Source organism: Phoxinus phoxinus (assembly GCF_949152265.1).
Source record: "Phoxinus phoxinus genome assembly, chromosome: 20".
Lineage (NCBI taxonomy): Eukaryota > Metazoa > Chordata > Actinopteri > Cypriniformes > Leuciscidae > Phoxinus > Phoxinus phoxinus.
In genome coordinates this window covers 27142183-27214271 of record NC_136895.1, presented here as the reverse complement: position 1 = coordinate 27214271, position 72089 = coordinate 27142183, and the positions used below count along the sequence as shown (strand labels likewise).

The window sequence follows — 72089 nt, the reverse complement described above, 5'->3', positions numbered from 1 at the left end:
GTTTTGATGCGGCTGAAGAGCACTGCCCCGTGGCCGATTCCAGTGAGGAGGGACCTCCTCTCGCAGGCCAAGGGCTCGATTTTGCATCCTCGCCCGGATCTCTGGTCCCTACATGTGTGGGCCATAAACGGGTACCCGCTAACCTCCCAAGGGGAGTGTTAGACACGATCGAGCAGGCTAGAGCTCCGTCTACTAGACGGCTCTACGCTTCCAAATGGTCTGTGTTTTCTGGTTGGTGTTCAGACCAAGGTCTGTCACCCCTTCAGTGCGGGGAAACGGAGGTTCTCTCCTTCCTGCAGGAGCTATTGGATAAGGGTAGGACCCCATCCACGCTCAAAGTCTATGTGGCAGCCATATCAGCGTTCGTTAATCCAACGCTTGGCCGTTCACTGGGCAGAAACGACCTGGTGGTCCGTTTCCTCAGAGGAGCCAGGAGGTTAAATCCTCCAAGGCCTCCTTCAGTCCCCGTTTGGGACCTTTCTACGGTGTTAAACGCTATGAAAGGGGCCCCTTTCGAGCCTGTTCACTCAGTTGACATGAAGCACCTGTCTTTCAAGACCGTGTTTCTTTTGGCTCTCGCTTCAGTGAAGCGCGTGGGGGATTTGCAAGCGCTCTCAGTCAGAGCCTCTTGTATGGAGTTCGGGCCTAACGACTCTGTAGTCGCGTTGAAACCGAAGCATGGGTACATACCTAAGTCCCTCAACACACCGTTCAGGGCTCAGGTCATCTCCCTGTCGGCTCTGCCGGCCTCTGAGGACGGAAATAGCTCCCTTTGCCCGGTCAGGGCATTAAGAGCTTATGTGTCCCGCTCCGCTGTTTTTCGACAGACGGAGCAGCTCTTTGTTTCGTTCAGTGGTCGCTCTAAAGGGCGATCCGCGACGAAACAGAGTCTGTCTCGATGGGTAGTGGACGCCATTGCGCTAGCCTACGCATCTAGAGGTTTGGAATGCCCCCTGGGCATCAGAGCACATTCTACGAGAGGCATGGCCTCTTCGTGGGCTTGGTATAGCGGGATCTCGTTACAAGATATCTGTATGGCGGCAGGCTGGGCCTCCCCGTCTACATTTATAAGGTTCTATAACCTAGAGGTTCCTGCGTTGCAGGCTAAACTGCTATCGGTCTAGAAGGCTATGTATGGTGTTCCTGCCCCGCGCTGCGGCCCAGGTCACTCTAATGTTTTAAGCATCACTCACTGACAATGTGTCCCATGAGCATGCTATGACCCCTCATATATATCTAATATTTACATATATATGTTATTATGCCCTTAGGGGCACTATTGTAAAGGGATGATGCTAATTCTAGCCGCTCTCCCTATACATTCTTGGTGTAGGCGCTTGTATGCCAGGGCGCGCGCGCTCGGGTGTCTGTGTCGGTCCAAGAGCACGCACGGCGTGTTACAGAGGTTCCCGTAGCGTCTTTCGACGCAGTAGGAGAGAACTCTACGTAAGAGAACGTACTCGGTTACTAACGTAACCTCGGTTCTCTCTAGGAGAGGGAACGAGTACTGCGTCTCAGGCCGTGCGTGCCCACGCTGCGTCGCTTCAGTGACGAAAATCAGAGTGGGAGACAGCTATGCTCGTATTTATAGGCCTAGACCACGCCCGTTTAGGCGGGAGGTGACGCAGAGGGCGCGAAGCGTCCTCATTGGTCAGCGTCACTGGCCTCGCATAGGCTGTGCTTTTCTGGCGGAGCAGCCAATGGGCGCGCGATTTGCTCCGCCTAAGGTTGTATGCTACAGAAAAGCGTTTTACATAATTACAAAATTAAGGATTAATTTTAGGCTTCAATCTCGAAAAAGAAATATCTTTCCTGTAGCGTCTTTCGACGCAGTACTCGTTCCCTCTCCTAGAGAGAACCGAGGTTACGTTAGTAACCGAGTACGTTTGCTAGCAACATTAAAAAATGCAGTGCACTGCTTGTCCTGTGTGATCGGGGCACATTGTGCGCCTCACGGTTTCGAACCTGAAAAACGCGTTTGGTGTGATCGGGGCCCTACAGTGCACATATTTAGCAAAATACTCCTCTCTATAGCTAATTTTTCTAGCCAACTAACGTGCAATTGTTATTAAATGGTTTTCCTGATCCTGATCTAAGTTGTGACATTTTTCTCCAGCTGTTTTATTGTCGTTTTCTGCGGTTGAAAAACACTGATTGCTCGATATTAAGTATGAGGCATAGCCTATGCATTTTTGGTACGTTTTACTGGATCTTTCAACATATTGCTGATTCGTGTTTATTTATTAGGCCTACTAGTTGCAAGAGATGAACGGTTTACGTGCTTGAAATGAGGCGCTACAGCAATCTGTCACGTCACATTTACAAGCACCAAAACGGTATAGGGCCTATATTTTTTTTAATTTCATAATAACATGTACAGAATCTGAGTGCTGAGAATTTGCTTATCAAAAGTTACCTTCTCTGTGTAGTGTCTGTCAGTGTCAGTGTCCTCTTTGCTTCGCGATTTTTCTCTGCGTGAGAAGATGTAGGCTACGTGGCGTGGGAGCGTGTGAAAAGTGTAAATTGCGTGAGAGTTGGCAGCCCTGCAGGTGACCAAAATTCGGTACAATAGGACTTAATAGGGAGTGGGCAGGCTCTCCGTAGACGGGCTCTGGTGTCGGTATAGTCTATGTTAAGTGTGTGTTGCTCTCGTTTGCCATTCTGTTGGAACTATTGTAAACAAACCTTTGTACTTAATCGTATCCACCTTCCTCATCTGTCTGCCAGCAACCACCCGTGACACTTCTAATATACTTTTTACTTGTTTAGAAATATATTAAAATGCAATTCAATATATTTTTAATGCACTTCAAATAAGCATGTTGGGAATACAAATATATTATAAACATACTACTTAAATTTCAAGTATATTTTTAATACATTCAATCTTTTTCACCTGGGTAGTATAGTCGGGTCAACTTGGATTTCCACCTTGGATTCTTTTCAATAAAGCTGCACATTGTTTCGTCATACACTTTCAGTGGAGTGGACTGAATGTGTCATTTTCATGCAGTCAAAAATGTTATTGCCAGTAGTTCTAATTAAAATTCTCACTTTTCTCTTTTAAAAGGATCGCTGTAATGGTTCAGTAGTTTGGTTTGTTTGTCTACCTTTAAGCGCCCTCTTGTGGCGAGGTTTGTGTTTGGAAACTTCCGTTTTACTTGAGTGAGTTGAGTTCATTGTAAAGTGTCATGGCTGAAGAGCGGCTCGCATGGTGAAGTCGTGGCCCGCATAAAGCTGTAAGTTACTATTATTTGTCATGTAAATATGATGCTTAGTAGGTTTCACATGCTTGACAGTCAGTTCATTAGTCTAAAGATGCAAATGTGCTATACACGAAACGTAAAGTGCTTGTGTAATCCGTGATGAAAGGTGATTGCAAAATACATTGGCAGTAGTTAGCGCCGTATGCTAGCGATCTTTTGTTATGTTAATTAGGCTGATTTGGATTCTGTGATTTCAAGAAATTATCTAAAACTACGAATATTATTACCAAATGTACATGAAAATAGAACTTTTAAGGCTCAATATGTTGATTTAATGTTTCAATTAAGTGCTTTATTTAGGCAGTAAATACTGTTCAGTCAGATATGCACTTTGAATAATATGTACAATTCTAATTGCTGTATTTTCTTGTTTACAGTTTTACAATGTTAAAGATTAATGAGAAAAGATTCATGAGATTAAAAGCCATGAACCAACATCTCGCCTGTTCACTGTCTGTCTAGCTGGATAGAAAGTGACACGTCTAGTGAGGACAGAACAGTAAAAAGCTTTATTATCAGCAGACATCGCCTTGAACGTTAACTTCAGTCATCATGTGGCAGCCATTGGACCCACATCGTCAACAACAGCCGGGGAGCCAAATGCTGAAAGTTCAAGAGGAGGTACTGGAAACGAGATCCCGGTGCTCTGCTTCTTCAACGCGGTCGAGCAGGTCATCTGCAAGCGTAGCAGCTCTCAAAGCGCGAGCCAAAGCTGAGGCTGTACAAGCGCAGGTGATCTATGCAGAAGAAGAAGCTGAAGTAATGAAACATCAAGCTGAAATGCAGGCTAAGCTACATATTTTAAAGATAAAGAAAGAAGCAGCAGCTGCAGCAGCAGAAGCAGTGATACTAGAAGCAGCCGCACAGTTTGAAGAACAACAGCCTTACAGTCAAGAACATCTGTGCAACAACCCTGTGGACTCCAAGGAAAAGGTTCAAAACTTAATTGACAGTCAAGTATTCTTGCAAAACAACCAAGTGCCGTCACAGCCTCAAATCTCAATCACGAACCCCTTCTACCAACATGATAACACTGGTGCCGTACCATCACCAATCACCTACAATACTCTTGTAACCAAGCAAGAAACCCTGGATTACAGACAACAACAGCCGTCCATATACATGTCAACACCGCATCCTAACATGTCACGTCCAGTGCTGAATCACCAGTCATTCAGGTCAGTGCCACAAAATCTTCAACATACGTCTACAGTAAATGATATGGCTAAATATCTAATGAGACGTGAACTGGTGTCAGCTACTTTGCAAACCTTTGATGATGATCCACAAAATTATCGAAGCTGGAAGTCCTCATTTCTAAATGTTACTAAAGACTTGTCTTTGTCCTCTAAAGAAGAACTAGATCTACTTGTAAAATGGCTTGGACCAAAGTCAAACCAACAAGCGAAAAGAATCAGTGCAGCTCAAATCAATGATGCTTCTGAAGCCCTAAATATGATCTGGCAACGCTTGGAAGAAACCTATGGAGCACTTGAGGTAATTGAACATGCCCTCTTTCAAAAGGTTGAAAACTTCCATAAGATTACAGCTAGAGACTCAAGTAAACTAAGAGAGCTAGGAGACCTCTTACTTGAACTACAACTAGCTAAAGCAGAGGGTTATTCACCTGGGTTAGCCTTTCTAGATACAGCTCGTGGGGTTAATCCCATAGTGGAAAAGCTCCCTTACTCCCTACAGGAAAGATGGATCTCTCATGCATCCAAATACAAGGTAGATTACAATGCCACATTTCCACCATTTTCTACCTTCTCTAACTTTGTACGGGAGCAAGCACGCATAAGAAATGATCCGAGCTTCTCGTTTCTGTCAGCAGCGCAGTCCAGGTTCGACGGACCTGTTAAAAACAGTACTCGCCCTATGATTTCAGTGAAAAAGACAGAAATAGCACAGAGTAATGAAACAACAGATGTTAGTGAGGATCCTGACAAACAATGTCCTTTGCATAAGAAGCCACATCCCCTCAGAAAATGTCGCAGTTTCCGTAGTAAGTCCCTAGAAGAAAGAAAAACTTATCTGAAGGAAAACAACATATGCTTCAAGTGTTGTGCATCAACCAAACATCAAGCCAGAAGCTGTCAGATCAAAGCCATCTGCAAAGAATGTGGCAGTGAAAGACACAACACAGTGCTACATCCAGGTCCACCTCCTCCTAACAGCATCACACCGCCGACAGAGCTGAAACAGCATGGCGGGGAGCCTGAGCTCAGCACACCATCAGTCTCAGCTACAGCAATGTGCACAGAGGTATGTGGCGAACAGCGCGGCTCAAGGTCTTGTGCTAAAATATGCCTAGCCAAAGTGTATCCATTAGGTCATAGGAACAAGGCAATAAACCTGTATGCTGTTATGGATGAGCAGAGTAATCAGTCTCTTGCCCGCTCTGACTTTTTTGACCTCTTCAGTGTCAAAGGAGACACGGAGGTGTATACTTTAAAGACATGCTCAGGTATCATGGAAGTGAGGGGAAGAAAAGCTAAAGACTTTATTGTCGAGTCTATGGATGGTCACATAAAGGTGCCACTGCCTGCGATGCTAGAATGTGACATGATCCCAGAGGATCGCTCGGAGATCCCCTCGCCTGAAGTTGCCCAACTCCACCCACACTTAAAAGCAATCGCACACAAGATACATCCCATAGACTCAAATGCACAAATCCTGTTGCTTTTAGGTAGAGACATCCTGAGTTTGCACAAAGTGAGACAGCAGTGCAACGGTCCCCATAATGCACCATTCGCCCAGCGCTTAGACCTCGGCTGGGTTATTGTGGGAGATGTCTGTTTGAATGGCGCACACAAACCAAGGTCTGTCGCAACGTACAAAACTAACACATTGCTCAACGGTCGTCCATCATATTTCAGTCCATGTACCAATGTCCTGCAAATAAAAGACAAATCTGTAAGTCAAACAAAAGACATTCAAATCTGCACAGATACTTACCAAGCAACACAAACAGACACTCTCGGGGACACTGTCTTCATCAGGAGGGAGGATGATGAAAAATTGGCACCTTCACAACAGGATGGGCAATTTCTCACAATAATGCAGAACGAAATGTATCAAGATGAGACAAACAGCTGGGTTGCACCTCTTCCCTTTGTTACACCCAGACAACGTCTACCAAATAACCGAAACCAGGCTTTAAATAGGCTCAACACACTGAAACGAAGCCTCGACAGAAAAACTGAGATGAGAGAGCACTTTGTACAGTTCATGCATAAAGTCATAGACAACAAGCAAGCAGAAGTCGCACCCCCTTTACAGAGGAATGAGGAGTGTTGGTATCTCCCCATGTTTGGGGTGTACCATCCGCAGAAACCCAAGCAAATCCGTGTAGTTTTTGACTCGAGCGCCAAACATGAGGGCGTAGCGCTCAACGATGTCCTCTTAAGCGGCCCAGATCTAAACAACGCTTTGCTTGGGGTTCTAATCAGATTCCGCCGAGAGCCCATCGCAATAACAGCAGATGTAGAACAAATGTTCTACTGTTTCACAGTAAGGGAAGACCATCGCAATTTCCTACGATTTCTCTGGTTTAAAGACAACGACATCAGAAAAGAGATTATCGAGTATCGCATGAAAGTCCATGTTTTTGGAAACCGTCCGTCTCCCTCTGTTGCTATCTATGGGCTCCGCAAGGCAGCTGAAGCTGGTTCGAAAGAATATGGCAAGGACGCAGAGCATTTTGTCACCAGGAACTTTTACGTTGACGACGGTCTCATTTCACTCCCAACTGAATGTGAAGCAATCGCTCTCCTGCAAAAAACACAGAAAATGTTAGCGGAGTCGAATCTGCGCTTACACAAAATTGCCTCAAACAGCAGCAAAGTCATGGAGGCATTCCCAGCAAATGACTTGGCAAAAGACATCAAAAGCCTTGACTTAGATGCTGACCCATTACCTGTGCAAAGAAGTTTAGGCATCAGCTGGAGTCTCGAATCAGATACCTTCACATTTCAAGTCTCTAAAGAACAAAAACCATTCACCAAAAGAGGCGTGCTATCCACTGTTAATAGTTTGTACGACCCCTTAGGCTTTGTTGCGCCTATAACTGTACAGGGAAAAGCACTCATAAGAGAACTAACCTCAGAACCATGCGACTGGGATGACCCCCTATCGCCAGCCAAAGAAAGATTATGGTCTGTATGGAGAGACTCTCTACTCGAGTTGGAGCAACTACACATTCCCAGACCATACGTACCGTTGTCTCTTTCCTCAACGCAACACAGAGAGCTTTGCGTCTTCAGTGATGCCTCCTCCACAGCAATAGCAACTGTTGCCTACTTGCGAGTTGTCAATGAGCAGGGACAGCACCTCACCGGATTTGTCATGGGCAAAGCTAAATTAGCACCAAAACCAGCTCACACAATTCCACGGCTGGAGCTATGCGCCGCTGTCCTGGCTACAGAAATGGCAGAGCTTATATGCCAAGAAATCGACCTGGAGCTTCATGCTGTAAAGTACTACACTGATAGTAAGATTGTATTAGGTTACATCTACAATACCTCAAGAAGATTTTATGTCTATGTATCGAACAGAGTTTCTAGAATCAGAAAATCTTCAGTACCAACACAGTGGCATCATGTCTCATCAGAAAACAACTCCGCAGACGTTGCTACTCGCCCAATAGCAGCACTTCTATTGCAGCAAACATACTGGTTCACTGGACCCCCATTCTTGTCGAAGGAACTGTCCCAATGTTCATCTACAGCAGATGCAAATGAGTTTGAGCTAATAGAACCAGAGCATGATTCAGAGATTCGACCAGAAGTGAATGTCTACGCAACTAAAGCCAGCGTTGAACCCCTCAGACCACATCGGTTCGAACGATTCTCAACGTGGAAACACCTCATACGAGGTATGGCAAAACTCATTACTCTAGCTAGAAACAAGTCCAAAGCCTCAGATCAAAACTCAACAAATCCCCAAACTCAAGCTAAGCTTACAGTCATCTCAAGCGTCCAACAATGTGCATTCAAAGAGGACATCAAGAAACTGCATAACGGGGAACGAATCCCAAAAACAAGTCCCTTGTGGACTCTAAACCCCTTCATAGACGCAGATGGGCTGTTAAGGGTGGGGGGTCGGACGTCTCTAGCCAACCTTCCATATGATGAAAAGCACCCGCTGATACTCCCTAAAAAACATCATGTGTCAACTCTGCTTGTGAGACATTATCACCAAGACGTCGCTCACCAAGGTCGTCACCTCACTGAGGGAGCGTTACGATCTGCTGGTGTTTGGATAATCGGAGGCAGGAAACTAGTCTCAAGTGTAATCTATCAGTGTGTCACTTGTCGCAGGTTAAGAGGAAAACCTGTTGAACAAAAAATGGCCAACCTCCCAGAAGATCGACTCACCATGGAGCCCCCATTCACTAGGGTCGGCTTAGATGTTTTTGGGCCCTGGAGTGTAGTCACTCGCAAGACTCGGGGTGGGGCCGCTGAAAGCAAATGCTTTATTAATGCACTGAGAAGGTTTTTCGCAGTTAGAGGACCTTCCAAAGTTCTCAGATCCGACCGCGGCACCAACTTTATTGGAGCCTGTAAGGAGCTAAAAATCAGTACCGATCATCCGGAGATCCAAGACTACCTTAGCAACAAAGGCTGCACATGGACATTCAACCCGCCTCACTCATCACATATGGGCGGCTCATGGGAAAGAATGATTGGCATCGCTCGCCGCATTCTAGACGCCATGTTACTGCAGTCAGGTCCAACTCGCCTTACCCATGAGGTCCTCACAACACTAATGGCAGAAGTCATGGCAATCATTAATGCTCGTCCACTGGTTCCCATAAGTACTGATTCAGATTCACCAACTATTTTGACTCCTTCTATGCTTCTAACTCCAAAGGCAGGAGCTGCTCCTGCTCCTGAAGGGACATTTGACATAAAAGACATGTACAAAAAACAATGGCAACATGTTCAAGGTCTTGCAGACACCTTTTGGAAGCGCTGGAGACAAGAATATCTGTCAGTACTTCAACCAAGGAGGAAATGGACTCATGACAAAGATAACATTCAAGTGGGGGACGTAGTCTTATTGAAAGACGATATAATTAAACGTAATGAATGGCCCATAGGACTCATTACTAAATGCATCCCTAGTGAAGACAAGAAGGTCAGAAAAGTGGAAGTCAAAGTTGTGAAGCAAGGGACTTCTCGTGTTTACTTGCGCCCAGTGACTCAACTTATTCTCCTGCTCCCCCAAAGTAGTGATACAAAGACTGATAAGTGTTAAATAGGCCTAGTGATATAAAAGCATTTATACCAGACGGGGAGTGTAATGGTTCAGTAGTTTGGTTTGTTTGTCTACCTTTAAGCGCCCTCTTGTGGCGAGGTTTGTGTTTGGAAACTTCCGTTTTACTTGAGTGAGTTGAGTTCATTGTAAAGTGTCATGGCTGAAGAGCGGCTCGCATGGTGAAGTCGTGGCCCGCATAAAGCTGTAAGTTACTATTATTTGTCATGTAAATATGATGCTTAGTAGGTTTCACATGCTTGACAGTCAGTTCATTAGTCTAAAGATGCAAATGTGCTATACACGAAACGTAAAGTGCTTGTGTAATCCGTGATGAAAGGTGATTGCGCAATACATTGGCAGTAGTTAGCGCCGTATGCTAGCGATCTTTTGTTATGTTAATTAGGCTGATTTGGATTCCGTGATTTCAAGAAATTATCTAAAACTACGAATATTATTACCAAATGTACATGAAAATAGAACTTTTAAGGCTCAATATGTTGATTTAATGTTTCAATTAAGTGCTTTATTTAGGCAGTAAATACTGTTCAGTCAGATATGCACTTTGAATAATATGTACAATTCTAATTGCTGTATTTTCTTGTGTTTACAGTTTTACAATGTTAAAGATTAATGAGAAAAGATTCATGAGATTAAAAGCCATGAACCAACATCTCGCCTGTTCACTGTCTGTCTAGCTGGATAGAAAGTGACACGTCTAGTGAGGACAGAACAATCGCAGTGTTCAAAGTCTAACAGTCAGCTAACTACAACAAGTTTAAAGCTTGATTAAACCAACTTTGAGATATTTATTTTACTGTAATAACTTCAGTGTGTGACTGAGAAACTGTCTGTGTTCTCCAGTGTTTGCTGATGCAGTAAGGATCGTCTCAGTGATGGAGGGAGATTCAGTCACTCTAGAATCTGGTGTTACTCAAATACAGAAAGATGATCTGATCACATGGAGGTTTGGACATCCAGAGACTACAATAGCTCGAATCGATAAAGAGAAAGAAATCTTCAATACGTCTGTTGTTCCTGATGGGAGATTCAGAGACAGACTGAAGCTGGATCATCAGACTGGATCTCTGACCATCACACACACCAGAACCACAGACTCTGGAGATTATGAAGTGAAGATCAGCGGCAGAGTGACCGAAAACAGATTCACTGTTACTGTCTATGGTGAGTCACAAATACAAGTTTTTGTCTACTACAAATATTATGTCACAATAATTTTTTAAAGTTATGTTTTGGCCTTTTTGTGCCTTTATTGGAAAGGACAGTAGAGATTTTGACAGGAAAGCGTGGGGTGGAGAGAGAGGGGAACGGTATTGGCAAAATACCTCGAGCTTGTTAATCCAACTTGGGTCACGGTGGCACAGTTGCGCTATAAATACGCTAACCATGAGGCTATCGGCACAGACACAATTAATATTACTGTAATAATAAATTAGTTTGGGAATATAATTTTGAGCATATTTATTTGAAGGCTATATATATATATATATATATATATATATATATATATAGCCTTCAAAATTATTTATATATATACTGCACCTTTACCAGAATGGGAGCTGGGATGAGGACTTCCTTCAACAGCAGTTCTAGAGCGGGTTAGACGATCCACTCGCCCAGATACTGCTGCAGGACGATCTCGACCTACCTCTCGTCAAATTTATTGACCGTACGTTGTGGGTGTGTGGTTCCTCACTCACTTTGGGAGACATCCAGCCAGATCTTCGTGTCCAGCCAGATCTTCGCGTCCAGCCAGAACTTCGCGTCCAGCCAGAACTTCACGTCAATCCTGCCGACCCAGAGCCATCATTCGCTGCAGCGCCCCCTCGTTCTCGTAAATGGAGGAGGAAGAAGACTTCCTGCATTCCCCAAATTCTGGAGGCCACCCCAGAGCAGTCTGCTCTTCATGTCTGTTCTGTAGAGGTTGAAGAGACTGCCCTTTCCCTTTATGTTGCTGCTATTATGTGTGTCTGGGCCGCACATGCCTCACTGTCGGCTACTTCAACTCCATCCTCTCCTGAGCCACGTTTCCACCCTCAGTCCAGCCGAGCCTGCACTTCACGCCAGTCCAGCCGAGCCTGCACTTCTACCAGAAAGACTCGGGAGATAAATTGATATAACAGCGTATATTTATTAACAGCCCAGTAAGCATGAATTTATAAAGTTCTTTGGCGTAGGCCCCGTCCTTAGAGAGCAATGCGAGGGTAGCGGAATCTGCATATCCTACCTGAAGACGAAGGCAGGGGCGCAGCCGACCCCCCTGTGGGTAAGGAAGGGACCATCCTGGTGGTGGTGGGGAGGATGAAGGGGAAGGTACCATCTTGGTGGTGGTTGGGGAGGATGGAGGTAATTGGCAGCGTCAGCATCTGCGAACTCAAACGAATGTAAGTACCGATCTTTTATACTGTGTGTATCAGCACATGATTGGTTAGAAGTGAAGTATTACGTGGCGCGCAGATTGAGTCTTCCTGGCAGAACTTACGCTAAAGCTTGCATTTCACGGCAGTCTAGCCGAGCCTGCACTTCACGCCAGTCCAGCCGAGCCTGCACTTCACGCCAGTCCAGCCGAGCCTGCACTTCACGCCAGTCTAGCCGAGCCTCCACTTCACGCTAGTCCAGCCGAATCTGCGACTGAGAGCGTCGTGCCCGCCGAGCCTGAGAGCGTCATGTCCCCAGAGCCAGTCGTCGGCCCAGATGAGCCAGAACCAGTTCCGAGTCAGTTCCGAGTAAAGAAGTCACCTGCCCTGACGAGCAAGAGCCAGAGCCAGTCTTCGAGCAAGAGCCAGAGCCAGAGCCAGTCTTCGAGCAAGAGCCAGTCTTCGAGCAAGAGCCAGAGCCAGTCTTCGAGCAAGAGCCAGAGCCAGAGCCAGTCTTCGAGCATGCGCCAGAGCCCGCTGATCCTGCGCCAGTCCTGTCCAGCCCAGAGTTTCCTTCGCCGCTGGTTCAAAGTTCCCGCTTAGCTTAAAGCCCTCTTCACTGCTGGTCCTGCCCAGCCCAAGACCCTCTTTGCTGCCGGACTCCCCCTTTCCTGTAAATTTCCCCAGGGATGTCAGGGATCAGGACAGGAATGTCAGGGATCAATCAGGTTCATTCACACCCACTGCACAAAGATCACAATCACCTGAGTATTAACCACCTGCACCTGTCGTCAATTCCAGCACCACTGAGCACTACAAAAGAGCACACTTCTCATCCAGTCTCCATCGAACCTTGAACTAGGAACCGACCTGCTAACATTCTCTCTGTGATTCCCAGATTCTTAAACTCATCTGTTCCAGTTTTACTCTACAGAATTCCAGCACAAGGACTGACCTACTGCTTCTCTCCCAAGACCCTACGTTTCCTCCTGGATACTCCCTGATTCTCCTGTGATCCTTCCCTGTGTTCCCCGGTTTGCACATCCATTCTACATTCAAGCATATCTCTGCAAGATATCCTCATACTATCATTCCTCTGCAAATTACATCCTGCATCTGCCCGTTTCATCTGACGCTCACCTGCCATTCTATTATTAAAGCTTTCTGAATCCAACTTACCTTGTTGTCCTCGGGTATATCCTGACAGTATGTGGATACAAAAATATTGTCTGTGTAATTTTGTTAGTGTTTGACCTGCCTGGGGACTACGGATGAAAATAAGCCTTTGGCTAAATCGGTACAATGCATGAAATGGAAACATTTATGTAAAAAATTGTACATGGTCCCTTTATACTGTAAAAAATTATATATACACACACACACACTAAACTATTGTACCTACATTTCATGCTTAAATCACTTTAGATTTGGTAAGAGTTTAAATAACATAAGATTGTAATGGGACATCAACACTTAGTAATGTAATTAAAGAGCATACTCTAATACCAAAAAAACAAAAGCGTAATTGATCAGATCAATTGTCACATTTCAGAAAGTGCAATATGACAACAGTACCATCAAAATTCCATAAAAGTGACTCATAGGACTGAAGTCATTTGATGGTTTGTGTGAGAACCAAACTCGTATTAAAGTTACTCACTGAAAATCTTACCATCCACTACAGCCCTCAAACAGGTCTACACAGTTCCATATGCTCTTTGAAAATGTTACATCAGGTTTGGTCCGTCCTTCGGATGAGATGTTAAACCGAGGTCCTGACTCTGTGGTCACAAAAAATCCAAAATATGCCCAGTGGCCTCTGTCCATCATGGCCTCCTAATCATCCTCATATACTGACTGGCTTCATCACTGTCTTCTCTTCACCAGTAAGCTGGTGTGTGGTGGGCGTTCTGGCGCAATATGGCTGCCGTCGCATCATCCAAGTGGATGCTGCACATTGGCAGTGGTAGAGGAGATTCTCCCTTCTATGTAAAGCGGTTTGAGTGCAGAGAAAAGCACTATATAAATTTTATGAATTATTATTATTATTATTTTTGTATTGGTATTGAGTACATTATGTTGGTAAAACCTTTTGATGAACTATTCCTTACATATTTTTATTTGTTTTTATTTATTTTTTACAAGTTTTAATTTATATTATTAAATTCTATTTTTTCCAGCTCGTCTGCCTGTTCCTGTCATCAGCAGTAACTCTTCAAACTTTTCATCATCATCATCATGTTCATTGGTGTGTTCAGTGTTGAATGTGAGTCATGTGACTCTCTCCTGGTACGCAGGAATCAGTGTATTGTCCAACATCACTGTGTGTGATCTCAGCATCAGTCTCTCTCTACCTCTGGAGATTGAGTGTCTGGATGATTCGTACAGCTGTGTGGTGAACGATTCCATCAGCAACCAGACCACACATCTCAACAACACTGAACTCTGCCACACATGTGCAGGTATATTTTCTATTGGTTTTGGTATTCAAAGTATCAAAGTTTGATAGAGATCAAAGTTTTTTTTTTGTAAAATGTCCATCTGTGTTGTTCTTTTCTTACCCCAGACTCTGTCTTCTGCTGTGATACTACTGAAGCTGTGATCCGATTGGTTGCCTCTGCTCTGGTTGTTGTTGCTGCTGTTTCTGTGCTGGTTTATGACATCATATCCACAAGAGTGGAAAAGAAGAGATCAAAGACATCATATTCTCATACCAGGACACTAGGGGGTGATAATTAAATGCATCTCAATCAGCTCTCTCCCTACTTTATCGGTCAGGGCACTGATCAGCGAATCACACAAATGAACTCAATTAAAAGAACAAATAAAACAAACAATTGAAGTTTTTAAAAGAGAAAACATCCTTTTTTCTAATATCCCTCTAAAATGTTCACGGGGATATGTAATGCCTGGTTCAGATTACACAATTTTTTGGTCTGTTACTATAGTCACTGTGTCAGATTACGTGATTTTGACTCCTAAAATCTTTTTGTAGACAAGCAACATGTCAGACTACACGTTGCTTACTGACCAATCATCGCGTGCAGTCATCGAGAAGGCGGAACTAGCGACTGGCTCCAAGTGAGGTTTGTGGAGTTGATGGTTCAGATGTGTGGTGGGAGGTGGAAGAGGATGACTCAAACAAATCCTCCTCTGTCTCCTGGTCTTCTCCACCCTCATCTGTGATGCTGTGTTCCAAGTCATTCAACTACGATAAAACAAGTTGTATGAAATATCAGGCATAATAAGTAATGGCACAATATATGTTTGGAAGCAGATACTATAGAAAGCTCTATATTTATTTAAACGTCGGAAAGTACTGTAATAACCTTTACCCCAAACTTACATTCAGGTTGTAGAAACTGCAGGTTATTATAAATCCACTTCTGTCTGGAAGATAATTCTTTCTGAAAGTTAATTGTGCCACTCGGTTTGAACGGAATACTTTCAGATATTGTGTTCGGAGGTAAGCAGCTTTTGTTTGGACCTCACCAACTGTAGGTTAGAAATCAGATTACAAATCTATTACATCCAATTGTTATGTCTCTGTAATTGTCAACCACTCGGACGCACTCACACACATAAATACACACACATGAGCACATACACTCTCACTCACACACTCAAACACTCTCACACAAATACACTTACACACTCATTCGCACACACTCACACACTTACACAAACACAATTTTCTCTATAGCGAAGGAGAATGTAATGAATTGATTAGCTAGCTTAATGCTAATCCCAGTATTTTCCTCACCCGGTTGCTGAAACCCTTCCGCTATCGTTCGCCAGTATCGTTTTTATTCTTTCATATACTCTCTCAATGAAACATCACACAGGCAGGAGAACTGTTGCCACAGCTTCACAAACTTTCCTTCATTTCGTAACTCCACCTAGCAGCACCATCATCCCTAGTTCGTTTCACCATTTTTGAAAGCTGTGTATGGAATAGCTTTGTGACAATCAGCGGCTGGAGTGCCCGCTTGAGCCACTGGGGGGCACTCCTTCTCTAGTTTTCATTACTGCTTATGGTTTCATTTGGACTGATTATGCTTTATATCTTTCACCTGGTTTTGATTATGCTTGTTAGCTTCTATGATTTAAGCCTTGGTTTTCCTTTGTGTCTTTGCTCAGTATTGTTTGTGTCAGACTGCATTACCCAGCGTTTTCCGAGTTCCTTTGTATTTTCGAGTTTCACGGTTCCTGGACTCTGCCTGTATCTGGTTTTTCCCGTTTGCCTTCTCCCTGCATTGTACTTCTGATATTGGACTGCTTATCTGGTTTGACCCCTGCCTGTTTCCTTGTACCTGTCTCTGGATTCTCCTCTCATTAAAGCCTGCATTTGGATCACCACTGTCTGTGTCCGCGAGCAGTTCATGACAGAATACTGAGCCACTACTGATCCAGCGGCTGAGAGAGACACGGACCTCGTCATGGATCCCACAGCGCAGATCGTATACCTCCGTCAAGGGGAACGTCCTCTCAAGGTTTTTGTGACCGATTTTTTGAAGCTCTCTCGTCAGTCCTATTTAGATGATTTCTGTTTAATGATGTTCTTTCGGGGAGGACTGTCTGAACCGCTCGGCTCTGCTATACCGTTTCCAAGTTCAAGCTGGACTCTAAACCAATATATTGACCTGGCCCTTTCCATGGGCGGTTCGCTTTTTACTGTGGATTTTTTGGAACTTTTGCTTCACAGAAAGCCCGACGATTCGCCATTGTACACTGAATCCACGCATCAATTGTCTCCCGGTGAAGCAGCGCTTCGTAAGGGGTCCGCCGTATCCACGCAACATGTGAATCCCGACGTTCGGACACTTCACGTGAGCTCAGTTGTATTCCTGCCTCAAGGGTTTTCTACTGAGTCTGAGCGCGTGCCAACCGAACCCACGCTTCACGTCAGCCCAGCCGAGACCGCGCTCGATGAACCAGAGCTTCACGTCAGCCTCGACGAACCAAGTGAGCCGAGTGAATCGAGTGAATCGAGTGAGCCAACTGAGTCAAGTGCATCCTGTGAGTCAACTGAGTCAAGTGCATCCTGTGAGTCAACTGAGTCAAGTGCATCCTGTGAGTCAACTGAGTCAAGTGCATCCTGTGAGTCAACTGAGTCAAGTGCATCCTGTGAGTCAACTGAGTCAAGTGCATCCTGTGAGTCAACTGAGTCAAGTGCATCCTGTGAGTCAACTGAGTCAAGTGCATCCTGTGAGTCAACTGAGTCAAGTGCATCCTGTGAGTCAACTGAGTCAAGTGCATCCTGTGAGTCAACTGAGTCAAGTGCATCCTGTGAGTCAACTGAGTCAAGTGCATCCTGTGAGTCAACTGAGTCAAGTGCATCCTGTGAGTCAACTGAGTCAAGTGCATCCTGTGAGTCAACTGCATCCTGTAATGAATCAAGCCCAGTGAAGCGCCGTCGCAGAAGGAGAAGGAGGACTCGTTGGGCTCGCCAGGCTCCGGAGGGCGTTCCCAGACGCCTCGCCCTGCCGGCCCCGCCTCTGCGCCTCGCCCTGCCGGCCCCGCCTCTGCGCCTCGCCCTGCCGGCCCCGCCTCTGCGCCTCGCCCTGCCGGCCCCGCCTCTTCGCCTCGTGTTACCTGCGCCTCTTCCTGTGGTGGTTTCCAGCCTGGAGGCTTTAGCCGTAGATTTCCCCAAGTATTTTTTGGGGGGGGGCCGTAGGTACCCTGTGAGGGCCATGGAGGCGACGCCTACATGGACCTTTGCACGTCCACCTTCGCCTGTGTTCATGTCACTGGTCCTGTCCAGCCCTGTGCTCCCCACGCCCTGGTCCCTTGTTAAGTGTGCTCTGCCTTGGTCCCCTGTTAAGTGTGCTCTGCCCTGGTCCCCTGTTAAGTGTGCTCTGCCCTGGTCCTGTGTCAAGTGTGCTCCACCCTGGCTCCCTTCTGAATGTTCTCCGCCCTGGTCGCCCACGCTCCATGGTCCAGGCCCGCCTTGGCTGTGTCCTGGTCCCGTTCCCCTGCACGGGCCTGGCCCTCCATCCCATCCCCCGTTGACCTCCCCCCGGAGCTCTTAAGAGCGTCTGGAAGCCGCTCCTTAGAGGGGGGGTTATGTGACAATCAGCGGCTGGAGTGCCCGCTTGAGCCACTGGGGGGCACTCCTTCTCTAGTTTTCATTACTGCTTATGGTTTCATTTGGACTGATTATGCTTTATATCTTTCACCTGGTTTTGATTATGCTTGTTAGCTTCTATGATTTAAGCCTTGGTTTTCCTTTGTGTCTTTGCTCAGTATTGTTTGTGTCAGACTGCATTACCCAGCGTTTTCCGAGTTCCTTTGTATTTTCGAGTTTCACGGTTCCTGGACTCTGCCTGTATCTGGTTTTTCCCGTTTGCCTTCTCCCTGCATTGTACTTCTGATATTGGACTGCTTATCTGGTTTGACCCCTGCCTGTTTCCTTGTACCTGTCTCTGGATTCTCCTCTCATTAAAGCCTGCATTTGGATCACCACTGTCTGTGTCCGCGAGCAGTTCATGACAAGCTTCTCCTATTGGACAACGTCACCCATGTGATGGAACCCTATTTTTTTTGTTACAGTCTATGGATGGAACCCGTCGTGGAGTGCGGAAAAATTAAACATGCTAATCTTTCTGCCGTGATGTCGTGAAGCATCACAAATTGGTTGTTGTCCACTTTGACACTCTATACGAGATGAAACGATCGATTCTTGCATCCCGACGCCCGTTGTCGTTTATGAATCCCCACGACACCCTACGTCAAACGGATTGTTCCAAAATCGTGATGCAATTATATCAGAAGCAACTGCAATTAAATTACAGAAAAAATTAGAGTAATCCCTTACTTTACATTAATTACTTAGTAATGTATTACACCAAACACTGCTAAATGGTCAGTTGAACAACAAGATCGCAGCACAACACAATTCTCGCAAGGATGCATTGTGTCCTCATGTCCTTCTGAGTTCGTTCTTTCAAGCCTTGAAAATCAGGTCTCCGTGAGAACGCAAGTCCATTGTTTAAGTTTTTAGAATTAAGAAACAGCCTGTGTTCGATTGACTGAATTTTAGTTTGATGATGAATAGAGTGTGATGTCAAGTTACCAAATGCTAGAACTGATACTGCATGTTGTGTGTGTTTTTCCTATTTTTTTGCGTGCTTGATGTTAATTGCATAAAACAACACATTTCAGAAGATGAAACCATGATTTTTATTTATTTCCTGGAAAATACTTGTTACCCTTATGCTGTGTTTGGGTCTTTTTGACGACCTGAAGAGGGTTTTATTTTTGAATCGAATACCCCCCCCCCCACCAAAGATCATCAACCTACAAAAATAGCTTTGTCATGTTATATTATCACCAACTCTGAATCTTTTTGTAAACTTGTTTTCTTTCAAATAGGTCAGGTCAGGTCTTCCCCCTCAGGGTAGTTTTTGTTTATATTCTGTTTTATTTTTATTATTAATAAAAGCCTTCATTCTTCTGCAATTGAGTCCTTCCCTCCCCTCATCTCCTCAACCCCAAACCCTGAGTTGTGAGCGCTGTGTAAACATGATGGTTATTTTAGTTCTAGACTAAATGTGAACAAGATGATACTCATCTTGCATGAAAACATTCATCAAAATGAATACAAACTAAAATGCAATCTCAGATTTTTACGCAAAACTTTAAGAATGAACTATATTAAATTACAAAAATATACTTTATGTATTTAATCTTACTTTATTAATCAATGTGTTTGCTGCTGATCTTCAATGATCTAATTCAACCATACTACACTCTAAAAAATGCTGGGTTGTTTAAACCAAATTTTGGGTCAAATATGGACAAACCCAGCCGTTGGGTTACATTTTTAAATTCCATTTTTAACCCAACGTTTGGGTTTGTCCATATTTTACCCAAAATTGGGTTGAAACAACCCAGCATTTTTGAAAAGTGTTCAACCGTATCTATCTCTAACTTGCATATTTGACATAAATTTGAGTCCCCAATATTAAATCTAATTCTTAAAAATTCTTTTGCAGGGTATATATGATTCAGAATTTTAAAGTGCACCTCTTTACATTTAGGATTAACAGGAAATGAAAGAAAAGTAGTCCTAATTTTGCACACTTCTTTCTTTTCATAATAACGAAATATATAATTTCTCAATACCGGTCCTGGGAAACAATGATGTACTAAACAGTCTCTCAAAAATTTGTTAGAACATTTTCTGTCACCAAAGCTTAGTAGTTTTGGTATTATCATTGAATATTTCAAATGTTAAATTACTAATTTAATCATCGGTAATGGAATATTCGTGATAATTTTTTCATACATTTTAAAGGAGCAGCTTAGACTGTATTTACCACAAAAAGCATCATGGCTCAGTATATTCCCAACATTGTCCATCACATGTGTTAGTGACCATATGCCTTTCTGCCACCAATAAACAATTTCTGATTTTCTGTTCACGGTTATACGCCTGTTATTCCACATTGATATGTTATGGTGACTAAAATTATGCTTGAAAATCAATTTCCAGTATAATAATACTTGTTGATGGAAAGCAGAAAGTTTTACAGGGAGTTTGGAAAGTTCGAAGTCACATTGCACTAGAAAACTTTTTTTTGAATACAGTAGTAGGAATCTCAAACCAGAAAGAGGACTTATCGTTAATGAAAGACTGTAACCATCTAAGTTTAATGACCCCATTCATAATATCAAAGTCAATCGTTTTAAGACCACCATCTCCATAATCTTTAATCATAGAGATTTTATGTAGGCTATATAATGACTCTTCATTTTCCATATAAAATCAAAGTTTAATTTGTTATTTGCCTTTATCTTTTTTGCAGAAACTGCTAGAGAGAAACATGGACATTTACATTTACATTTATTCATTTAGCAGACGCTTTTATCCAAAGCGACTTACAAATGAAAACAATAGAAGCAATTAAACTAGCAGTAGGACAACAGTATGTGCTATGACCCTTCGCAGTTCAATCTAACGTAGTTTAGATTGATCAAGGTTTAGTTGAAGGTGGTGATCCTTCATCCAGCCAGAAATGTCTGTCAGGCAGTTGGAGATGCGAGCGGCTACCGTCGGATCATCCGGCTGGAATGAGAGGTAGAGTTGTGTGTCATCAGCGTAGCAGTGGTAGGAAAAGCCATGTTTCTGAATCACAGATCCTAGTGATGTCATGTAGATGGAGAAGAGAAGTGGTCCAAGCACTGAGCCCTGAGGCACACCAGTGGCTAGATGTTGGGTCATAGACACCTCACCCCTCCACGACACCCTAAAGGACCTATCCGAGAGATAAGACTTGAGCCACAGGAGTGCAGTTCCCGAGATGCCCTTTGTCTTTAGGATTGACAGGAGGATCTGGTGGTTAACTGTGTCAAAGGCAGTAGACAGATCTAGCAGGATGAGAACTGAGGACTTGGAAGCTGCCCTTGCCAATCTCAGAGCTTCAATTACTGAGAGCAGAGCAGTCTCAGTTGAGTGTCCGCTTTTGAAGCCAGACTGATTGTTGTCCAAGAGGTTGTTCTGCATAAGAAAGGAGGAGATCTGGTTGAAAACAACTCGTTCAAGTGTTTTTGCGACGAATGGAAGAAAGGATACCGGTCTGTAATTTTCTAGATGTGCTGGATTAAGAGTGGGTTTCTTAAGCAGTGGGGTTACCCGAGCCTGCTTGAATGCTGTGGGAAATGTACCAGTGTGAAGAGATGTGTTTATGATGTGTGTGAGTGTGGGTATAACAGAGGAAGAAATAGCTTGAAGTAGGTTAGTGGGAATAGGATCGAGAGGACAGGTAGTAGGGCGATTGGAAAGGAGGAGTTTTGAGAATTTGAGACTCTGAAAGCAAGGAGAAGGAGGGTAGAATGTGTGTGTTAGCTGGTGAAATGTGTGTGTTAGTTTGTGGATTGGTAAACTGTCCGCTGATGGTGGTTGTTTTATTTGTGAATAATGTGGCAAAATCATCAGCTGTTAGGGTTGACGAAGGAGAAGGAAGAGGGTTAAGAAGAGAGGAGAAGGTTTTGAAAAGTATGCGAGAGTCAGAAGAATGTTGAATTTTGTTGTGATAGTAAGTGATTTTAGCAGTAGATATGTTAGCAGAGAAGGAAGAGAGGAGGGATTGATAAAGACCAAGGTCAGTATGATCTTTGGATTTGCACCACTTCCTCTCTGCACCCCTGAGTTTAGCACGATGTTCACGGAGAACATCAGATAACCAGGGGGCAGAGGGTGTGGCGCGGGCTGGCCTGGAGGAAAGGGGGCAGAAAGATGTCCAAGCAGGATGTTAAAGTGGAGAAAAGAGTATCAGTGGCATTGTTAGTATCTAGTGCTGAGAGCTGGTCTGGTGGAGGAAGTGTGGATGAGACCAAAGAGGATAGGCGAGAGGGTGAGAGTGAGCGTAGGTTCCGCCGAAAGGTGACATGTGGAGGAGTGTGTGTTGTGTTCTGGGGCAGATTGAGGTTGAGAGTGAGGAGGAAGTGATCTGAGGTGTGCAGTGGAGTGACTAGAGTATGGTCAGTGGAGCAGTAGCGTGTGTAAATAAGGTCCAATTTGTTACCTGATTTATGAGTAGCCGCGGTAGATACTTGCTTGAGTTCGAATGAGGCAAGCAGAGTGTGGAAATCAGCAGCTTGAGGTTTTTCAAGGTGGATGTTGAAGTCTCCAAGAACTATGAGAGGAGTGCCATCCTCTGGGAAGGATGAGAGTAGCACGGGGACGATTTATAACTACAAAATATATTTTAATAGGACTGGTGATGGTAATAGAATGTGATTCAAATTAGCTGTTGTTAACACAAAGGTGGTAAATGATTAAATTTCCAATCGTTTGAGATGAGCAGACCAGTACCTCCACCCCTTCCAGTCAGGCGAGGGGTGTGTGAGAAAGTGAAGTTAGCGGAGAGCGCAGCTGGTGTGGCAGTGTCCTCTGGTCTGATCCAGGTCTCAATCAGGGCCAAAAGGCTGAGACCCGAATGACTAGAAATAGATGTAATGAAATCAGCTTTGTTTACAGCGGACTGGCAATTCCAGAGACCAGTAGGAAAAGAGAAAATAGTACTAGAAGACATCGGAAGGGTACGCAGGTTGTTAGGATTGTACCGTCTCCAACAAATGGCATTGGATTTACCCATGTTAGTAATAGTAAGGATTAGAAAACACATGGTGTAAGAGCTCACAAGCAGAAAGATCAGGTGAAAATTGAGTAGAAGAGAGAGGAAACAACAAGAAGATAAAACAACTGACGAGAAATTAATACTCAAGTGCCTTGTCGGTGTCCTTGCTCGGTGGAGTCGCACAGGTAGAGTTGTTGGTCTTTACACTCTTCGGTCTTCACACGATGAGGGCTTCACACCACAGCTGCCGCGGTGCACTAACCCATGGGCGTAGGTTTAGGGGGGGACGCTAGGTACTAGTCCCAATCAATATTTTAAAATGACAAAATTGTCCCCACCAATATTTGTGAGAGAATTACGAGGCGGCCGCCTCCGTCAAATTAGGTGCCGCCTTCTGCTCTCGACAAAACTCGGATAGACAGTCACATGCTCAGATACACTTTTTCCACTGTGACGGTTCTGTTGGGTTCCTGTGTCCATTCTGTCCTGTGTCCATCAATCATATTACATGCGCTTCTTGAGGCACACGCGCGCGCGATCTCTTGCTCTCTCTTCCTCTCTGTGCGTGCGCTACGCGGTTTGGAGCACAGTCTCTGTCTCGCGGGCGCGCTCGCTCTAGATTCCGGGAGGTTTTAACTAATTCGCGGGCATCAGTGAGCCGCTATCAATATGCGGGAGACTCCCGGGATGTCTGTATTTCTATACTGAAATAATATCGGCATTATTATTGATTTTCATTAGGTAATGTTTTTGGTGCCCCCTCAGCTCTTGGTGCCCTACGCACAGCGCGTGGTGGGAGCGTTGGCGCTGAGCATACATTTAATAAAATAAGGGGGGAAATGCCCTTTATAAAGGTAAACAAATAATATTCTGATATGATTGTTTTCCAACAGTGACGTAATGAAACATTGACAATTTAAGTTTGAAGGGAGTAAAGCCTCGGTTTAGGCTATTAAATAAATTAAATTTTGCCAAAAGAAGAACTTTTATTTCAAATAAATGTTATTTTTAAATCACCCTACTACAGTGTGACATTTTACCATATTATCATGCTTAACACTGATAATTTGAATTGTAATGTGATGATCAGATATCTAAATTAGAGAATATCATAGGTTTGGGCGGGTGGATTATTTATTTTTAACAGTGGGTTCTGGTGACTCAAAGTGCACCAGATTAATGAATTTATCTTTAAAATGTAGGCCTAAAAAAAATTCTTACGGGTGGGCATGCACCCTGACCCCCCTAGAGGTACCGAGGTCCATCCACAAAAGTACTGTGGAAAACAAACGTTGGTATATGAAAAATACAAGTTAAATTATCTTTTTAATAAAGTACATCATCAGAATTTTACCAACTCCGCCTAGTTTTGAGCCAGGAAAAAAACCCTGTTGCAGCTATTTGCATCGATTCCCATGGCCAGTACGACAGTACAACAGTACAAGGAACGCCGTCATTTGATTGGTTGAAAAAATAAGGGGGTGGTGTGGGGGTGGGATGTCCCCACCAAAGCTGAGACCAAACCTACTGTCACATTGTTAATGTGTTTTCTGTTGTTTATCATGGACTTTTAGTTTGTTTTCTCATTCAGTGTTTTTCGTCATCTCTGTCGTCATTTTCATTAGTTCATTTTCATCACCTGTCTAGTTAATCAGTTTATCACCCTTCATTGTCTTCACCTGTTGTACCCTCGTCATCCTCTGTATTTAAGTTCCTGTCTTTCTCCCTTCAGTGGTCGGTCAATGTTTGATTATGTTACAGTGTATCGTGAGTGTTTCCGTTTTGTGTAAGCTTTATTATAGTAAAAGTTTGAATTGGAGCTTTGTGCCTTTGCCTTTGTCTTCATCCGCACCATACCCGTGACAGATTGACCGACCAACCTAAAATGGACGATTGGATAAAAATTTTCGTCCTGGCCAAGGAGAGCCAAGATCTCCCAGCCTTTGCCCATGGAGGGTCGTTTGAGGGAACCCGTCTGGCCAGATTTCGCGGGACCCGTGGAGGCCGCAGTAGAGGCGGTGGTCGAGATGGACCCCGACACCATTCTCCGCTTTGGTCCCTCTTCGACCCTGGACGGTTGACGTCCAGCTCCGAGCTTCCTGCACCGCTGGTCCCGTCCAGCCCAGAGCCTTCGCCGCTGGTCCCGTCCAGCCCAGAGCCCTCGTCGCTGCCCAGCACAGAGCCCTCATCGCTGCCCAGCACAGAGCCCTCATCGCTGCCCAGCACAGAGCTTCCTGCACCGCTGGTCCCGTCCAGCCCAGAGCTTCCTGCACCGCTGGTCCCGTCCAGCCCAGAGCTTCCTGCACCGCTGGTCCCGTCCAGCCCAGAGCTTCCTGCACCGCTGGTCCCGTCCAGCCCAGAGCTTCCTGCACCGCTGGTCCCGTCCAGCCCAGAGCTTCCTGCTCCGCTGGTCCCGTCCAGCCCAGAGCTTCCTGCACCGCTGGTCCCGTCCAGCCCAGAGCTTCCTGCACCGCTGGTCCCGTCCAGCCCAGAGCTTCCTGCACCGCTGGTCCCGTCCAGCCCAGAGCTTCCTGCACCGCTGGTCCCGTCCAGCCCAGAGCTTCCTGCACCGCTGGTCCCGTCCAGCCCAGAGCTTCCTGCACCGCTGGTCCCGTCCAGCCCAGAGCCTTCGCCGCTGGTCCCGTCCAGCCCAGAGCCTTCGCCGCTGGTCCCGTCCAGCCCAGAGCCTTCGCCGCTGGTCCCGTCCAGCCCAGAGCCTTCGCCGCTGGTCCCGTCCAGCCCAGAGCCTTCGCCGCTGGTCCCGTCCAGCCCAGAGCCTTCGCCGCTGGTCCCGTCCAGCCCAGAGCTTCCTGCACCGCTGGTCCCGTCCAGCCCAGAGCTTCCTGCACCGCTGGTCCCGTCCAGCCCAGAGCTTCCTGCACCGCTGGTCCCGTCCAGCCCAGGGCCTTCGCCACTGGTCCCGTCCAGCCCAGAGCCTTCGCCGCTGGTCCCGTCCAGCCCGGGACCGCCTTCGCCGCTGGCCCCGGTCAGCTCAGAGTCCTCTTCGCCGCGGGTCCAGTCCAGTGCTGACCTCCCCAAGAAAATTTTGGGGGGGGGCAATAAGTCCTCTGAGGGGATCGTGGAGGCCCTGCCGACACGGTCGCCATGGCCGCCCGAAGGGTCCTCACCGCCATGGCCGCCCGAAGGGTCCTCACCGCCATGGCCGCCCGAAGGGTCCTCACCGCCATGGCCGCCCGAAGGGTCCTCACCGCCATGGCCGCCCGAGGGGTCCTCACCGCCATGGCCGCCCGAAGGGTCCTCACCGCCATGGCCGCCCGAGGGGTCCTCGCCGCCATGGCCGCCCGGGGGGTCCTCGCCGCCATGGCCGCCCGAGGGGTCCTCACCGCCATGGCCGCCCGAAGGGTCCTCACCGCCATGGCCGCCCGAAGGGTCCTCACCGCCATGGCCGCCCGAAGGGTCCTCACCGCCATGGCCGCCCGAAGGGTCCTCACCACCGTGGCCACTCGAAGGGTCCTCACCACCGTGGACGCCTGAGGGTCCGTCTGCTCCGCCATGGCCACGCCTTCATCCTGCTCCGCCCTGGCCACCTGCACGTCCTGCTCCGCCCTGGAGGCTTCCTGCTCCAGATCGGCCACCTGTTCATCAGCCTCCAGGGCGCCCACCCTCCCACCCCTTTGGATGTTTTACGGCGCGAGGACGCGCCTGGGGGGAGGGGGGGGTTCTGTCACATTGTTAATGTGTTTTCTGTTGTTTATCATGGACTTTTAGTTTGTTTTCTCATTCAGTGTTTTTCGTCATCTCTGTCGTCATTTTCATTAGTTCATTTTCATCACCTGTCTAGTTAATCAGTTTATCACCCTTCATTGTCTTCACCTGTTGTACCCTCGTCATCCTCTGTATTTAAGTTCCTGTCTTTCTCCCTTCAGTGGTCGGTCAATGTTTGATTATGTTACAGTGTATCGTGAGTGTTTCCGTTTTGTGTAAGCTTTATTATAGTAAAAGTTTGAATTGGAGCTTTGTGCCTTTGCCTTTGTCTTCATCCGCACCATACCCGTGACACCTACGCCCTTGCACTAACCTATTTATACCCGAATAAAACCTTGTTGATGAATACAGCTAGCCAAGCCCTCGTGTTGAGCCAAGCGAAACTCAAAAGTCACGACACAAACAAACGCCGCGTGGCATTGTATTTTATCAGAGTAAAACACAGTAAACAAAAACAAAGTTTCCTACTAACAAAGAACCACGCTAAAATCTACTGAGAAAAGTAAACACTCACCGACTGATGCTCTCTCCTGCTGTTCGATTGCTTCTTCTGGATAGCATGGATAGATGAATCTATAAAGATTCTCTACTTTCGTCAATAAAATTCTTCCAAAAATCGTTATGTCTCTCTGCAGCCAAGTATTCATTATTAATTTACAATTTTCCAAAGTTTTATCAATATTTAAATCTTCTAATTTATCCATCATCTTAGATAACCACATACCTAAATATTTAACTTCATTTTTAACTGGGATATTGTATAATGTTAAATTATGATGATCATGAATGGCCAATACCTCGCATTCTGACATACTGTATTTAGCATTAAACCTGAAGCTTCTGAAAAAATCTTGATTAACTGAAGTGCTAGGAGTATTTGCCATTCATTTCTTTTTAAAAAAAGAGTAGTGTCATCAGCAAATTGACTGACAATAAAATTATTCCCTTCTAAATCAATGCCAGATATGGTTCCCATTTTGAGTAGAATAGACAACATTTCTGCTACCATATTAAATAATAAATGTGTACCTTGAATGCAATGTAAGTCGCTTTGGATAAAAGCGTCTGCCAAATGCATAAATGTAAATGTAAATCCTTGCCTGATGCTTCTTCTGACCTCGAATCTTGGACATGTACATTGGGTAAGAGCTACAGAACTGTTTTTATATAGCATTCCAACAATACTAATAAATTTAGGAACAAAATCAAAGCGTTTAAGAGTTTGAAAAATAAAAGAATGCTCCACCAGGTCAAAGGCCTTATAAAAATCCACAAATAAGATGAAACCATCTTCTTCAATTAGATGACCACATTCAATCAAATCAAAAACTAACCTGATATTATTATGAATTGACCTATCCTTTAAGAATTCTGATTAGGTAACACTAATAATTTGTGATATTCCCATTTTTAATCTAGAATGGTAAATGGACTGCATTTATATAGCGCTTTCACAGACCCAATGGCCACCAAAGCACTTTACATAGGTGTCTTGCTTATAGGGTTGACAACAGCATTTATTGATCTCTTGAATTAACTGGATTTATTTTTCACGTTTCTTTTTTATCAGATTTTTGCTAAAGGTCATTGAATATTCTCTCAATTTATGTTTTAAATATTCCCATTAAGTACCACTTGGCATCTTTTTTACTTTAAATTCAGCAATTTTTTTTATATAAATATATGTACAAAAGTCAATATGATTTAGTAAGTCTGCATTAAATTTCCAATAGCCTTTATTACAAGATTTATTTATTTGTTCTATAAGATTAAGTTGATCACACAATGATCTGGTTAAGGGGGCACCTGAAATACTACATTTAGTTGCATGACTTGAAAGAGTATCAGATCCGAGCCAATAATAAATTCTCGACCTTGAAGTGGCATTTGGTTTGAACCACAAAAAGTGTCTGGCAGTGGGGTTTAAGTTTCTCCAAATATCAATTAATAAGCATTGGATAAGCAGAAATTTTTAATAATACTGTTAACATGAGAAATTTCTAATTTAGAAGGTTGTCTATCCATATATTCATCCGGTGTCATGTTGAAATCGCCACCGGTTAAAATGTAATCTGTAGGGTAACTAGTTTTTATGTCATTTATGACATTTGTTATGTATCCTATTGTTCTTTAATCCAGAATGGCAGCAGGTGAAAGGTTTGTTTGAGCGGCGCCCTCTACTGTACAGGCATAATTATGCATTTCCTTCAGCTTGAGGCTAATTCATTTCAGTTTTGGTGTGAAAGGGTCTTAACATTTGCCAAAAAAACTTTTTTGTTGTTATTAAAAAACAAACAAGCAAGCCCAGCCCAGGTGAGAAAAAGTAACGAAAAAGTCATGTAACACATTACTTTTCATAAAAACTAACTAAGTAACGTAATTAGTTAGTTTTAGTTCACACTGGTCACAACAACAGAAAAACACAGATATAACACACACTCTGTATTTTTTCAGAGCATGATTTTTTTAAATGCTTGACCCTGCTCTGGCTGCAGTGGTCAAAATTAATCTTGCACAATTTCTTTCCAAGACTTGGTTTCAGTTCAGCTAAATGTAAAACTTTCTTATATTTACTCCTGTGATTCATTTATCCTGTATACAATCCAGGTGTTCTTTTAAGAATATCGGACATGCAGCAATGTTTGTTTTGAAGTATGGCTGTGGTTCCTCTGTGGTGTTCTTCCATGAATGCTGTTTTTTGTTCAGACCGATTTCATCATGTTTCACTTCACATCAAATCTTTTGCTGAAGATTCAGCCTAACATTGACCTTAAAGGGGTCATGACATAAGAAACCAAATTTGCCTTGATCTTTTGGTATATAAGAGGTCTTTGTACCATTAAAACGTCCTGCAAGTTTCATAGCTTAAGACTTCCTCCCCATTATAAACGAATCATTTATTTAATCAAGCTCTAAATACAGCTCGTTCTGGATCCATGGTAAGAAGTGACGTCACGGTACGAAGTGACGTACCAGCGTTTGCATATGACCGCCTCCAGCACAAGACAACTACGCTTTAAGCGCAAGACAACTACGCTCATTTCGTATCACTGTCGCGCCCGCGCGCCTCACAAGTGTTCAGTCGACGGACAGCGAGTGGGTCTGTGTACAGGGAAATTACGATGCCACGCAGATGTGCTGTTCCTGGCTGTGGACAAACAACATCTTTGAATACACTGCGAAAGATCCAGTCGTCAGGGAAAAATGGATGCACTTTATTTTTTGCGGACGTCCCAGTCACGGCAGTGTTAGTTTAAGCGTTTGTTCTATACATTATAAGGATGACTGTTTTGAGGAAAAAATCCCAAAATGATGCTGGCTTTGCCAGAAAACTGTTGCTCAAAGATAAGTCCGTGCCGACTATTGGGCTCAACAATGACGACGCAAACTTACTTTTTATCGTGGCTAATATAAACACATTTGTATAAAAGAATATTGAAAATATGTCGCCTTTCTAGTAGGCCTACATGTGATAGAAAATTAAAAATGTTGCCTTTATCAATGCTTTATCTTCAAAGATGGCCTGTGTATGGATTTTTGTCCGTGGTAAGTCAAGTCAAGTCAAGAATATTTGTATAGCGCTTTTCACAATACAGATTGTATCAACGCAGCTTCACAGTATTAAATTAAAGTAATAATAAAACGTCCATGTTTGGTAATGCTAATCAATAGTATTATTGATTGATTCATTAAATTGAATATCCCCAACTGAGCAAGCCAAAGGCAACAGTGGCAAGGAAACGACTGTTGCCTTTGTCCGTGGTACACCCTATCATTTCATTGAAATTAGTAAAATAATGTTAAACTGTTAGCAAATGAAGGTATAGGATAATTATGCAACAATAATCCGTTTTCAAGTGTCTCGGGTTACAATTTTTTTATTAATTCAAAATAGTTTCACTTTCCATGTGGACACGGGCTGATCCAGTCTTCGTTGTTGTGGTGATGGTTCATTTTCCTCTGATTCTGGCTCAAACATAATAAGGTTTTATCATTGCAAGAGCCATCGCTTCGCATGCATCACCCGCTACTAAATAGTTGCGCCGAATCCGCAAATGTTCTGCCTGGGGGCGTTAATATTTGATGCACAGGCACTGACGTTAGCCAATCATATCAGTGGGCGTTAACACTGAACTCTTAAAGAGGAAACACCCCCAAAACAGACCGGGAAAACGTCATAAATCACTACATTTTAAAAGTTTTTTGTAAAAACTATAGTAATACTATAATTGCACCTAAGGGAACATAATAATAATAATTTAAAAAAAACATGTCATGACCCCTTTAAGAGCAGCACTGCTGAAACTTCTCTATTTCACAGCATATTACAGTAGACTTTTAGGGAATATTCTAGAGAACTTTTTTATCGAGCTTTATGTAAATCAACAAACATTGTGTAAATAGGATATTCGACAAAACAAAGTCTGATCAACTTACGATCTTGTTACATGGTTGGAACTGTAATTTATCAGACTCCTGACTCCAATTAGCTTTTGGAGAAATAATTAACTTAGAGATTGACATAAGTTTTCAACCTACACTGTAAATGTTTTTATGGTGTGTTGAATAAAGACATGAAAATGAAAGCATAGACTAAATGGCACACAGCAAAATATAGGACTGTGGTTTACAGAAAAAAAAAAACAGTAGAACTGGAGTACAACCCCTAACAGACCGTTTTCTTCTCAAGTGTTTCTACAGCATTTTTTTTTTTGTCACAAAGGTCTCAGATCGTGTTTGCTAGTATCTTCAGAGAGAGGATTTCAGACGCTGCTGAAGAAAATGTTTTGCTCGTTTGTTTTTTGCTGTATGAGCTTTGGGCATCTGGTTGGTGAGTTATAAACATGTTTTTATTCGTTGATATTGATATCACTGTGAGTCTATATTCAGGTGTGTGATGAAATGGTCCATTAGTTTTATCTTCTTGGCATATTAATTGAAGTCTTAATATTCTCATTTCTAGCATCAGTCTCTTTCCATCTGAAGGCTGTTCACTGTAACGGCCCACTGAAATTCAATTGCAATAAATAAACTTTAAGATCCACTTTTATACAAAGCAAAAACTGATCGTATGCATATGTATCATAATGTGCACCACAAATATAAATCAGTTTGGTCATGTGATGAATCTGAGGGGTTGTAAGTAACAAGCAAACTGAATGAATGAAGATAATTTTGTAGTCCTTTGATGATTGAATACTTACCTTTTGTGAAAATAGAGCAAACCGTTAAAAAAAGGTGAATGGGGTTTTGGGGAAATCAGACGTGTTTCGTCATTTGATTTTTTTGGGGTTCAAACCCAATGGTGCACATAGACTAAGACTATATTGCTGATGATAATTATGAGGATACTGTATATCTTTGCAATGCTTGACACAAAACGTAATGTGTCATTATCATGAAGTCAAAAGTGCTATTGTCAGAAATTCGGATTCAAATACTCACTTTTCCATTTGAAAGGATCTCAATTGACTGCAGTGTTCAAAGTCTAACTTTAATGTCAGTCAGCGAAATACAACAAGTTTAAAGCTTGATTAAACCAACTTTGAGATATTTCTTTTACTGTAATAACTTCAGTGTGTGACTGAGAAACTGTCTGTGTTCTCCAGTGTTTGCTGATGCAGTGAAGATCGTCTCAGTGATGGAGGGAGATTCAGTCACTCTAGAATCTAATGTTACTCAAATACAGAACGATGATCTGATCACATGGAGGTTTGGACATCCAGAGACTACAATAGCTCGAATCGATAAAGAGAAAGAAATCTTCAATACGTCTGTTGTTCCTGATGGGAGATTCAGAGACAGACTGAAGCTGGATCATCACACTGGATCTCTGACCATCACACACACCAGAAACACAGACTCTGGAGATTATGAAGTGAAGACCAGCAGCAGAGAGACCGCATACAGATTCACTGTTACTGTCTATGGTGAGTCACAATTACAAGTTTCTTCACACTGTCAACTAAAATTAATGTGGGCCTCAATGATGTAACTATGATCATATGTGCCCCATATTTTTTCAAGAATTTATTTGACAAACTATAGAGTTCAATGTGTTTGTTATCTAATCCTTAAATAATACTATCCCTAAAGGACTTTCACAAAATATTTAATATTGTTTATTTATACTTACCGTAAAAATCATCCTGCACTGTTATTTATTTTACACCACTCCTGTCAAACTCCAAAAATGTGCATAATAGAGGAAGAACTGACCCTAAGAAGTTCCCTAGGGATTTTAAAAAATAATTGTATTTCAAGTGAATTTCGAGAGGGGTGGTGGCATTCCAGTTCATTTGGTTAGATTTTTAAGGGAAATAATAAGGATTTCTATTTTTAGTCGAAGGTGAATAATATATCAGAAATTTAAATATAAGATGACCCCGTGCACCGGATCCTGTCAAAAGATTTGTTGTACATGTTTCAATGCCTCTGACTTTGTCTGGCCAGTACAAATCTAACAAGTGTTATTATACCAAGAGGAAACCAATGGAAAATTACTGCTTCACAACATCGTCCTGTGAAGTTAAAAATCTTGAAATGGAGACACTTTCTTATCTCTTACTCATGAAGACAAACATCCCTTCAAACCACACTATCATAAGATTAAACAACGAAAAGAAATACGTAAAACAAAATAAAAATAATAAAATAATAATTAAATTATGTAAATAAAATAATAATATAAGTAAATGATTTAAAGACAAATCAAATTACACTACATACATTTTTAATGATAAGTGACTATATAATTCAAATGAATTAAAAAAAAATAATAATAAAACAACTCAGATGTACGGTCGCTCTTATGAAGTAACACACACACACACACACACACACACACACACACACACACACACACACACACACACACACACACACACACACACACACACACACACACACACACACACACACACACAATAAAAATTGCCAGGAATTTACAGGATTAAAGATTATTATTTTACAATAAATTACTGTAATCAGAAATTCACAGTGACATTAAAGCATGCTAGGTCATGTCCTATTACTGTTAATCAACAGCAGAATGATGCTGACATCACAGTTATTTACTGCTCTTGTTTTACTGTGATTTTACATGATAAAGTTGTCTTTAACCATACCACTGTAAGAAATTATATTGTTTACCACTGTATTTTTTTTAATGCTTGACATACAAAACACAACAATGGTGATAATCAACAAATAATAAAAAAACACATACAACATAAACCAACATTACAAAATAAACCAACAACACAAACTAAAAATGAAGCAAAGTTCAGCAGCACAGATAAAACCACAGCATAATCTATTATCTGCACTGCATGCTGGGTACCTTAATGCACCGTAGAAATACAGAATGATGTTGTTTGTATACAGTACATTGTGTTTTCCAAAACTGTAAACTCACAGTAAAACCACTTTTTAGTCCAGTTAGATAGAAAGGTCTTTTGTTAAATTACTTTGAAAGTAATGCAATTATTAACCTCGAATTTCACATTAAAATGTTTAACAGTGCATCGGTTGTTATATAGAGAATCCTTGGATCCTTCAATAGACTATGAAAGTGATCTGAGTTCAGCACAAAAATAAAGTAGAAAAATAAAAAAACAGAACAATAAAAATGCATCTGGGTATTCTACATTTCAAGTCAAGTCTTCATAAATCTTTACACAATGCAGATTGTTTTAAAACAGCTTTACAGTGATTAAAGGAAAATTATACATTAGGCTGTTGTTCACATTTATGGTTAGTTACGCAACGTCGACTTTCGCCATTCTCTATCAGTACGTGTCATCACAGATTTGATCATTATAGAGATGGGACGTTCAGATCATTTTACAGACTCAGATCTTTGTATCTCTGTAAATACTGTAAACAAATCTTTTTTCCAAGTCATTTCACTAATTTCAGCAGAATATAATTAAAAAGTGACATGTTGATAGCCAAATTCCTCACCACATTTACTTACACAACGTTAATCACATTTTGAATAAGAAAACACTATAATGGAGCCAAGGCCAAATTATGAAAAAATAGAAATAGTTATGCTTATCAGGGTCTTCAGGATGTGCAGTCTGTTAGTTTACTTCACCTCGTTCTTTAGTTTTGTCCTGTCACATCTCCAGTCTGGAGCTAGTCGGTACAGGAAACAGTTCATCTCTCGAGTCGTTCCTTCTTTTGTCACGTGACCACTTCCTGGCTCAGTATCTTACAACAAATACAACAATATTTTAGTATTATTGACTGTATGTTGTTAATTATATTTAGGTATCTTTGCTTTATCAAAGTCATTTTCCCTATCATACGGATAAAGTTTAAAGCATTAACATTCAGTGCTATGGAAAAGAACCATCATGACATAAATTCACAAATGTATAAATTGTAAGAAAAAAAGCTACTATTTGAGATCAGAAACACATCACATAAAAATACAGTTACACGAGTTACAGTTACAGTTACACAGAATAGCACTACTCGTAACTGTATTTAAATAGGGAAAACGTGGAGGTGTTTGGTCGCTTCTAACTTCATCTCTGTTTGGCTCCTAATGAATGAACTGGGCTAAGCTAAGTGTTATCAAAGTGTCGCCGCGCGCCAGAGCAATTGAGAGAGGCAATTATCAACTAGTTTCAGTTACGGGAATAACATAGTTTAATATGAAAAACAGGCGGAATGTTCCTTTAAGCTTTGTATCAGTAGAACCCCGGTAGTATTTTAGAATGACCGTGCTTCCCTCCCTCATGTCCCCCTGAGACGAGAGATTTATGTATTGTGTGTCTGGGAAAAAAAACTCTAATGACGGAAAAATCAATTTCGAGTTTCGAGAATTCCCAAATTGTCTGGAATTCGGCTTTTGCTTTCTGCAGTCACCATTCGTTATGTTTACATGCAGTCTGATCACTAGTCAGAGATCATGACTAATACAATTTAATAGGCCGCTCATGCTTGTCTGATATCTCTCACGGAGGAGCGGAAGCTTCACTTCTGTCCTGATTTCTTCGAGGGGAGGGTCCATGGGTGGGTAAATGTATGGGCATTTTTAAATCTTTCAATCTAATGGACAAAATAAGTTTGCACAATTTACATATTAACGCAACCGGAGACGACGGAAAAACATTGAGAGAGCAGTTTCTGCTCTGACAGACGCAAGACCAGGATAATCTGTGAGTGTGTGTTAGAAATCAGGAATGGTGAGAGAGCATTGTGCTTGGTACGTTTTTCATCTTCAAACCAAACTTGGGTCTGCAGCCAATAAAGTTTAAATCCCGTCTGGCTAGAGCGCTTCTCATAATGTTTATGCATTAGGCAGAGAGTAGACGGTCTTGTGTGGCTGTTCAAACTCATTTGACCACATGAAACAATCCGGTCCAATGGGTTCTAATTTTTCTGTCAATCTCCAAAAACATGTGCATCATTGAGGAAAAACTGACCTCAAATTTCGGAAAAAGATTCAATAATTAAAAAAATGTCAACAGTCAGTTGTCAAGTATTCCTTACATATTCTTAATTCTCAATATTCCAGGTCCTCTGCCTGTTCCTGTCATCAGCAGAAACACTTCACAATGTTCTTCATCATCATCATCATGTTCACTGGTGTGTTCATCAGTGTTGAAAGTGTGTGATGCGACTCTCTCCTGGTACGCAGGAATCAGTGTATTGTCCAGCATCAGTGTGTGTGATCTCAGCATCAGTCTCTCTCTACCTCTGGAGGTGGAATATCAGGATAACAACACCTACAGCTGTGTGCTGAACAATCCCTTCAGCAACCAGACCACACATCTGGACATCCACACACTCTGTTACAATTGTTCAGGTATGTTAAAAGTAAATTATTGTGCCATCTTTTGACCGAAAAGTATCTGAAGTGGCATTTAAGTATAGCCTACCACAATTTTTATATAAATCAGGGGTAGCTATCTGCTCCTGGAGACTGCAGACTTCAGTTCCAGCTCTGCTCCAACACACCTGCCAGTTGGTTTCAAGAATTCGGCTTTTGCTTTCTGCAGTCGCCATTCATTATGTCTACATGCACACCTTTTGTTTCAATCGGACTGAATTCATTCCGATTGGTGAATCTGAATGTAGTGTTTACATGACCGCTAAAACATGCTGTAACAAAGTAAGATGTTATGGGAAGAAGGAGGCGGGAAACGGCGAACATTCAAGGATTTTAATAAATAAATAAACAAATACAAAAATGAAAGTATAAGCCAGCAGCCCCTCGCGGGCGACTGCTGGCCACACAAAACAGAAATAAAACACAGGCCTGTCCCCTCTCGTCCTTCACCGTCGTCGCTCCTCCTTTATGCTTCCGCTCCTCCGTGAGAGATATGAGACAAGCATGAGCGGCCTATTAAAGGGCACCTATTATGACATTTAAAATGTTCCTAATGTTGTTGTGGGAGTCCCCAACAACAGTTTTACATGCATGCAATGACAAACAACACTTTTGTTTTCGTATAATATGCATTCATTTTTACCTGATTTGCTCACCGACTCCCAAATGATTCGTTCAACGACTCGTTTTTCAAACCCCTCCTTTGCGCGACGCTAATCTGCGTTGATTGGTCAGATGACCCAGCAGTGTTTACAGAGATAATACTTATTTTTAACACGGAGTGCAATGATGCTTTTATCAATTAAATTGTATTATAATAATGATTATAGTCCACTATAGTTTGTAGTAAAAAACGAAAAATAAGATAAAGAATTTAATGTTATTAGCGAGCATAGCCCAGAGTTCATATTGTAAAAGCACAATCAGTCTTTGTTTGCGTTAGCCCGATGCATAAACATAACGTTTTTACAAAAAAAAAAAATGCAGTTATGTTACTACGAGGTATTATTCTATTCTTTAGACAACTCCGAAAACAACGACAAACACTTCACATATCTCAATACAATTGTCATTGAAGACCTAGAAGCTAAACGGTGCTTACACAACAAACAAAATAATTATTAAGCATGCTACATAAAATATAAAAGCAAAAATTATTAATAACACTTACAGGTTGTGATACGGAGGAGGAAGCTGATGCAAATACACTTGGAACTGAACCTTCCTTCAATATCAGCCAGCTCGCGAATCCAAGTTTGATTGCATTTAAAAAGCAATCGTCTTCAAAATGACGCGAACAAAGCACAAGGCTCGGACTATACTTCTGTGGTATAGTGAATTGTAGCCACTTAGTCTTCAAATGCTCCTCCTTGGGCAGATGAAAAAAGTTTGCTTTTGAGCCGCACTTCAGAACACAGCATCTCGTCGCCATGATATTTTCCCTGGCCTTGGAGCGCAATAAGTGGGCGTATCGTATTCAAATAACTTGACAAGTTGAGGTCATCTAGTCAGAGAAAAAGCTTCGGTCTTCTAAGGGACTGTTCGTTATTTATTTATGGGGCCACCGGAGGAGTTTTGAGATCAATAGTCAAAAAAGACTTGACCCTCCCTTCGCCAGCAAAAAATTTTTCTATGACCCTCCAAAATGATTGTGAAAAAAGGCATGACCCTCCCCGATCATTCATTGATTAATACTGGTAATTGCGCTTGGCAAAGATGTTCAGATATCTCTATGCCTAGACCTACACCAAACGTTCATTAAAAGACTCCTGCACACCCGCCTTTTTCAAACTGGCGCAGCGCTGACTCGCGATAGGTAGAAACTGCATGATTTGATTTGTTAAACATGAGGATTATCCGACTGGCATGGCCGCTCACTCTAACATTAACCTAGATAATTGTTCGCTGTTCTTAGGCGCATAACCAAGTGTGTGTGCAGAGTGTGTAGCGCGCACTGCATGACATGGAGGCGCCGATGCGATCAACAGTGGAAACAACTTAAAATACTCTATTTATGGCCATACAGAAAAGAATAATGCATCAGTCGCAATACTTTTATTTGTGTAAACTCACAATAACAAGAAAACGTTTTGCTTTCGTAAAATAAAATGAAACAATCAGGGCGCGCTTTCATGGTCTCCGTGAACTGTAGCGCGTCAAAAAAAAAAAAAAAAAAAAGCAGAAACATATCGTAGGCTATATAGCATACTAGCCTCAAATATATGAAAAAAATATCTATATAAAGCTTGATATGTCCACTTTTAAAAACGAAAAAATATATATCATCTGATGTAGGCTAATCCGTATGAAAGATGCATTTCTCTTAAAGGCGCACTTTACAGCGGAGATGTATGGAGACATGTTTGCAGCGGACACTGAGTTAGAAAAAAAGAGTTTATTAATAAACAATTAAAATGCATCGTTATTTTTAAATACATATTTATTATCATTAGCCTGTTTTTGCGGCAAGATTATACATGCGCTTGAGCGCAGAATGGGCTATATCCCATGCAGTATTTAAGCAGAAATTAACGTGCGACTAGTCGAATATTTAGTATATGGCAACAATACATTTACTATATTTGACATTATTTAATTAGTAAGTATCCAAAAGTATTTTGGAAACTATGATAGGCCTACATTTTTCATGATTTTTTGATGAATAAAAAATTCAAAAGAAAAGCATTTATTTAAAAACCAAATATTTTGTAACATTACACATGTTTTAATGTCACCTTTGATAACTTTAATGCATCCTTACTGAAAAAAAAAATCTGACTAGCCAAGTAAACCAACACATTTTTGAACGGCAGTGTACATTCAGTAGGTTATTATTTATTGCAATATAAACACTGTCAGATCAACAAGGTATCTCTTCATTTACCAGTCAAAGACGGAGCAACTTTCTGCTCTTATGTTTACTCCGTGCACTGTCAAGGTCTTCATCGTATTTATCGGTCTTTGCAGCAATTATTTTACCGCAAATACTGCATCGCACGCTGTTGGCATCGAGTCTGGAGAAATGTACCCACACTTTTGATCGACTTTTCCACATCTTTAAGGTAGCCTATTATGTGTTTGTGTCCTCGCGTCTCATATGAATATGTACGCGGAGAGTTTGTGTGTGTGTGCTCGCGTCTCATATGAATATGTGCGCGGAGAGTTTGTGTGTGTGTCCTCGCGTCTCATACAAGTATGCGCGTCGAGTTTGTGCGTGCGCGCGCGTCTCATATGAGTATGTGCGCGGTATCGAAATCTGGAACCGAACAACATGCCATTTTTCGATACTCGATAGTATCGAGGCAATTCGGTCGATACCTAAAAACTATCGAGACTCGGTACCCAGCCCTAGAAAAGACCAGGTATAAATGCCCTCCGAAACGCATTCGAGACGGATTTTAATCAGATCGCTCAAACCACTTCAGGGGAGATACCATATCTGCTAGATATGGGGGGGGGGGGGGGGGGGCGAGACTGAGAGAGCTACATGGAAAAATATGCACAAAACAAGCCACTTTGAAAGTTTGTTGTTTTCATGAATACAAAAGTTGGGTGACCCTCCCCCTAGACTAAAAAAAGTTGGATGACCCTCCCCTCAACAAAGAATAAAAAGGCATGACCCTCCCCTATTTTCCTCCGGTGGCCCATTCCATAAATACCGAACGGTCCCTAACGATTCATAAAAATGACTCAGAGTCGACTCTTACTTTTGAAAGACAATAACTTTATATACGGTGCACTTTCATATTTCAAACTTTGCAGGATGTTTTTGTTCACTTAGATCTATGTTACACACTACATGAAAGGTAAATTTCAAAATTCCATAATAGGTGCCCTTTAAATTGTATTAGTCATGAGTCATGACCTCTGATGATCAGACTGGCAAGTTTATGAACGTGAGACCTGCGTTAACGACCGGCAAATTGTGGGCTACAAACCTTTTCTATTATCAAACCGTTTTAATCTTACATAGTTTACTTTCTCAAAACGGGATTAGTCTATTTCATTCCTCTTGCATCTTGATCGATGCACAACAACAGGGACTGAATCGCGCTGCTCTCTCACGGCCCTCGACCTCGTCCTGCTCGCCACACATGCATTTTAGTCTGGACTAGACTCAAGCCTTGTCTGTGAAACTGGGCATTAGACATTTAAAGTGTACATTCACAGATTCTATGTTGGTAGTACCGGTATATGAAATGAACAATGTTTTACTATTTTTTTTTCAAAACAATTATTTTTTTCCTCCGTTTGGCCTAAAACCCTGTGTTCGTGGTCATCCAGTTTGAAATGTTGACTACAAACGTGGAGGTTTTTCAGATTTCCCATCACGGCATTCTCTCCATATTTACGATTCTTTGGCCGCTGCCTACAAAGCGCTGGATCCTTCATTGGAAACCGAAAGTAACTCACTCCCGCTAAATGTTTACTCTTTGAATTCTTGCACCTGGAAACAATACAAGTCGACACCATTAACTAAATGTTTGCTAAGAGGTATATTTTCTACTAAAGCAAGGTGGTATTTGACTCTGGCAAGTTTATCCATATCAGACCTTTGGGATTGGCCTTGGATACAACATGCCCAGTGCATTATGGGAGTTGAAGTTTTCCTATTTGGCAAAAGGGAAGACAACCTTTTTTTCAGTTTTTTCTAGTAAGGCCAGCTTGCACCAATAATAATGATAAAAAACCTACTGTATAGGCAGCCACATTTATTTGAAAGTCCATTTTGTCAACGTTAAATGATACCAAACATGAAAGGGATAAAACAATAGATTCACAAGACACATCATTGAACTATCAGTTTGAGTCAGGGGGAAAGGAGAGGGGGGCTTAATGGTGAGGAGAGAAGCAAGGTTGCTTCCTACACTCTTTCTCTCGATATTAGTGGGTTTGTTTTATTGCATGCTGTCTGTTCTTGTGAGGATTCTTCAGCATCAGCATCGGGAATTTCAGCTTTACACAATAATAACCAGAAAAAGATTTCATCCATAATGTGGGACAGAAACAAAACACACTGGGGGTTAGTTGCACCAGCTTTTTGTAAATTTCAACTGTAAAGGCAGGGCACCCCCTGTTTACACCTGGTATTAAGATGCGTTTTGGTCAATCGGATCACAAGTAGACGAGGGAGACACTTTCCCGTTTACACCTGGTGTTTTAATCCCTCTTTTGTCCATTTTCAACCACTTCTGTCCTGATTTCTTCGAGGGGAGGGTCCATGGGTGGGTAAATGTATGGGCATTTTTAAATCTTTCAATCTAATGGACAAAATAAGTTTGCACAATTTACATATTAACGCAACCGGAGACGACGGAAAAACATTGAGAGAGCAGTTTCTGCTCTGACAGACGCAAGACCAGGATAATCTGTGAGTGTGTGTTAGAAATCAAGAATGGTGAGAGAGCATTGTGCTTGGTACGTTTTTCATCTTCAAACCAAACTTGGGTCTGCAGCCAATAAAGTTTAAATCCCGTCTGGCTAGAGCGCTTCTCATAATGTTTATGCATTAGGCAGAGAGTAGACGGTCTTGTGTGGCTGTTCAAACTCATTTGACCACATGAAACAATCCGGTCCAATGGGTTCTAATTTTTCTGTCAATCTTCAAAAACATGTGCATCATTGAGGAAAAACTGACCTCAAATTTCGGAAAAAGATTCAATAATTAAAAAAATGTCAACAGTCAGTTGTCAAGTATTCCTTACATATTCTTAATTCTCAATATTCCAGGTCCTCTGCCTGTTCCTGTCATCAGCAGAAACACTTCACAATGTTCTTCATCATCATCATCATGTTCACTGGTGTGTTCATCAGTGTTGAAAGTGTGTGATGCGACTCTCTCCTGGTACGCAGGAATCAGTGTGTTGTCCAGCATCAGTGTGTGTGATCTCAGCATCAGTCTCTCTCTACCTCTGGAGGTGGAATATCAGGATAACAACACCTACAGCTGTGTGCTGAACAATCCCTTCAGCAACCAGACCACACATCTGGACATCAACACACTCTGTTACAATTGTTCAGGTAGGTTAAAAGTAAATTATTGTGCCATCTTTTGACCGAAAAGTATCTGAAGTGGCATTTAAGTATAGCCTACCACAATTTTTATATAAATCAGGGGTAGCTATCTGCTCCTGGAGACTGCAGACTTCAGTTCCAGCTCTGCTCCAACACACCTGCCAGTTGGTTTCAAGCATTCCTGAACAGCTTGATTGGCTGGTTTATGTGTGTTTGATTAGATTTGGTAGGTGGCTTATACAGTACATTTTTGACAGCACATAGTGAAACTTGCAATCGTAATGCAAAAAATAATGTTTTTGTAATACACTATAAAAAAAAAAGCATGCCGATAGGAAATAAACGACAATGAAAAACACATTTGTGCCTACTTTACAGACCAGAGTTTAAGAGAAACCTGCTAGTAACCTACTAGCAATGAGTGAGCCATTGAATCATTCAATCAAATCAAATGGTTTAGAAACGTTGCTTCTTTCAGGAACTACACATGTTGCTCAGAGACATGTATCGTTTCTGATGTGGTTTTGTTTGGAACTATTTCTGTTGAAAGAGCAAAAATAGACAATATGCGTCTACATGGCACATATTGAGAGCTCTCTTCTGGCTCTCAACGAAGGCGGTCGCATTTTCTCTCCCTCTCCTCCCCCTGACCTTCCCTGCTTCGCTCCTCTCGTCTAGTCTTATGTCTTAACTTTAAGAGACTCTCTCCGCACTGCTCTCCAAACTAAAAAATCATGGATTTGATCAACTGGTCTCAAGACCAAATAATCCCAATCTTATCTGCTTTCGGCCCCCCTCAACCAGCACTGGCCTCGGCCAAGGCCACTGCTGGAACGACAACTCCCCCGGATGAGCACTGCAGTGAGCCGCTCTTGCGTTCCTTCCCCCATCTCTCACCCCCCCACCCCGAATCCCTCGCCTTCGCCGCTTTGTACCCCCCAGCCTGGCGGGCGGGTCTGTGACCAGCGCCGAAAGGCTGCAGGACCGGATGGCTGCTTGCCTGTGCTGGGTCACCTCCATCCCCCACTCCCCTCCCCTGTTGCAAGTCTTGTGGGTTCATGTACTGATTATGTGCTAATGTTGCTGAGGTGTTTTTTTTCCTGTTCCCAGACTGTACTCCTCACGGGAGCATAGTCTGGGAGTTGCCTTTTTTTCCCCTCACCTATCCTCATGTCATGCTGTATTATTTTCCTCAATGCTCTGTCTTCCTGTCTTGTCTACCCCATTGTCATATTGTATGTATGTTTGTGCATGGACAGGTTGATGGCTAATTTCACTGGTACTTGTGACTAGCGACAATAAAGGCTACTACTACTACTACTACTACAATGCAAGTTAATTAATATCAACTTTCTGTTTATTTAACTGTTCAATAATATCAATATCACATTTGCAATATGCTTTTAGGGGGAAAACAGAATGGTGTGATATATCTTGCTTGTGTGATAGCTTATTGCTTAACTATGTTATTATAAATATAAAAGTCAAATTATTTTATCAATATTCAGGCATTTTCCCCCCATAACTTAATTTTGGGAGCATTTTTGTTCATTTTAATGCATTTTTGCCACAATCCCCTGTTAATTTCAGTCCCTGTTGTTGGCATAAATCAAGATCCAAGAGGAATGAAAATGAAAAACTATGTAAGATTAAAACGGTTTGATAATAGAAAAGGTTTGTAGCCCACAATTTGCCGGTCGTTGACGCAGGTCTTACGCTCATAAACTTGCCAGTCTGATCATTAGTCAGAGAGGTCATGACTAATACAATTTAATAGGCCCCTAATGCTTGCAAATAATTTAAATAGTAGTTTAAATTCCTTAGAGTTGCATATATAACAACGAAACTATAGTTAACCAATAACCAGAGGTTAGTATATGGCTAGTACAAAGGCACATGCTTGCCATTATTTCATTAGTATTTTTTTGTGTAGCTCCCAATAGATTTGCAACTGCATACCAACTTAACTATTATTAGTCAGGTAAACATATCATGCCAATTAAATAATAATTTAATTTAGAAATAACAATACAAAACAACAAATTCTTGACGATAAATAAGTGTAAAATATAAAAATCTGGCATTAGACAGAATTGCCCCAACCCTTTTGCAAAATTTCTTTCAATACTCAGACCAAGACAAAGCATTCCCTAAATGGAGGCATGAAGTTACAGTTGGAATTTGCATTAATCAAGGTCCCAGATCTGGGTAGTTAACACCTTACTGAGGACAGAAGGTAATTTGCGTGGAAGACCCTGAGAGAGAGCACACCTATACTTCTGTATAAGCAAAATACCTCTAAACTCTTAAAATCTTTATCGTTTTGCTTATTTATATAGCACCTTACAGACTAACAGTAGTTGCAAAGTGCTGTACATTGCAAAAAAAAGCAACAGAACAATTAGAAAAAAACATAAAAACATCCATGTACTAAGTAACTAAAATGCCGAAGAGTACAGATACGATTTTAAGCTGTCTTTAAAAACATTTAGTGTCAAGGAAGAACTAACATCCAAAGGCAGATTATTCCACAATCTAGGACCAGCGACAGAGAAAGCATGATCACCCTTCAATTTGAGACGCGCACAAAAAATAGTTAGAAGAAACTTGTTTGATGATCTTATTCTTACGCCTAAACTGTAGGGCTTAATAAGCTCGGCTAAGCATTCTGGCGCAATTCTGTGAAGTGCTTTAAAAACATATTTCAGAATCTTATACTGTATCCTAAAATGTATTGGTAACCAACCTAAAAAGATATCAAGGGAGTAACATGATCCGTTTTCCCAGCATTCATTAACAACAATTATTACATGGCTTGGTTGAATTTTAATGTAGAATGTGGTCTGTTATTTCTTGATAACACACCGTTGCCATGAAAAACTGAGTGTTGCCATGGACACGGTATTCTTTAACGGAAGTAATACAATCGTTTTTAAATCAATAAACTCCTTTTTAAATCAATATTTTGTGTAAAATTATTGATTTATTTGGTAGGTAGCCATGTAATAAGTGGGATAATGTAGAGCGAGGCGGTTGTTATAGCGAATACAACCCCTTCCGGCTCCGCTTCACGTCGGGGTCCTGATCAGCCTGTCGGGGTTGTATTCGCTATAACAACCGCCTCGCTCTACATTATCCCTTACTTAATTCATCAAATTTATTACATTTTGGTTTACTTCTGTGGGGATGAGACCATTGTCGCACTGACACATTTTAAATGATACCAAACAGGTGTCATGATCCAGATTTTCTCTTTCTCTCTCACTATCTTTGACACACTCTCTCGCACACACACACACACACACACACACACACACCCACACACACACACACACACACACACGCACACTTTACGGGGCCATTTACCTTGGACATATTAAAGAGACATTTTAGTCTGTGAGATTGTGTCTCAGATAAGAATGCTAATTTTGCAAGAGCGAGTTCAAATAATAAAAGTTTAAAAAATAAAAGTGTATGCTCTGTCATGACATTGATTAAGGTTGTTCTGATGCTGCATTTTACATACAAAAAAAAAAAAACCAGCATCAGATCCGCCTGTGTCAGTGAAGATTGAGGTGGGTTAGATATTGTACTCATATTGTAGTATTACATTAATGAGCCATTGTATCGGCACACAGAATGTGGAGCAGATGGAGAGATGCTTAACTGTGCTGATGTTTGTTGTAGATCAGACATATTCACTTACACTTGATTCCCTTTACCCATTACAGCACAGACCACACAATCTACTTCACAGTCTTCTCCGACTCCTCCGCAGTCATCCTCAGTGTCATCCTCAGTGTCATCCTCAGTGTCATCCTCAGTGTCATCCTCACAGTTGTCTCCTCCACATTCAGACGCGGGCTCTCAGAATCAGATAGTGCTGATCTCTGCTGCTGCTGCTGTTGCTGGATCTCTGTTGACTGTTACTTTAGTCGGGATCCTCTGGATCTGCAGAAAACGTGGAAAAACAGACCAAGAAGGCAAGCATTACCTACTGCTGACACATCTGTTAAATATAATTTGTATTAAATAAAATATAACATTTTTGATGCTGGCTTAACAGCTTAAAGTTGAAAGGTTTTAAGTTTTACCCCCGGTTTCACAGACAAGACTTAAGTCTAGTCCCAGGCTAAAAATGCATGTTTGACCTGTTAAAGCAACTTGCACTGATATTTCTTCAAATATATTGAGCGCCATCTCAAGATGCACATCAGTACTGTTTTTTTCTAAGGCATGTTTTATAAAAGCTACTTAAATGTCCTAATTGAACTGAGGTCTAATCCTGGCTTAATCTAAGCACTGTCTGTGAAACCGGGCATACATTTTTTAGGTTTGACAGTTTTAAGTTTTAGTTTAGTAGTTTTAAAAGATAGAATTTTAGACATACAATAGATGGAATGAAGGAATGAATGAATGAATGAATGAATGAATGAATGGGAAGAAAGGAAGGAAGGAAGGAAGGAAGGAAGGAAGGAAGGAAGGAAGGAAGGAAGGAAGGAAGGAAGGAAGGAAGGAAGGAAGGAAGGAAGGAAGGAAGGAAGGAAGGAATATTAGAATGGAGGATTAAATGAGTCTAGAACTTATGCCCCAGAGAAACAAGCACACAGCTTCTGTTTTTTTGCGGTATATCTATATATTGGCATCGCTGTCGAAGAGTAATTAGCTGGTGAAGTGGATATATAGTTATAAAGTTATCACAAGCACTGTAATGTTTGATGCAGATGTCATAACGTCAGGAAGATTTTAAAACAAATGGATCATTCATAAATCTGTAAGATCTTACCTTCATGCTCTGGAAATACAAACCAGAACACAGAACACAACGAGCATGGCACAGAAAAGGGGCGGGGCTACATAAGGTATCACTCTAAAAAATGCTGGGTTGTTTCAACCCAAATTTGGGTCAAATATGGACAAACCCAACCGTTGGGTTAACATTTTTAATTGAAAAATGTAACCCAACGGCTGGGGTTGTCCATATTTGATCCAAATTTGGGTTGAAACAACCCAGCATTTTTTAGAGTGTGGCTTAGAAATTTTACATAAAATGGCAGCTTAAATTAGTCAAGTGGGCTTCTGTGTCGTGTTTTGAATTTTGATAGTTGAAGTCTGAGTCTTGGCTTATTTGAACATTCTGGGAATGTAATGGGATTTTGGAAAACCGTATGTCCAATCAGTTATAAAAGAGATAGAACACTAAGAAAGAACAGTCTAAAGGTTGAGTCAAGTTTAGTGGATGTAGGTTGAAAGCTTTGAAAGATTTTGTCTCAGAATTATAATAAATTCAAGCCAACATAATCCGGATATACTTGAAATAATAAAACATGTTAATGAAGAAACACATCTAATATCTCAGAGTTTAAAATTGAGCTCTATTGTTTTAATACATCTATTCTTCTTGTTAGAAACAGTTCGGACTTCTGAAGATGAGATAACTTATGCTGATCCAATATTCTACAAAAGAAATGTGCAAAAACCGGTAAGATAATTTATGACTGTGTCATCTGTGTCTTGCCCTTAAGCTTAAAGCAGGGATGGGTAACTTCGGTCCTGGAGGGCCACTGTCCTGCAATGTCTAGCTCCAAACCTGATAAAAAACATTTTTTTTAAAATCACTTGCCTTTTTAGTAATGCTGAAGGCATAGATTAGCTGGTTCAGGCGCAGGACAGTGGCACTCCAGAGCCGAAGTTGCCCATCCCTGGTACAAAGCATATTTATTAAATTTGATGTCTTTTGTTCAATGACCACTTACTCTTTTTTTTTCTTCTTCTCTGTAACAACAAACAATTGTTTAAAATTAATGATATAATATAAATGTTATAGAATATTCAGATTTGTTGTGGTATTGTTTGTGATACTGGGGAACTTAAGAGGAACGGACATCCATTGTTTCACTAGTATTAAAGTAATTAAATTAAATTAAAAAAAAAGATGAAGAGAAGTGAGAAGTTATTTCTAAAGATCCAGCAGCACAGATGGTTAACATAAAACGGGAAGTTCACAGGAGAAAAAAAAAACCTTTAGTGTGAAACGAGATGCCAGTAAAGCTGACAACACCATTATAAAAAACCGCAAGTAAATATGCAAACTTAAGGTCACGTCAGTCCAGTGCTCCATGTCTTAATCACTAATAGCAAGACTATTAAAATTCACTTTATCATGACTATTGAACTGCTTGAGCAAAGCAGTAAAACTGACAAATAAAGCAATAGCGCACAAGCAAGATAACTAAATATAAACATAAAAACAATAAATTAACATAACTTGGTCATGCAGTCGCTTGTTACAATTATATTTTTAAATACTAGAACTATACAACTAAAAATGTTTGAGGCCTGGTTTCACAGATAGGGCTTAGATTAAGCCAGGATTAGACCCTACTTCAATTAGGACCTTTATTTAACTTTTTTTAAAACCTCCCCTAGAAAAAAAAAAAATTATCTTGAGACAAAACGATGGCACTGACATATTGTTGTCACGTAACGTGATGCATATAAACTCGCAAGATCAGGAATTCTTTATGGAGACAGGCTTTAATAACAAATACTCAGGAAACAGGATTAACTCAGGAGAAATACACATATACATAGATGCTAACATTAACGAGAACGGACAAACACTGAGGAAGAACACAGGGACTAAATACATGAAGCTAACAAAGGAGCTAAATGAGTAAAAATCAACAGGGCACATGTGACTGAAAAGACTGAGGATTACAACTCAGGAAAACTAGGTCACACATGACTGAACCAAAAAGATAATGAAACACATGCAGGAGACAGAACATACATGTAACAAATGTAAGACAAGTCAAGTGACCTTCATTTATATAGCGCTTGTTACAATACAGATTGTTTCAAAGCAGCTTTACAGAGATAACAGGGAAATAACGCAACAAAGTTTGTTTCCAGTAGAACATAGCATCACAGTCCAGCTTAAGTAAGTTCAGTGATGGTTCATTTTTGTTGTAAAAAAGTTATTAATTACTTCATTTATATATATATATAGCCGCTCTCGAGAAAACCGCAATGTCATCGTCCAGCTCAGTTCAGTTCTCATATAATAGTGCAAATGCTTACACCAAATTGTTGAATATTAAATTAAATGTCCCCAACTAAGCAAGCCAAAAGCCAATGGCGACAAAGGCGAAAAAAGGTGACGGTGGCAAGGAACAGTTGCTTTCACTTAAAACAGCAAAAACAGCTCAAACCTGCAGTTTAAGACTTGTCTGTGAAACCGGGCATAAATCTGTTAAAAATTGAAAACCATTTTCACACAAAAAAAGTGGTGATATTGATATTACGCAATGATATTACGCAGCGCTTGAAAATAGTCCCCAGCTTGGTAACTTCCAATGTGACCGGCACTAAGTTTGTAATATCATTGGTTCTGCTGGTACGGCAGCACAGATCCTTGATTATTATCAGAGACAATTTATATAAGAGACATGCCACTTCCTCAATCCAACTATATAAGGAAAACCCGTAACGGCAAAGATGGCGGTTGTATGCACATGTCCCGCCGGAAAGCCAATCATCTGCTTTTAACAGTCAAGCCGGGAAACATTTAAGCCTATCGTCTGGTTCCTCTGATGCATGCGCACAGTTGAGGTTTTGCGACACCGGAGACAACACCGGCATTCTGGATAGAGACGTAAATGAAGTTGGTGTCGTGAACCCTTGCGGATGCGTAGTATAAGTATAACCTGTGGGGAAAGGCGTTTTAAACCTTATTTTGGGGCAAAGTCATCAAACTTTGATTTTTATCATATTTTACTGCTGTTTCTATACATGCAGTTTTTATGTCCCGGTGACCAGTGAAAGTGTAGTTCTGACTCTCTGCCCATTCATTTAGATAGGAGCCTGGTCTTGTTAGTCCGAAATAGCTGCCCGGAGGCGTTGCCAAGATGGCGGCCGAGTGGCACGACTTGCCTAAAAGGACTTTGTTATTATGCAGGAATGAGAGTATAGTTCCTAGTCATATTGGCCGAGTAGGTCAACTTTTCATTTTCTGTCGGTCTCACTACACGATGTAACTACAGAAGAGTCAAGTTTTAAATAGGAAAAATGTCGAAACTCTTTGGTCATTTTTTGAGAGAGATGCTAACGGTCTAATCAGATTCAATGATCTATGCTAAGCTATGCTAAAAGTGCTACCGCCAGACCCGGAGATCGGCTGAATGGATTCGAAAATGGTAAAACTCAACTGTTTAACTCTAGGGGAGTTGGAAGATGAGCCTATTTGCAAAAAAGTGGAGTGTTCCTTTAAGAAAGAAATGAATAACATTCCATTTATAGACATTTATTTCACTTGAACAATGACCAGCGAGAAAGAACAGAGGGGAGAAAAGTACATATAGTGCAGGATCTCTATATGTTGCTTTCAGGAAAGTGTGACAACACTTTTAACAGTTAACATGTTATATAGTTCAGTGCATTTTTGCTAAAGAAGCACTGTTAAACTGTCTCACCGGAAACTGAGGCCTTAAGACACCCAGTGTGAGGGAGGGAGGGAATGCAAATATTTCTGCTGCTTTAAGCAAGTCTGAGAGACTGAAAATGTGAGAAAAAAGGCAGAAACGTGAAGTCCATGAAATAATAATAAGGTTGTTAAAGTTCACCTATTATGATATTTTAAACATTCCTAATTTTGTTTTGGAGTCTCCTTCCGTAACATTTATCAACTGAAGGTGCATTGAAGTTGATAACCCAGGTGCAGTTGTGTTGACAAACATGAACCAGATACAAAACAAATGAAACCAGGACGGATTAATGCACGGCCTACCAGGCACAAGATACCTGAAAGCAATGAATACAATGAACCAATCAAAACATGATACATGAGACAAAGGAACCACATGACAGGAGAAATGAGGTGTGTTAGACATCGGCTGCGGCTGGATGTAACCGATCGGTGAGAGTTGCCGCGTGCAGGAGCTGAAAACTGAGACGTGAAGTCAGACACTTTCAGCTTCCCGTAGTGACGCTCGCACTGTGTTTGCATACTTTATTACAGCTGAAGTGAAATAGATGCAATATTTGTTAAATACACAGATATTTCAGATACTTTTCTATTTAATACTTTATGTACTGCTTAATACAGCATCTGTTTGTACAAGAATAAAGTTCACCATAAGCCTATACTATCTGGGGTCTATTTTTTTTATCAGTTTTATTTTTTAAAACATATGAAAAGAGGTTTTACTGTTATACAAACTGATTTGTGAGCATTAGTGGAACTGAAGGTGTTCGAATAAACACGAAACACACGTGATGGTTGTGAGCATTAGTGGTTATGCTATAGATAGGCTTGTTGGACTTCATACGCTGCACAGACCGATCGGCGGCTGACTTGAAGCAATGCATGCCGGTTAGAAATTTTGTCCGACTTGAGACAGCGCCGACGCGATCAAAATAAAACGGATTGAAAAAAATGTAGACCCCACTTCATTGATAGTTGTTAAAATGTATTCTTGTACAAACAGACAATATGTTTAGCAGTACATAAAGTATTAAATAGAAAAGTATCTGAAACATCTATGTATTTGACAAATATTGCATTTATTTCACTTCAGCTGTGATAATAAAGTATGCAAACACAGCACGATCGTAACTACGGGAAGCTGAAAGTGTCCGACTCCACGTTTCTGTTTTGAGCTTCTCCACGCCTGAACACGGAAACTCTCTCCGATCGGCAACACACCTGATGTGTCCGACTTGAAGCGGCGATGCGTAGACAGATCGGTGTATGACATCAAAGTACCATGAGAGCGATTAGAGAGCAGACAGCTCCATATTGTAACTGTCACTTTGTGCATTTACGGTAATTCGAGGTACAATGAGACCTGCGCATGTCGGTTAGAGTAGGCTATGGCCTCATCCACACTACTGCGTTTTAGTTTAGAAACGGAGAATGAAAACAAATACGATCTCCGTCCACACCAGCGTTTTAGCTGCGTATTAGAATCAATCTCCGTCCACATTAAAACGACTGAAAACGCGGATCACGTGACCATTCACCAACACTGGGCATGCGCGTGCCGGTGTAAACAGGCGCATGTAGGCAGTTATAAGATTGTAAAATGCATTATTTACTTGCACAACAGCTGCTAGCAAAGACATCAACGCCAGTAACGCTTGTAATTCGTTATCCATGTTGCAGTCACTAACGTTTCGTAGTCCAGGCTGTTTTTGTATGTTTTCTTCCCGGAGACGGGTCATGTGATGGGTGGCTGACGAATCAGGGAAGGATACGCCATGACTGATGACACCCAATCATAGAGCCGAGCGTGAGCCTCTGCGTCATCGTTTGTAAAGTCCTCCGTTCTGACCGTCTTCACCAAAACGCCCTCCGGAGATTCAAAACGCAAAACGAGGTCGGCTGCGTTTCTAAACTTCTCCGTTTTAGGTCTTAATTTTTGCCGTTGTAGTCTGGACGGGAGGTGCAAACATAGCAAAAGGTCTCCGTTTCTAAACGAAAACGCAGTAGTGTGGATGGGGCCTATGTCAGTAATAGAGGAGAAGAGATAACCGCTCTACCGAGTTTTGTACACTTTCTTTTATTTCCCTTTCTATTTGTAACCAGAGTTGAATGTTTATTTGTATGCTTTTTCTCACTCAATCCCAATGTATGCGGATCTAAGTCATTTTATTAAACCCGGGGAAAATACGCCATCTCTTGTCTCTCGTGCATCTTTTCCTCTGACACCACATATTGTTTTTCTCTCTGGGCAACAACATCTCAACTTTGCGTTACAATATGCTTGCAAATCCTCGGTCTGCGCAGCACCGCTTCAAGTTGAGCGTGAAGCTAGAATTACCAATATTTTAACACATTAATGTTATTCTGTAAACGCTATTTCTGTAAAATGGTGGTTATTAATAATTATGGCTGAAATAATTATTTTATAATTATTAAATCAATATTTATGTCGATTAGCTCTATAACATCTACTATGTTTTTATTTTAGATGTATTGAGGGTACTTTTTTGTGTGTGGATATATTCATGCATGCATTACATTAATTAAAAATCATTATTTTTACCATTTTGGGTAACTGTTGATTCACAACCAAGTTCTGTGCGACTGACACTAGGGGGCGAAATGCGATAATCGTATGCGAATGTCTTGTGCCGTGGAAAGGCGGCTTTAGGCCGGTGACACACTGGATGCGTGGCGTGAGCGTCTCAGCTGCGTGGCGTGTCCGTTTTTATTTCGGCTCCCATGTTAACAGGTTAGAGCTTGCAGACTGCCTGCGTGAGACGCGCGTCTCAGGCGCGGCATGAGCCGCGCGGAAAACGTGTGCATGCTAGAAATAGAACCGACGCCTATTTTTCACGCGACACGCAAGCGTGTTGGAAGCGTTTCCAGGCAAAATTGAATAGGAAAATATGTTTATATGTCATTTTGTACACAATTACATATTAATTAATGACATTTTAATGTTTGAAAGTCTATAGGTTGACATAAATTCAGATATAAATGTAATTAAAAAAAATAAAAAAAATATCGATTTTCAAATATTGCAGCTGTCAAACATAGTCTATTTTTGAAAATCTGATTTTGGAAGGTGTAGGTGTGTGAAAAAAGTTTAAACTGTTGTCGTGAAGCCTGGTCTATCGGCGGCATCCCTCTGTCACCTACAGCAGCAGCAGCGCGCCGACGCTTCTGGTGTGTAAAGACACAGAAAACGCGACGCATCCGCCACGCAGCTGACACGCAACAGAAACGCCACGCTCACGCCACGCATCCAGTGTGTCACCGGCCTTACAGTGTGTTTCGGACAGGAAACCTGTCCATATCTGAATTTCAGCTCTGGATCTTCCACAGCACTTGTATACACACCGTAGTTTTACCGTAGAAGATGGCTGTGTCACATGTGATCTTGTTATTTGTACACGCTGTGACTATACAAATCACAACATATAAATAGGAAAATGTTGGCGTTATTTTGTCACTTATAGGGAGCAGTATGCTAGCTGGAGCCGTTTACCTCCAGTCTTTGTGCTAAGCTAGGCTAGCGGTTGGTGCGTCAGACAGAGTTACGGCACGCACGGAGATGAAAAGAGTATGTGTGGACTTATCTAACTCTGGGGGATACTGTGAATAAGCTAAAGTCCCAAAAAGTCGGCGTGGTCCTTTAATAAAAGGCAATCTGGCACTGAAATGTGTTGCTTTTGATATCATGCTAAGTGCTCGCTGTCGCTGCTGTTAGTTTAGTGTCAAGCAGTTTCTCTAAATAACACTGCTTGGCGTTGTTATTTAGTCTCTCCCGATAGAGACTAAATCCCTCTCCTTTCGCTTCATCCTTCTCCATTTATTTCCAAGAAACTGCGGCGTATCGCAAAATGCAAACAAATATCAAGCTGCTCTATCTCTCTGTCGCTATTTCTCTCTGTCTCACTGTCTAAGTAACCTTGGCAACGGATAGCATATCCATCCAAGATGGCGGCGCCTTCCCGAAATTCAACGCGGTGTGAAATGCGTAACAATTATTCTTATTCTCTCTATATTACACACTGCATTAAAGGTAATTTTTGCAAAAAGCATAATAGGGGCACTTTAAATATTGACAATAAAGTCTGCATTTAAACTCAAGTGTACTGCTTTAAAAACAGTGTATGTGAATGTTTAAACAGATGCTTCCCATGTTTCCCAAAAGCATCATTAGCCAACTATGGTCGCAAGTTCTGTCGTTATCAGCCGTTCAACGAGTCGGCGTTCCCCGAAACCAACGTTCTAACGAACATTCGCAAACATCATCGCAAAGTTGTGTGTTTGGAACGACAGCTCTCGACCTGTGGTTAGAAGCAGAGTTTATTGTATTTACTTGGTATCGGATCGATACCGAATTTTGCAGTATCGCCCACCCCTATAAGCTAGTTCTTAGGCACATGCGCACTTTTCAAAAACGGTACTTAAAATCTCTTGACAAATTAAAAGACAAATGACATTTGTATGTATTCTAAATAAAAGAAACACATTGTAATGAATGTCAGCTTGCTTATTTGGCTCAAGATAAGGATTTATTGAGTCCACATGTCAAGCAAACAAAAAAACTATGCTTCTAACCACAGGTCGGGAGCTGTCGTTCCAAACACACAACTCTGCGATGATGTTTGCGAATGTTCGTTAGAACGTTGGTTTCGGGGAACACCGACTCTTATTTGATCAAATATACAGTAAAACTGTAATATTGTTACAATTTAACATAGGCTATCTGTTTTCTATGTCATAGTAAACTGTAATTTATTCCTGAGATCAAAGCTGAATTTTCGGCCTGTGAGGTCAGCGAAGCACCAGTATCGAACACTCTCTGTGATTGATTGGTTTCGTCTTGTATCCAGATGACTAGGAGAAATCGTTCCTACACAATTATCCACTAACATTCGCACTTATTTAACGCACTGAATTGCGTAATTTAACATTTTAATTTAATAAAGATTATTGGTAAAAAACACACACATTTGGATTTATATTTTTATGTGAGGATCGATCCTTTTCGATACCACGTCAGTATCTTCAGGATCGATATGGTTGAATGATCACTTTGCGACAATACTGTTTCGGGAAACAGTCGTGACTCTTGACTAGTTGCTTGATTTCTTCAACAACGCATCGTACTATGGTAGTTAAGCAGCGAGTTATGTCGTTGTAAGAGAAATGCATCCCAGAGCAGCTGCGGTTACGTAAAACTACCGATGGTACCGATCAAAGTTGTCGATAGTCGGTAAAAAAAAAAAAAAGTGATCTCTAAATTAGGCTATTATAGACAGTGGACTAAACGCTACTACAGTTAGCTGTCTCATTCCAAGATCTTTTTGTGTGAAGTAAACAAATCCCTCACACTCAATTTTTCATAACTCGCCAGTTTGTACTTAATAAACCATTAAAAACATTTGGTGCGAGGTCACAGTGTTTGGGTTCGCGTGCTCACAAGGTTTGCGAAAAGGCTACAGGCTAACACACTCGAGGTTAGAGCCAGAGCAGACGACAGGAGGAAGCGTGCAAAAGAAAACTAGTGTGTGGGACCATTTCACTAAAAAGAATGACACAGATGTAAGTTGCAACTTGTGTGATACAGTGCTTAAATATGGAAACGCATTACATCTACATTTCAGTGGTAACAGATAAGGTGATGATGATCATCATCTTTCATTATTATTGTTAGCACTGCCTCAAACTAAAGCGGCGTCTCTTCGGAGCTGTCATTTTCTTAAATGAGCCGTGGCAATGTTTCAAATGAGCTGCTAACGCTAGACAAACGCCTTTATTTTCAACGTAATCACCTTGTACCCAAACCATTTCGAAACTAAGGAGCCATTTGTCCTTCGATTACATATAAGCTCCTCGGCGCCGCATTTGCGGCAGTGTGTGTGTGAGTGGAGGCAGAACGGCAGAGAGTTGCGAAATTGCAGGCGCGGCTCGAAATGGCTGTTTCGTTATATAGCGTAGGCTATAGTGTAGCATATTTTAAACTAATCGGTTAACCGGTTTCAACCGGCTAATGAGGCTCGGTGGTCGGTCAAGACATTTTTTAGTTTTCGCCATCCCTACTATCAGCTAGTAAATTAGCATTTTCATTTAGCCCTTCTGGCGTAAAAAAATAATAAAATTTACTTGTCTGAATAAATTTGCCTACGGTTGTTCTGGTAACCAAGAGCACACTCATTAGATACTGCAATAATAGCCTGTTGGCAAAAATAATGACAAATGCTCTAGTCAGTATTTGTGTTTGTGCTCTGGAGAATGTCAAATATTTATATTACGGTAGTCACAATCCACTCATCGGTCAAGATACGACAAGTTTTTTTCTCAGTGCTGATGCCGAGTTCTGAATGTTTGCGAATCCTCTCATCATAACAAACAGAGTGTAGACACGAAAAGAGATTCGTTGTACAGTGTAGACAGCCTCATTGATTATAACAGAACTTTATGAGATTGCGCACCAAAAGCGGACCAAACAAGCGTGGTACGCTTTCAAACGAACTCTCTGGAGCGGTTAGTTTGTGGTGAGAACGTGATCCGACCTTGAACAGACCCAACTGCCAAAGAACTGCGCATTTTTGGACTAAACCAGCTGCCGTAGTCAGCTGCGCTGTGCATTATGTCATTGTTTAGCAAAATTAATGCACGCCTCCTTCTGAAGTGATTCGCCGCGTGCATGCATTATTTTCAAGCCGCATCCTCGCTTCATTCTCAGATGTTATTGTTTGCCTCAAGTGGTGTAGAACTATATAATAAACTATGACCAGGGATACAATCAGCCACGCAGTCGTCTCTCCATAGTAAAAAGAGGCGCGTTTGTCTGCCGGATTTTCCTCCTTTGTTTACTTCCAAGAGTTGGAATTTCCCCACACGTTAATTCTGACCAATCGAAGTGCAGTTATGGAAATACGTTCAAGACACATCTGCCCAACGAGTGATGTGGATGTTGTCACATGACTGCATTTCGGTTCGTTTCATCAACTGTATCAGTCCAGAGCAATCAGTGTGGAGTGAAAAGGAACCAAAACGCCTGAAAAATGCTACAAAGTATTATTTTTCCACCCTTGGTCCGGACCAAATGAACCGAACTACAGATGTGAAAGCACCCTAAAAGTTTTTCATGCTTCTAAGGGGACTAATGGCCACGTACACGCTGCAACGTTTCGGACATTCAAAATTGCAATGACTGGGTTAGTGATAACCATAGCACAGGCCTTGGCGACAAAACTGTTAAACATGAAACGGCTCAGATATTTGTTCACAAGTATTTATTTTTAGCTGGATGTCTTTTAGTTTTGTTTGTTAGTTGTATATTCTTTATTCTCCTTAATGCTTTCAGATCAAATGTCATTATTAACATAATGATGGTTATTATTCTGATGGTGTGAGTTCAAATTAAAACTTCACATAAATCTTGAGCATCTGCAGAATGACAGTACACGTTTAATTTCATGATAAATATGATGTTTTTAGTGTATTATTTTACAGTATTGTATTCAGACTCAAACCACAGAAGTATGGAGTCAAAATAGGGCCATATATATCTGCAAAATAAATCAATGTTTCGCAAAAAAAAAAAATGTTTTGCAAAAAAAAAAAAATGTTTTGCAAAAAAAAAAAAATGTTTTGCAAAAAAAAAATATGTTTTGCAAAAAAAAAAAAATGTTTTGCAAATAAAAATAGAGTATTGAGAAAAAAAATGCTTTTTTGCAAGTAAAATAAAATAATTGCAAAAGAAAAGTTAACCACTGAGAGAAAAAAATAAAGTTTAGCAAAGTAAAACTTCAGCAGCATTGACTGCAACACATATTTCCCTTTGCGCCGCTCCTTTAAATCCGCGTTTCTGTCATCCGTGCCTCTGCGGTGCACGCTTTCCTTTTGCGCTTCCTTTTTCTTTGCGCCTCGCTTTGTGTCCCTGATTTGACGTGGGGGGTGGGGTCAAGAGGTTGGGGTGTGTACAAGGGACGAAGGCGCGTCCTTCTCGCCTACGTCATCAGCGCGAGCCCCAGACCGAGTGGATCGATCGAAATGGTGGAGCAGTAGTGATGGGATTTATGGCTCTTTAAGGGGATCCGTTCCTTTCAAAGAGCCGTTCAAAAGAACGGCTCTTTTGGCTCTTTTTAAATATTTAGTCAGTTTTAAGAAGCCAGCTTGGGAGCATCTTAGTTTATCCTCACTGGGAGGAATGATGAGGTGAGATTTGTAGTCAAATAATTAAAACTCAGATATCACACACCAATAGTTGAATCATTCTGAAATATTGATTATTACCTCATTTGTCATGTGTGGACTATATTCCATTGCACAACATCCCTCTGCTTAGGAAGTGACATCACTATTTTGGATTTACCTTTAGTACAAAGTGTGTGTATGTGTAAAGCTATGTTGACTTATGTTATTCATACAATACCTACTCACAAATAAACATCAAAAACAAAGCCGGCTGCAATGAATTTCTGTGCAAAACAGCTTTTACTACAAACACTTCCACACAAGAACATTTTGATAAAAAACAAAAATATTTAAAGTTTTAAATATATACTGTAGATGAAATTAGAATAAATAAAATGGAAATGTCTAAACACAGCCTTTGTGTGCATCTGTGTGAAACACGCATAGGAAAAAAAGAACGACAAAGAACGGCTCCCCTCCAGCCGCGACTCGGCTCCCATCGTTCATGTTTATGAGCCGTTCAAAAGAATCGGTTCGTTCGCGAACGTCACAACTCTACGGAGCAGAGACATGCGGGTGATGGATCACAGGTATGTATTATTGATAGCTTTCTTATTATTATTATTAGACTCCTATATTATTAATAACAGATACTTCAGACCGGCTAGAGGGTGGTATTTAGCAGTATCTGTTATTAATAATATAGGAGTCTAATAATAATAATAAGAAAGCTATCAATAATACATACCTGTGATCCATCCATAGACAGTATATAAGATGGACACAGCGACCCCATAGACTTCAACGGAGAAAAGTGAAGCCCATTTGAAGCACTCACTTCCTGATCGCCAGGCGAACTGCGCAGGCTCAAACTGAGCTTGAACACGTGAGCAACGTGTCTGACAACTGTCAGTCTTCTAGTAGCTGTGCGGAGAGAAATCTGAATCATTCCCTTCCGAATCTCGCAGAGACGGAGAGCGTGAGTATTAGCTGTCCATGAGCTAGCAGTAGGATCAACTTTATCACTCTCTGTGGGCTACTCCCTTCACTTTATTGGACTTTATGCCTCCACGTCCCCCCGATTGGCCGTGAGCTTCTCCGCCGGTCTATACGGTAATTTCTCTACAGTGCGACAGAGAGTCGCGTGAGTTATGACGCAATCGTTAGCCTATTTTTACAAAAACGGCTTCTACGGGGCCATAACGTAAGGTACAAGGTAATGGAGCCTTTTATACATTGTCGAGTTTCTTTAGAAATAAATAATGGACAAATGGAGTCTTTGGACGCCTCAGATGTAAAGTTATTCGCTGTCAAAGTGACGCAAAAATGAATGGGAGTCAATGGAATGCTAACAGCAGGTGAAGTTCTGCTACAATGGCGGCGCCCGCGGAGGCTTCAGTTTCCGGCGGATGGATTACCCCCTTGGATCCATCACCCATCCGCCATTTCGATCGATCCACTCGGTCTGGGGCTCGCGCTGATGACGTAGGCGAGAAGGACGCGCCTTCGTCCCTTGTACACACCCCAACCTCTTGACCCCACCCCCCACGTCAAATCAGGGACACAAAGCGAGGCGCAAAGAAAAAGGAAGCGCAAAGGAAAGCGTGCACCGCAGAGGCACGGATGACAGAAACGCGGATTTAAAGGAGCGGCGCAAAGGGAAATATGTGTTGCAGTCAATGCTGCTGAAGTTTTACTTTGCTAAACTTTATTTTTTTCTCTCAGTGGTTAACTTTTCTTTTGCAATTATTTTATTTTACTTGCAAAAAAGCATTTTTTTTCTCAATACTCTATTTTTATTTGCAAAACATTTTTTTTTTTTGCAAAACATATTTTTTTTTTGCAAAACATTTTTTTTTTTTTGCGAAACATTGTTTTATTTTGCAGATATATATGGCCCTATTTTGACTCCATACAGAAGGCCTCAGTTTTAGATCTGGAAAGAAATGTGGTTGCATCTGTTGAGAGCATGAGCTTGAGAATGTGCTGGACGTTTGTGGTTAATGTGCATCTGTGTTTGCATGTCTTAAGGCGTGGATAGCGTAAGTGTGTTTCTGAGAATCTTGTGGGGTTGAAAAACTTCCACAATTTAACTTCCTCTTTTTGAGAAACAGTTTTACTTCAAAATAAAGAATGCAAAATGTCTGATAAAAATGTAGTTTCTGTGAGATCTTAATGTGTGATTGTGAAATATTAAAATGTATCATATAGCCTACTATGAGTAAATATAAGATTAACATTCAGCAGCATATGCATCTCTCTATATCCATGACCTTATACTTGTGCTGTGACCCTACAGATAAGAAGTGTCAGTTTCAGTTATTATTTGCAGCTCAAGCAACACTTCATTATTTCTGAGAAGTTTCCACTATACTTGTTATAACTCCTGGGTCCAACTATCTTTTCGGTGAAGATTATCATGTTGATCTGTTAATGACAAAGGCACAATCGTTTGATGATTAAAAAAATAATTTGCATAGCAATGCATATTTTTTTGCAAGTTGTGTGTATCATCCAAAAGCGATAATTTATTTTGTTTCATTCATTTGGAAGAGTTGCTAACTAAAATCAATCACATTTTCCAATAGCATCATCATAGTTTTAAAAATGTTCTATTACAACCACTAGCAGTGTAGCATGACAGACGCCAACCGCCTGAATCATGTCATGTGACTGATCACTCTATATTAAACCTTCCTTCAGCAGGCAGTGAAAAACACTCATCTGTTATACACTATTAAAAGCATCCAAAAATACTACCATTTAATAACCATCAATGGAAACAGATGCTTTTTGCCTACATGAAAGTTGTATATTAGCATCTAACAGCAGGGCCTAACAATGCTATGCTAACCTGCTAAACTCTGAGCCCCTGTTGAGTGTAATGATACCATGTGCTTACACTGTAAAACTAGCGCTCTCTAGTGTGCAAAACAAGAATTTACCACTACAAGAATAGCTTTACTGTAAACAGATGGGGCAATATAAATATATATCAAAGTAGATCAGCAAATCCAGTTTGAATCTAAGTTTAGGATTTTTTTTTATTTTTTTTTTATATTCAGGTGTATATATAAGTGTTGTTAAAAAATAAGTTTATCTTAATAAAGACCTTCTTCATCACTGACAGAGAAGGGATTTGTTTGGTTTCAAAAGACTCTGTAAAGATTCACTTCATCCAGGGCTCTTTTGGCGTCAAACGACTCATGGCGTCAGACCTTAAAGGAATAGTTCACCCAAAAATGTCTATTCTGTCATCATGTTCTCATCTTAACATGTTGTTCCAAACCTGTATGAGTTTCTTTCTTCTGCTGAACACAATTGTCCCCATACTATGGAAGTCAATGGGATCCATCTACTGTTTGGTTACCCATATTCTTCAAAATATCTTTTGTTTTTCAGCATAAGAGAGACATTCATACAGGTTTGGAACAACATGTTACACGAGGATAAGAACATGATGACAGAATCTTAATTAACTATTTGGGTGAAGGGGACATATCATGAAATCTGACTTTTTCCGTGTTTAAAGCAACACCAAGTAGTTTTTCAACCTTCATAATATATTTCCAAGACTCTTGTGATGGTACATCGACTTACAATAGGTTGAATGACATGTCTGCCATAGCCTGACGGGGTCTGTGTCGCTTTTACTGGCACTACAGAACTTCGGGGTTCGGGTAGTAACCCGAGCACAAGAAGAACTACAAAATTCGACTGCTTTACGGCATACCTCATTTCCCCCACTTCCTCAAATTCGGACGTGAGAGCCCAACTAACGTTTGTCATGGCCGAAGCAGCAACCAAACCGAATGAGGCAAATGTTTTGTCGGAGGAGACTAGGAAGAGAAAAAGGGAGAGTGATAAAATCAAAGTCCGGACGTGGATCAATATTGGTCCAGCGTTCGCTCGCTGGCGTGAGCTAAATGAGGAGGAGGGACCGATGCTGACTTGGCCGTCATGCTGTCGGACTAGTAATAGGGAATGTGAGTGTGACATCACGCGTTTCACTCCGCGTTGCATTTCGGGAAGGCGCCGCCATCTTTGCAGGATACGCTATCCGTTGCCATGGTTTCTTCAACAGTAAGACCGAGAGAAATAGCGGCAGCGAGAGAGAGCAGCTTGATATTTGTTTGCCTTTTGCGATACGGCGCAGTTTCTTGGGAATAAATAGAGGAGGAGGAAGGGAAAAGCAAGTGGCTCTATCAAGAGAGAATAAAAAACGAAGCCTGTTAGCGCTATTTAGAGAAACTGCTTGTCATCAATAAACATGGACCCGTACGACATGCCAGCTGCAGAATGGACGAAAGACCCAGAAGCACTACCACCTTTCACACACCCGGACATAGTTGGTATCAGTGCCTACAAGATGCATAGCTAGAGTTCAGAAGCTGTCAGTCATTAGAAGCCTATGAACAAGTCTGCTGCGGCTGGGTGCAACTTACAAACCCACAAAGTAACCTGTAAAAGTCGTAAGCTCAGTCACACTTTCTGGCATCATTCAAATGTGGAAATAAATCCGATATGAATTTGATACGTGCATTTGCACCTACAGATCGTACATTCTGTCAATGTAAGTTGTACGTCATTGAAAAAAAGTGACTTTTTTAAACATTTCGTGGTACAGATATATCTATAAAATTAAACCACGCTAGTTGACCAGCAGAGTATTCAATTAGTTTGTGTTAAATAAAAGGCGATCTGGCGCTAAAATGTGTTGCTTTTGCAATCATGCTGCTGTGATCGCTGTCACTGCTGTCAGTTTATTGACAAGCAGTTTCTCTAAATAGCGCTTCCTGGCGTTGTTTTTTATTCTCTCTTGATAGAGCCACTTTCCTTTCCCTTCCCTTCCTCCTTCTCCATTTATTCCCAAGAAACTTCGCCATATCGCAAAAGGCAAACAAATATCAAGCTGCTCTCTCTCGCTGCCGCTATTTCTCTCTGTCTCACTGTTGAAGAAACCATGGCAACGGATAGCGTATCCTGCAAAGATGGCGGCACCTTCCCGAAATGCAACGCAGCGTGATGTAGGTTCGCATTCTCTATAGCTACATTATTAGACGGACAAAATCATCTTTTAGGATAACTATCCTATGACTGCAGGCTGATAGTCATGTTTGTTTATTTATTTTTCTGGTGAAACTGTCTTGCCTCAGGCTATAATGCAAATCGATTTTTCAAATTTGCAGATTTATCTAGCTTGATATTATAATATTGACGATATATGGCTATTACCTACCACACACACATTGAATTGAATTAGCATATCCATTATGTTACTATAATGACGCTTGCTTGTAAACGTGAGCTACGCGATCTTTTGGTGTTTGAAAAAAATAAAACCCATGAAATTATATTCACATGACATGCTGACATATGCCGCTGTAAGTTACCTGGGATGAAGACATTTCACACGCAACACAGGCCGTCTGCCCAAGACGTGAGAACTCCTGCAGAGTTCGGGGGTATCTGCTTGTCAACAAATGCACGTGTATCCCCTGCTGTAACCATGACAGATTTTGCGACAGTAGTAGAAGACAATACTGTTTCCCAACTGTAGGGGGACCGCGAGAGCAAAAGCTACTTGGTGTTGCTTTAAGTGCTATAATCGGGTCCCCGGTGCATCTACCAACCCAGAAAACGTGAAAAGGGACCCAGTAACTTTGTTTTGATAAGCCTTTCTCTGCATGCATGCAAAAAAAAATAAGCCAATCAGATTTCGCTCCCCTTCTGACATAGGAAGAGGATCTTATTATAATAATATTACTGCCTCTTAATCTGCACGGTTCCAGACTTTCCACCCACGGCGCCGCCGAGCAAAGTATGAGACTGTTCTGTCGTTGCTGCACAGACGAGCACTGAACACTGTTTGACCAAAAAATGTCACAGCTGTCTTATAAAGACATCAGGGAACTGTGTCAACTTGTGGAAAAGTTAAACATGACGGCACATGCAAGTCCATGAGATGAATCAATGTAACTCCACAACAACTACATAAATGTATCCGCTAACCATTCAGAAACGTCCAGGTGCGTCTAAAAGTTGAAACTTCTTCCTGAGTCTCTCCGTAAGGCTGCACTTGCTACTGGTTATTTATGAGTGAGATTATTCAACGCATTCTCATCCTAGGGCGTCATATATTGACACTTTTGACATTTTGTCTACATCCGACGCACATGGCACCCTTTAGCGTCAATATGACATGCACAGAGCTTTGTTCGGTTATGGTTGGGTTTAGGTCTGGGGTAGGGTTAGGGTTAGACCGCTAGGAGGCGCCTTCTGGCCCATATCTATATGCGTCTCATATTGACGCTAAAGGGTGCCATGTGCGTTGGATGTAGACGATTTGTCAAAAGCGTCAGTATATGACGCCTTGGGATGAGATCGGGCTGGATTATTTGCGTGTTTTGTTTTTGTATCCGAAGCTCGTGTAAAGGATCGACCCTCTTCAGAAAAGCAGCAGCTCATTTGCATTTAAAGGGACACACACAAAAAACGGCACATTTTTTCTCACACCAAAAAAGGGGCAAATTTGACAAGCTATAATAAATGATCTGGGGGATATTTTGAGCTGAAATTTTACAGACACATTCTTGTGAAAAGGGGCATAATATGTCACCTTTAATGCATCCTTCGGGTTAAATCGCTAATCAATTCAAACCATTCTGCTAACTCGTTTGGCTAATTGATTGCAAAGAACCGACTCAAAAGAGCGATTCATTTATGAATATAATTGGTTCTAATTCTAAACAGCCGGCGGAAAATACCGGACATGTTCCTCCGGTTTCACAGACCAGGCTTAAGGCTAGTCCCAGGCTAAAATGCATGTTTGGGCTGTTTTAACTGAAGGCAACTTGCACTGATGCATCTTAAAATTTGTCAGTGCCATTGTTTTGTCTCAAGATGCACATCAGTACTGTTTTTCTAAGGCAAGTTTATAAAAGATACTTAAATGCCGTAATTGAACCAAGGCCTAATCCTGGCTTAATCTAAACCCTGTCTGTGAAACCGGACCATTATATGATTGCCGAAAAAAGTGGCCTATTAAATAATATAGGGATAAATATTAAAAACAAAAACAAAAATGGTGACAGTGAATATGAGTGTTTTGCGGCGTAGTTTAAAGCAGTGTGCGTGTATAACAGACAGGGCCTCCTTCATAAGTTAAAGTTAATGCATTATATTTAAATTATAGCAATTTAAAACAACACGATTTTCAAGCATCTCTTGAGCATGTATCTGTGTTAGTATCTTCTGTCTTTGTGTTTTTCAACAGGAGGATGAGGTGGTGTATGCAAGTGTTGTCCCGAGACGCTGAAGCTCCTCTCAAATGATGTTGTGATCACAGTCAGCACAGTTTACATGCGCACTAGAAAGACGGCTATGGCGATGCAAAAGAGGTGATGCGTTGATGTCTCAGGGCAAAAGAGATGATTTTAAGTGCATGTAAACATCGTCACTGACTGTCACTCTGAACATTTTTATTACTTTTCCTTTAAAAACTTTTATTTGTGTTGTATGGGCAGAATTTTCTGGTAGAAAATCAAACCTGCAATTGCACAGTCAAATTGCGTTTGAGAAAAAAAAAAAGCCAAGTCTGTGTATAGGCCTAACTCACATTTTATTATTATATTTCAGAAATAATGTCTGGCAAATAAAACAAAACATTTATAAACTTTACATAACAAGTGAAAATTACATTGGTATGTATAAACATTTATCATAAAATTTGAGCCCAAACTAATTTAAAGCCAAATGAATTACCGGCGTGTGGGAAATGTGCAATATCCCGATCTCACGGAGAGAGACAAAACATAACTATTTTACAAGGTGGTGATTTTGTATAAATTCATACTGTATGAATCATACAATAATGTAGACACCCTATCACTGGGGTATAGTAAACAGAAACAGATATTAGCAATGAGATCGAATTAGCCATTAATTCCCCAAAATGTAAATAAATACGAATTGTGTTCGCTATAAAAAAAAATCTTGCCCTGCCTTACCTTGCCTAACAAGCACAAACTATGCTAAAGTTGAATGACATAAAACATTTTTGTAAAACACAGAATAGTAGGCCTATGTCTAATTTGCAAACAATTGCGTTGACTGATATTTACCGAAATGTACAGAATTCAAAAATACAATGCAAAAATTTGTTTCTAGGCTAAATAAATAAATAATAAAATAAAATAAAAATAAAGACTGAGGGATAGACATGGGTGAGGTTTTAGGAACACAAGGGCTTCTATGTGTAGTAGACCAGTGCTAAAACCATGGAAAAGCAGACGAGCAGCTCATAAAACAAAAACCAATCTGGCTTAATCCAAATGTATGGGCTCACTTAACTATCATTCGGCCCAAATGCAAATATTTGCGATGTAAGGTTCAGTTGCTAAACTATTATTTATTGTAAATATATATGCTTTATGTAAACATGGCTTTGTTCTAACGTTTGTACTTGATGTTAATTGCATAATTTAGGACTAAGTAGCTTTGCAATAATTCGCAGCACATTTCAGAGGGTAAAAACGCAACTATTATAATTTTTTTATAATTTTTGATTGATTTGATTACTGGGATCTTGGATGTTAATGAATATTTCAGTTACTGTATATAATGGTTTAGTTTTAGTATAGTTTAAGTTTTATTGATTTATATGCCACATTTAATAACAACCAAAGTGCTGGTCAAAAGGTCAAACATAATTTCATATGGAGAAAGCTGAGCATCATGGGGCTGGATTGTATTCAGGAGTTTGTGATAAAAGAGTTTGTGTTTAGATTCTGTGCATTTAGTTTTAGTCGGTGAGTCATCGGAGCTCTTCAACAATTGTCAACAATCCCATAAATATGTAACAGATATTTACTGTAGATGGACGGTTCTGATGTTAAAGCTCACATGGAACGGCTCAGATATTTGTTCACAAGTATTTATTTTTAGCTGGATGTCTTTTAGTTTTGTTTGTTAGTTTTATATTCTTTATTCTCTTTAATGCTTGCAGATCAACTGTCAGACTCATTCTTAACATGATGATGGTTATTATTCTGATGGTGTGAGTTCAAATTAAAACTTCACATAAATCTTGAGCATTAAAATATGCAGAATGACAGTACACATTTAATTTCATGATAAATATGATGTTTTTAGTGTATTTTACAGTATTGTATTCCGACTCAAACCACAGAAGGCCTCAGTTTTAGATCTGGAAAGAAATGTGGTTGCATCTGTTGAGAGCATGATCTTGAGAATGTGTCTTTACTGGACGTTTGTGGTTAATGTGCATCTGTGTTTGCATGTCTTAAGGCGTGGATAGCGTGAGTGTGTTTCTGTGAATCTTGAGGGGTTGAAAAACTTCCACAATTTAACTTCCTCTTTTTGAGAAACAGTTTTACCTAAAAATAAAGAATGCAAAATGTCTGATAAAAATGTAGTTTCTGTGAGATCTTAATGTGTGATTGTGAAATATTAAAATGTATCATACTATGTGTATGTGAAATATAACATTGATATTCAGCAGCATATGCATCTCTCTATATCCATGACCTTATACTTGTGCTGTGACCCTACAGATAAGAAGTGTCAGTTTCAGTTATTATTTGCAGCTCAAGCAACACTTCATTATTTCTGAGAAGTTTCCACTATACGTGTTATTCTGACGCCTGTGTCCACCCATCTTTTCAGTGAAGAACATCATGTTAGCCCTATTTGGACCGGATTAGTTTTAGCAGGGAAGAAGGAGTAATGTACTTTTACCATAGGATGTCTGTAATAATAATGGCCAATTTGCACGGGATATAAATCTATAAGTGGGAGAGGTAATTCGATTTACACACCACCGTCACTTTTCTGTCGTCATGTGTGAGTTACGTTGCTTCCTGATACCCCATGCGCAAACACATAGCCTATAACCTATATTTGTTTAAAACAGTTTTAGTAAAATCACGATTTATTAATTAAATTCTGCTTGGATTGTGTTGGTAATAGGCACTTGTCTAACACTAAAAGAAGTTTTGTGCCACTAACAAGTGATTTCAACCTTCTTTTTGATCTGAATGGTGTGGAAAACACTCGAGTTTTGCCACAGACTCGTCCCAGCGTCTAGAGCGAACTGAAGGATCACTGAAATGGCACATTTGGACGGGACTAAAATCCCTGAGAAGCTCTGGTAATAATTACTTTATCCCACCTCACCATGTAAAACTAACCCCATCCAAATAGGGCTTTACACAATTATTTATAAATTAGTAGCTAGATAATATTAATAATAAAATGCAATGCATGATTTTTTTTTCTAGGTGTGTGTAGGGTAGCGCGGGGCACAACCTACACACACCTTGATGAAAAAATCATGCATTGCATTTTTTAATTATTATTATCTAGCTAGGCTACTTATTTTTAAAACTATCATCCATAAGTGATGATTTATTTTGTTTAATCCATTTTGGGGAGTTGCTAACTAAAAGCAATAACATTTTCCAATAGCATAGTAATAGTAAAAAAAAAAAAAAAAACGTTCTTTTTACAAACACTAGCAGGTGTAACACTGAAAAGCAAAACACTGTAAAGCTGCCATGTTATCCTGTAAGGTTACGTCATGAGGAAATGGACCGCCTTTTTGGTCGGTAATGCGGAAATGTCAAAGCTGGAACTCAAACACAGCAGATAAACACCCTCAGAAATTACACTATAACATAACTAGGGATGAATCATATTCTCACAGAATAAACGACGCCTGTAATTACATTACTGTGCTATTTACACAGGGAAGAATGACGATTTCGTCATATTAAGGATATTAAAGTTGCTACACCACCTTTTAAAAGTAATTTAAAATAATAATAATGTACCATGGTATTCATAGTTTTAATATGACTTATTTTATGTTAGACTGTTCAGAAACGTTCTGTCTGATAAAACATTACCATACTTTTACAGAGGTAAAAATTACTATAATAATAACAGTGTTTTTTATGACTTATATTGCACTAGAGCGCCATCTAGTGTTATTAATCAGAAATTCACCTTTCCAAGATTAGCTCCACCATTCAATGGCCACCTGGTCAACGCTAGTAAAGGTCAAATGTTGAATAACATGTAAAAGGTGAAAGTTTAGTGCATCAATGTTGATAGTTGAATGTACAGAGACACTATGATTCACAAAAGGTAAAACATTTAATTACCAGTATTGATGATACAGTTAGGCCTACACAAAATACTATAAACATGGGGTTAATACTAGAGACGAACTGACAATTGATTTTACATCTTTCTACTCAGATCGTCAGTGGTGTGATATTGATTTAACTGATAAATGACACCATCTGGTGGATTATTTATTTTATTTGTGAAATCCAGCAGCTAAAACAGCATTATAGTAATGTGATCTTAACACCTACTAACATGTTTCATTAACTACATCTCAACTCTTGGTAAAATGTGTTGGTCATTATGGAAAACTAGCAGTATTATTTTATTTCTACATGACTTTCCACTTCCATCAGCGCTTTAATAGGACTGAGCTCTCATGTTAATCTGTCATGTTTAGTAAATGTGTCTCTAGAGAGCAAGAGTTGAATCTAGCAGGGCATTGAACATTGATCTATTTGTCAGACATTACTTTATATTACTGAAGCTGTTGGCCGATTCTGCTGTGGTGGTCTAATTTTTACAGACTGAACAAACCAGACAATAGCAACAAACACAATTTTTGATGGATTTTTTTTATTATTTTATTAATATGCATCTGTGTTTGCATGTCTTAAGGCGTGGATAGTGTGAGTGTGTTTCTGTGAATCTTGAGGGGTTGAAGAACTAACACAATTTAACTTCCTCTTTTTGAGAAACAGTTTTACCTAAAATTAAAGAATGCAAAATGTCTGATAAAAATATAGTTTCTGTGAGATCTTAATGTGTGAATGTGAAATATTAAAATGTATCATACTATGTGTATGTGAAATATAACATTGATATTCAGCAGCATATGCATCTCTCTATATCCATGACCTTATACTCATATACTTGTGCTGTGACCCTACAGATAAGAAGTGTTAGTTTCAGTTATTATTTGCAGCTCAAGCAACACTTCATTATTTCTGAGAAGTTTCCACTATACGTGTTATTCTGACGCCTGTGTCCACCCATCTTTTCAGTGAAGAACATCATGTTAGCCCTATTTGGACGGGATTAGTTTTTACCAGGGTAGAAGGAGTAATGTACTTTTACCATAGGATGTCTGTAATAATAATGGCCAATTTGCACGGGATAAGATATCTCAGTAAAACTATAAGTGGGAGTAATTCGATTTACACACCACAGTCACTTTTCTGTCGTCATGTGTGAGTTACGTTGCTTCCTGATACCCCATGCGCAAACACAGCCTATAACCTATATTTGTTTAAAACAGTTTTAGTAAAATCACGATTTATTAATTAAATTCTGCTTGGATTGTGTTGGTAATAGGCACTTGTCTATCATTAAAAGAAGTTTTGTGCCACTAAAAAGTGCTTTCAACCTCCTTTTTGATCTGAACGGTGTGGAAAACACTCGAGTTTTGGCACAGACTCGTCCCAGCGTCTAGAGCAAACTGAAGGATCACTGAAATGGCACATTTGGACGGGACTAAAATCCCTGAGAAGCTCTGGTAATAATTACTTTATCCCACCTCACCATGTAAAACTAATCCCATCCAAATAGGGCTTTACACAATTATTTATAAATTAGTAGCTAGATAATAAAAAATAAAAATGCAATGCATGATTTTTTTTTTCAAGGTGTGTATAGGGTAGCGCAGGGCACAACCTACACACACCTTGAAGAAAAAAAATCATGCATTGCATTTTTTTTTTT

General features: G+C 41.0%; 1 protein-coding gene across 2 annotated transcripts; it reads left to right on the top strand.

Moving 5' to 3' along the window:
• Positions 1-31063: 31063 nt before the first annotated feature.
• On the top strand, positions 31064-68669 carry LOC306987987 (uncharacterized protein). Of its 2 annotated transcripts, none has more exons than XM_079592673.1 (7): positions 31064-31543; positions 32322-32642; positions 36245-36535; positions 42290-42580; positions 46306-46557; positions 47983-48056; positions 66514-68669. In XM_079592673.1, the coding sequence occupies exons 1-7, from the start codon at positions 31495-31497 to the stop codon at positions 66553-66555; spliced, it is 1320 nt and encodes a 439-aa protein (XP_079448799.1). In that variant the 5' UTR covers positions 31064-31494; the 3' UTR covers positions 66556-68669. The 2 variants fall into 2 exon arrangements, with proteins under 2 accessions (XP_079448799.1, XP_079448800.1); XM_079592674.1 differs by having other exon boundaries at positions 31065-31543; positions 46432-46557.
• The last annotated feature ends 3420 nt before the right edge of the window (positions 68670-72089 follow it).

Coding starts and splice junctions, on each gene's coding strand:
- LOC306987987 (XM_079592673.1), top strand. CDS start 31,495: ATGTTTTGCTCGTTTGTTTTTTGCTGTATGAGCTTTGGGCATCTGGTT. Junction 36,536..42,289: donor ACTCTGTTACAATTGTTCAG/GTATGTTAAAAG, acceptor TCAATATTCCAG/GTCCTCTGCCTGTTCCTGTC. Junction 42,581..46,305: donor ACTCTGTTACAATTGTTCAG/GTAGGTTAAAAG, acceptor TACCCATTACAG/CACAGACCACACAATCTACT.